This window comes from Arachis hypogaea, chromosome 2 (assembly GCF_003086295.3).
Source record: "Arachis hypogaea cultivar Tifrunner chromosome 2, arahy.Tifrunner.gnm2.J5K5, whole genome shotgun sequence".
Classification (NCBI taxonomy): Eukaryota; Viridiplantae; Streptophyta; class Magnoliopsida; order Fabales; family Fabaceae; genus Arachis; species Arachis hypogaea.
The window spans coordinates 19497203-19569291 of record NC_092037.1 but is presented as its reverse complement, the minus strand read 5'-3'; the positions used below and the strand labels follow the sequence as shown (position 1 = coordinate 19569291).

At 37.2% G+C, this 72089-nt stretch overlaps 4 protein-coding genes across 11 annotated transcripts; all 4 read right to left on the bottom strand.

Moving 5' to 3' along the window:
* Nucleotides 1-38983: 38983 nt before the first annotated feature.
* Nucleotides 38984-41223, bottom strand: LOC112722784 (uncharacterized). The gene is made up of 5 exons (XM_025773944.3): nucleotides 41079-41223; nucleotides 40470-40682; nucleotides 40007-40192; nucleotides 39233-39359; nucleotides 38984-39079 (listed from the first exon to the last, which is right to left on the bottom strand). Exons 2-5 carry the CDS (start codon nucleotides 40656-40658, stop codon nucleotides 38985-38987), a joined length of 597 nt encoding a protein of 198 aa, XP_025629729.2. The 5' UTR covers nucleotides 40659-40682; nucleotides 41079-41223; the 3' UTR covers nucleotide 38984.
* Nucleotides 41224-45084: 3861 nt separating this feature from the next.
* LOC112740922 (uncharacterized) lies at nucleotides 45085-51215 on the bottom strand. 6 transcript variants are annotated; one of them, XM_025789681.2, is made up of 10 exons: nucleotides 50876-51215; nucleotides 48492-48682; nucleotides 48036-48221; nucleotides 47265-47391; nucleotides 47047-47133; nucleotides 46739-46932; nucleotides 46318-46413; nucleotides 46135-46228; nucleotides 45822-45941; nucleotides 45085-45433 (listed from the first exon to the last, which is right to left on the bottom strand). In XM_025789681.2, exons 2-10 carry the CDS (start codon nucleotides 48678-48680, stop codon nucleotides 45330-45332), a joined length of 1197 nt encoding a protein of 398 aa, XP_025645466.1. In that variant the 5' UTR covers nucleotides 48681-48682; nucleotides 50876-51215; the 3' UTR covers nucleotides 45085-45329. The 6 variants fall into 6 exon arrangements, with proteins under 6 accessions (XP_025645466.1, XP_025645448.1, XP_025645434.1 ...); XM_025789663.2 differs by having other exon boundaries at nucleotides 48492-48688; nucleotides 50876-51205; XM_025789649.3 differs by having other exon boundaries at nucleotides 48492-48704; nucleotides 50876-51200.
* Nucleotides 51216-53730: 2515 nt separating this feature from the next.
* LOC112722780 (uncharacterized) lies at nucleotides 53731-56148 on the bottom strand. 3 transcript variants are annotated; one of them, XM_072216082.1, is made up of 5 exons: nucleotides 55884-56148; nucleotides 55144-55206; nucleotides 54991-55056; nucleotides 54606-54799; nucleotides 53731-54522 (listed from the first exon to the last, which is right to left on the bottom strand). In XM_072216082.1, exons 4-5 carry the CDS (start codon nucleotides 54613-54615, stop codon nucleotides 54008-54010), a joined length of 525 nt encoding a protein of 174 aa, XP_072072183.1. In that variant the 5' UTR covers nucleotides 54616-54799; nucleotides 54991-55056; nucleotides 55144-55206; nucleotides 55884-56148; the 3' UTR covers nucleotides 53731-54007. The 3 variants fall into 3 exon arrangements, with proteins under 3 accessions (XP_072072183.1, XP_072072184.1, XP_072072180.1); XM_072216083.1 differs by having other exon boundaries at nucleotides 54606-54659; nucleotides 55884-56102; XM_072216079.1 differs by having other exon boundaries at nucleotides 54606-55056.
* A 3568-nt stretch (nucleotides 56149-59716) lies between these two features.
* Nucleotides 59717-60841, bottom strand: LOC140176719 (uncharacterized). The gene is made up of 2 exons (XM_072208263.1): nucleotides 60243-60841; nucleotides 59717-59936 (listed from the first exon to the last, which is right to left on the bottom strand). Exons 1-2 carry the CDS (start codon nucleotides 60839-60841, stop codon nucleotides 59717-59719), a joined length of 819 nt encoding a protein of 272 aa, XP_072064364.1.
* Nucleotides 60842-72089: the final 11248 nt, after the last annotated feature.

Genomic DNA, 72089 nt, shown 5'->3' with positions numbered 1-72089 from the left:
CATTAAAATCATGTCCATTGGACCTCTGTAGCTCAAGTTATTTAGGTTTGAGTGCAGAGAGGTCAGGGTTGACAACATCATTCGCCTTCATCTCTTCTTCTGCAGAAACTCCATCAAATCTAGCTGAATGCTACCTAAAATAAACAGAATTGCACAAGACTCAAAGTAGCATCCATAGTGGCTAAAAGATAATTAATTCTTGATTAAACTCAATAATTTAAATGCAAATTCACTAGGAAAAGATAGGAAAGATGCTCACGCATCAAAAAGCCGATTGGGAGAGTAGGAGAAAGAAGAGAAAGCACCCTTGTCGAGTTAGTTATGGTGTTTTGCAACACATGCTGTGGTATTAGGGTTCTTGTAGGGTTTTTGAAGAAAACATCTAGTTTTTTAATTATATTTTTTTATTTTAAAACGCAAATATTTAAAAATATTTTTTCTTTTCTTGTTTGTTAAAATATCTTTTTCAGTGATATTTTTAAGGACTAAACAAAAAATCAAGGTTGCGAAAATCGGACCGGTCAATAAACAGGTAAAATCATTGGTTTAATAATTTATTGGTTCGACCAGGGTTCAAGTGATTTAATTAAATATATAAATTTAATAATTTCTAACTTAATAAAATTTAAAATTTCACAATTTTATATAATAAATTATTCATAATTTAATATTAAAAATTCACAACAACTTTAAACATCAAAATTCATAACTAAAAACAACCAGAACACACCTAGTGGGTAAAAAATTAAAAATACATATGGGTATATATAGTAATTAGATTATTATTGTGTGTTTGGCACAGAGAAGTTTTTGCGAAGTTTGATCCAAATCTTGTTGCAAAAATGGAGAAAAAGGAAATCATGGACATAATATCAAACAAGGCACTTTCTTTGGCAGATAGTAGGATAATGTGCATTGTAGACAATGCTAAATGCATAACGAAGGCATGTACACATTTTCATTATTATATTCATGTCTATACAATTTTTTTTTATTAATTTCTTAAGCAATTATACTATTATTTGAAGTTTTGAACCCATAATTGATGTGTTTATGTTAGACATATAAGACTCAAATTATCTTGTGGTAGTAGATGGAGAAAAGATAACTTCATTTCTATAAATAAAATTAAATCACTTAATGTTTACGTTTAACATATCTTTATTTTTTCATACTTACATTAACCTCGCAAAATATTTTATCAAAAAGAAGAGAGTTTCAAATTTCATAACATACAATATTAATAATACCATCTAATTTTTACAAATTAAAAAATTACCATATATAATATGATCCAACATTATAGAATCATGAACAAAATTAATTCAAGCAAACAAAATTAACTCAGCAAACAAATTTGACAGAATCATGAACAAAATTAGCAAAATCCAGTTCACAAAAATCATGAACAAAATTAACCCAGCAAACAAATTTGACAGAATCATGAACAAAATTAACTCTAGCAAACAAAATCAACTCAATAAACAAAATTTAGCTACTCAACAAATCTATTTCAAACAACAGTAAAACACTAAAACCGACAAAAATAATTCCAAGTCACAGTGCTTACTGCTTACCAGCAGGCAGGTGGAAGGGGAGGGGGGAATGACGGCGACGACAGCGGAGACAGCGAACACAAAGAGAGCGAGCTCGAACAGAGGAGACGGCGACGGCTACGGAGCTTCCACACGACGGCGAGGGAGCTTCTTATGACGGCGACACAGCTTCGTAGGACGGCGACGGAGCTTCTTACGATGGCGACACAGCTCCTGAGATGGCGACGGAGCTTCAACCCGCGATTCCTGTACATGCGACGGGGCTGCCGAATTGCGGCGGCTGCGGTGGCTGAGGTGGCTGTGGGCGGCTGGACTAGGTGGCTAGGATTCTTTTTTGAGTTTATTGTTCTTCCAATTTCAAAATTTCAGAGAGGAGAGGGGTGAGAGTGCGACTGCTGCGTTGGGGCATGGGGGTCATGGGTTTTAGGGTTTTTAAAAAAAGTAAAACGTTGCTGTTTTGAAGAGTAATTGATAAACCTATATTTTACGGTTCATCTTGGGCTTAATTGAGTGGATTTTATCCACTAATCTCACACTTATTCATTGAATTCGCATGTTTTACATTTTCATTCCTGATTCTGTGTTATGATTGAAAACATGCTTCTTTGGCCTTAAATTTGCTAATTTTAATCCTCTCTTATTACCATTCGATGCCTTGATATGTGTGTTAAGTGATTTCAGGGTTTAAAGGGCAGGAAAGGCTTAGAGGATGGAAAGGAAGCATGCAAAATTGGAAGGAATACAAGAAATTGAAGGAATTGCTAATGCTGTCAACCCTGACCTCTTTGCACTCAATCGATCATAACTTGAGCTACAGAGATCCAAATGAAACGGTTCTAGTTGCGTTGGAAAGCTAACATCCGGAGCTTCGAAATGATATAAAATTTGCCATATTTTCCTGGAGTTTAAGGATGCGCACGCGTGCATCATACGTACACATGGATCGTGCAAAAGTTCAGCGTATCAGAAATTGGTGGGGGCGATTTCTGGGCTGTTTTTGGCCCAATTTCAAGCCCGAAAAATACAGATTAGAGGCTAGGAGTGGAACAGAATTGGAGATTCAATCATTATTCACAATTTAGATTTTAGATGTAGTTTCTAGAGAGAGAGGCTCCTCTCTCGAGGTTTTAGGGTTTATCTTAGTTTTAGATTTGTTTCTTCTCAAATCCAGGTTCAATGTTCCTTTAATTTAGTTTCTCTTCTACATTCTACTATTCTAGCACTCTAGTTATCTAGTTGTCTTTGTGATTTCCTTATTTTGCTAATTTGGTTTATGAATTCTTCATGTTAGATTCAATTTTCCTTTTAATGCAATTTGAAGTATTTCATGTTTATTGTTTCTCTCTTCATCTATTTGCAATTGGTTGTTTAGATTTAATATTCTCTTATTAATTTTCTATACTTTTATTTTGTACCTACCAAGTGTTTGATAAAATTCTTGGAAGGATGTTAGGGTAGATTTTATGTTCTTGGCTTGGTAAGGTAACTTAGAAATTCTTGAGTTACTAATGTCCAAGTAATTGATGATTGGAGCCATTAACTCTAGTTCTCACTAATTGAATTGGTGGAGAGCTAGGACTTATGGACTTGGATTGATATAGCTCATTTAATTTTCCTTTACTACTAGTTAGAGGATTATTTAATGGGATTGATCCTTGCCCATTCTCATGTTGTGGTTAGTGATAAGGATAGAGATCCTTGACCACCAAACCTTGCCAAGACCGTTTTATCATTTAAATCCCCTTGCAATTTACTTTTCTTGTTTCCCTTCTCAAAAATCCCAAAAATATACTTTTCCATAACTAATAGTAACACACTTCCCTGCAATTCCTTGAGAGACGACCCGAGGTTTAAATACTTCGGTTATTAGTTTTATTAGGGGTTTGTACTTGTGACAATCAAATTTTTGTATGAAAGGATTCTTTGTTGGTTTAGAAACTATACTCGCAACGAGAATTTATTGTGAAATTCTTTACCACACAAAAATCCGTTCATCAAAATGGCGCCGTTTCCGGAGAAATGCAAACGTGTGCCTTATTATTGGTTATTGTAAATAGTTGCTTTTTACTTGTTTGTTAGTTTTTGTTAGTTTTAGGACTTATTTCATTAGTTTTTGTTTTATTTGCTACTATGAATTCTCACAACTTTGGCTATGAGTTTGGTTCTAATTTTGTTGTAGGAAATGGAGATTACATTGCGAACATGCATAAAGGATGGGACAATCAAAGGTGGGAGGAGCCTCAAGCTTACGGACAACCTTCATGGCACCAACCTCCACCAACATACTATGACCAAGCACCCATCGATAAACCCATATTTTATAATATATATTATGCTCAATTCAAGAGATTTATTCAAACCTTCACCCACTTATTCATGTAAATTGCATGGTTTTACTTTCCCTTCCTTATTATGTGATATATGTGAAATACATGTTTCCTATGATTTAAAATTATTTATTTTAATTACCCTTTATTACCATTCGATGCCGTGATTTGTGTGTTAAGTAGTTTCAGATATTCTAAAGGCAGGAATGACTTAAAGGATGGAAAGGAAACATACAAAAATGGAAGGAAAGCACAAAATGGAGTTTTTGAAGAAACTGGCATCGACGCGAATGCATGGACGACGCGGCCGCATACCCAGCGCAAAAAGGCAGCGACGCGAACGCGTGACTGACGCGGACGCGCACCTTAAGCAGAACACAGATGACACGGACGCATGACCGAAGCAAACGTGTGACAAGGAAAACTCCAGATGACGCGACCGCGTGACCCACGTAGACGCGTGACAGACGTCACGCACCAGAAATTACAGAAAACGCTCCCAGCGATTTCTGAAGCCCTTTTTGGCCCAGATCCAAGTCCAGAAAGCACAAATTAGAGGTTATAAAGTGGGGGAATGCATCCATTCAGAAGGAGGTCTTCAATTATTCACTTTTCATAGTTTAAGATGTAGTTTTTAGAGAGAGAAGTTCTCTCCTCTCTCTCAGGTTTTAGGATTAGGATTTCTTATTATTTCAAGTTAGTATTCCAACTCTTTATAAGGTTCAATGTTCCCTTTTTAATTACTTTGTCAATTTAATTTATGAACTCTTCCATGTTACATATGATTCTCTTAATAAATGTTATTTGAGGTATTTTAGTTTATGATTGCTTTGTTTCATTTATATTGCTGTTGCTTCCAATCTGAAGACATTTTTATTCGAGTAAGTTTACTTTTCCCCTTTTGGCCTTGGTTAAGTAATTGGTAATTCATGAGTTGTCAAACTCAACGTGATCGATAATTATTATTTTTGCTAATTGAATTAAACTCCAATAACTCTAGTTCTTTCTTAGGAATTGACTAGGACCTGAGGATCAAACTAATTAGTCACTTGACCTTCCTTTGCTTTAGTAAAGGCTAACTAAGTGGGATTAAAACTCAATTCTCATCACCATTAATAAGGATAACTAGGATAGGACTTCTAATTTCTCATATCTTGCCAAGAGTTTATTTTACAGTTATTTATTCATTTTAATTTTCATTTAAATTACTCTCTCTCCTTACCTTCAAAACCCCGGTTTACAAAACTCATAACCAATAATAAGAACATACCTCCCTGCAGTTTCTTGAGAAGACGACCCGAGGTTTAAATATTTTGGTTATCAATTTATTCAGGGGTTTGTTACTTGTGACAACCAAAACATTTGTAAGAAAGGACTTTTGTTGGTTTAGAAGCTATACTTGCAACAGGAATTTATTCTGAATTCTAGACCACGCAAAAGTCTCTCTCTTCACCCATCCAAGAGACATACCAAGATAATGGCTATGGTGAGCATCAACAACCACCACCATATGCCTATGAACCCCCTCCTCAACATAATTTTGAACCACCATACTCACAAGTCCCTTACCACCACACACCCCCATATGACCCTAATCCTTACCCACCATACCAAGAGCCTTATGAGCCATACTTAGAACCACCCCCATTCCAACATAATTACTCCCAAGAACCACCACCTCAATATACACCATCTCCACACCCTTATCAAGAAGAACCATCTCCATATTATGAGCCTTTTCTCCCAACAAATGAACCCTCCTATACACCCCAAGCTCCCATAGGTGATACCTTTAGTGTTATTCGCCAAGGGCAAAGAGAGCTTCCAACCACACTTATCTCTACTCTCATTGGTCTCACCTCTAAAATCCAAAATCTTATATCCCGCATGGACCAGCCCTCTACCTCCACTATTCAACCCTCAAGCTTTAGTGCACCACCACCCTCCGTGCAAGAATACCCATATCCATCAATCCAAGAGCAACATGATCCCAATGGTACTACTGACCCGGAACAATAGCGAAGAGATCATCTTAGGGACGTAATGGATCAGTTTCACACACACATACTTCAAGAGAAGCAAGAGGAGGCCCAAAATGTGGAGGTAGGAGAGACCCTTGAAGATGAAGTAGTTGACGAATTAGTGAAGGTTGAACAAGAGAGAAGCTCCATCATTGAAGACAACTCTACACTAAGTGACATCAAGGAGGAGTTTGATTTTATATTAGAGCAAGTGGAGAAGGCCGAAATTATCAAAGAAGAGGAAGTGGTTGAAGACTTAGAAGATGCGGAACCTCCATGGGAAAGACAAGTCATAGAGCCTCCTTCCACGACGTTTGAAATTGATGTTGAGGAGGGTGTACAACCTTCAAGGCATATCATGGTTGAAGACTTTGAAGAAGTTGATCAAGAGATGGAGATTAAAGAGAAAGAAGGCACAACCTCCCATGCCCTTGGTAAGCAATGATGAAGAGATTGAATTGGAAGAAAGCTACCAAGAGAAAGAGGTTGAAATTTAAGAAACCTGCAAAAAGGTGGAAGTTGTCAAGAAAGAATACAAGGGAGTGGAGCTTGCAAGATCATTAGAAACACCTCTCCCAAAGCCATCACCATCCAATACAACATTCAAGTGGGTAAAATTCTTATCCTTAACCTTTACTTTCCCACTTGAATATGTTTTACTTGAGACGGATGGTCAACTTCGAGCTCTTTGTGGCTTTAAGAGTAAAGGGGAGATGGTTGGTGGTAGGCATTGTCAGGCAAGGTTCGATATGGTTGCATGCTCCAAATTGAAGTGCAAGGATTGGTGTAGAGCTCAATTGAATGGGTCTAGGAAGTTGTTTGGACGCTTCAATAAGAAATCATCCTGCTTACCACCCAAGTGGAGAAATGATGATCAACAAGAAGACGGGTGTAAAAGCAAGGTTTGGGACCTCGAAATTCATTCCAACAATCAACACTCTTGGGAACTTGTCACTTGCTTTAACTTGCTTGAAGGTTGTATGCACCTAGTTTGGGACCTCGGAGGCTATTGGAATTACAAACATTGGTGGGGATTCAAGGATCAGTAGAAGCACAAGCCACCATGACCAGGAGCTCACCAAATATCCAACTTAAGGACAATAACTAAAAGTGCTATGTGGAAGACAACCCACCATGATATGATCGTTCCTTTTCTTTCTTAGTTTTATTTTGTTTTAATTTTATCAGTGTCATGCATACATTTTGCATCATCACTTGCATTCTGCATAAAAAAAAGAGGCATTCGACGCGCAAGCGCTTAGTACGCGTACGCGTCCTCTATGAATGCGAAATATGGTGGATTGAATAGAGAATGGCGCGGGAGCTGGGCGAGAAACGTGCTATAGGCACAATCAAGCCCACGCGTACGCCTACCGTACGTGTGCGCGTCGTTTCCACTTTTGGCGACCCACGCGTACGCGTCTATGGCGCGTCCGCATGCATGAGAAAATCGGCGTAAATCTGTGTTTGACCAGAGAGTTGTGCTGATCTGGGGCTGGTACTGTGCTAGAGGCACATATTCACTCACGCGTACGCGTACATGACGCGTGCACATCCATTTTAACACTTGCCCATCCACGCGTGCAACTTTGACCCCAGCGCGCAACGAACAGAGAGTTGTGCGTGCGCGAGGCTGGACTCGCGCGACTGGCACAACCTGAGGCACGCGTCCGCGCACTGGAAGCTTACGCGTCCCTTCATCCTATCGTGCCCCACACGTCCGCGTGCTGTACGCATGCGCGTCGCATGCGCCGCATCACTAAACCAGCGCGCCGCCCAGATTTCAAACCCTCCTCCCAAATCCTAATTTTCTCTCAATCCTAATTCTTTCTTCTCACGTTCTTCTCATCCTTATTCTCTTTTATTCCCTTTTACGTACTGCATTTGCATACTTTCCTTCATTGCATTTTAATTTTATTCATATTTTTATCTCCTTTTCTAATTTCTTCTTTTACCATTGGTGTTAAATGTTCTTATTCAACTATTGCATCTTTTCTTGAATTATTTTGGTGCTTCGTGACTTGTTTTAAACTGTTGGGTGTTATTAATTATAAGTCAATTCTAATTTTTATAATACTTGTATCCTATTTGCATTGATATGCACTTCTATTATCTTTCATTACCCACACTCTCTCCCCCATTATTGCAATTTTTGCACTATTCATATGCCATTTGCTTCTACTGTTTTCTCACTTGCATGTTGTAGCTACCATGTAGTTGAGATCCTCATTATTTGGCATCAACCCACCCATTTTCTATTTGTTTTCCTATCTTTGTTTCTAGGTTACTTTTCTTCCTTTTTCTCTTCTTTCAGGATGGCCACCGAGAAGGGTAAGGGAAAGCTTCTTAATGGGGCAACCAACAAGTCCATCTGTACAACCTTGGGTGAAAAGCATCAGTTGTAGCAACCCGTCCACTTGCACATCTCAGCATGCACCGAGGACGGTACAATCTTTAAGTGTGGGGAGGTCGATACCGATCTCCGTGGGTTAGTTACTTTTCTGTCTCAACACCAATGTTTATATTTTCTTTGTTAAATTAGTTGCTACATTTGCATGTTTGTTTGATTTCATGCATATTCTACCACTGCTTGGTTGAAGTGATGAACTCTTTTCCAAGAAATTATTTTATAGCATTTCACTAATTTGAATTAAATTTTTGTTAAACTTGTTTGAGGAAATTTTATTTTGGAACATGGTTTAGAGCTCGAACACACAAAACCAGTGAGATTTTGAGCCTATTCGATTGGTTGCATTTTATCAACCAATATTTTGTTTTGGTGTGTGTTGTTCTCTCTATAATTGTGATCTTTGCCTTGCTTAATTCTATATTTCCATTATTTGGTGTATGCATACACTTACATGATTGAGGCCTTCTTTCACTGAGCTTACATACCCATATGGCCTTTACCTTTTCATTATCCTTTGCAAACCAAAGTTGAGCCTATTTTACCCATTTGTTCTTTACTTTAGCTCATCACTAACTCTAAGCGAAAAACAATAATGTCCCTAATTTGAATCCTTGGTTAGCTTAGAATAGTGAGAGTGCTCACGAATTAAGTGTGGGGAAATTGGGATTGAAAATATTCGGTTTGAGAATTGAGTGTTGTATATTCTTGTGAAAATGTGCAAAATAATAGTTGAGCACATATTATTGCATTCAATAATTTAGTCATATACACTGAGAAAAACAAAAGAAAAAAAAAGGGGAAAAAGAAAAGAAAAAGAGCAAATAATAAAAAGGGGACAAAATGCCCCAAAGTATATGGTGATAGCAATGCATATGTGCTGTACTCAAAATTGGAATGCATGAATATGTAGTAAACACAGTTAATGGGCAGTTGGATTTTGCATTGTAATTACATGGATTGTCTTAGGTTAGGTGGTAAGTTTAGGTTAATCAAGGATTCAGATTTTAGTCTACTTGACCAAATACAATCCTACCTTGACCCTAACCCCATTACAACCCTTAAAAGACCTCTTGATATGTGTATTTGTGCATCAAATTATTTGTTGATTGGTAGAATAAGAGCAAGCCTTAGAGAGCAAGATTAGTAGAGAATTTAGAGAATCGACCCTTAAACACTTGAGTGATTAGAGTGTATACAATTCCGGTGAGGGTTCGATGCTCAATTCTTCGTTCCCGGCTTTCATGAGCTATCTTCTTCTTGCAAGTCTATTTGTACTTCATTTTTATGATTTGAATTAGTGAAATCCAATTCATATTTATTCTTGAAAAGGTTTATCTATTTTTAACCAAGTAGGTGAAAGCATTTCACATTTAGTTGCATTCATATAGATAGGTTGCATTTCATATATTCTACCATTCTTCTTCATTCTCTTATAGGTTCTCTTGAGCTTAGCATGAGGGCATGCTAATGTTTAAGTGTGGGGAGATAGATGAACCTCTATTTTACGGTTTATCTTGTGCTTAATTGAGTGGATTTATCCACTAATCTCACACTTATTCATTGAATTCGCATGTTTTACATTTTCATTCCTGATTCTGTGCTATGATTGAAAACATGCTTCTTTGGCCTTAAATTTGCTAATTTTAATCCTCTCTTATTACCATTCGATGCCTTGATATGTATGTTAAGTGATTTTGGGGTTTATAGGGCAGGAATGGCTTAGAGGATGGAACAGAAGCATGCAAAAGTGGAAGAAATACAAGAAATTGAAGGAATTGCTAATGCTGTCAGCCCTGACCTCTTCGCCCTCAATCGATCATAACTTGAGCTACAGAGGCTCAAATGAGGCGGCTCTAGTTGCGTTGAAAAGCTAACATCTGGGGCTTCGAAATGATATAAAATTTGCCATAGTTGCCTTGCGTTTAAAAATGCACACACGTGCATCACGCGTACGCGTGGATCGTGCGAAAGTTCAGCATATCAGAAAAACACAGATTAGAGGCTGGAAGTGGAGCAGCATTGGGGATTCAATCACTATTAACAATTTAGGTTTTAGATGTAGTTTCTAGAAAGAGAGGCTCCTCTCTCTAGTTTTTAGGGTTTATCTTAGTTTTAGATTTATTTCTTCTCAAATCTAGGTTCATTGTTCCTTTAATTTAGTTTCTCTTCTACATTCTACTATTCTAGCACTCTAGTTATCTAGTTGTCTTTGTGATTTCCTTATTTTGCTAATTTGGTTTATGAACTCTTTATTTTAGATTCAATTTCCCTTTTAATGCAATTTGAAGTATTTCATGTTTATTGCTTCTCTCTTCATCTGTTTGCAATTAGTTGTTTAGATTTAATATTCTCTTATTAATTTTCTATGCTTTTATTTTGTACCTACCAAGTGTTTGATAAAATGCTTGGAAGGATGTTAGAGTAGATTTTATGTTCTTGGATTGGTAAGGTAACTTAGGAACTCTTGAGTTACTAATGTCCAAGTAATTGATGATTGGAGGCATTAACTCTAGTTCTCACTAATTGAATTGGTGGAGAGCTAGGACTTATGGACTTGGATTGATATAGCTCATTTAACTTTCCTTTACTACTAATTAGAGGATGATTTAATGGGATTGATCATTGCCAATTCTCATGTTGTGGTTAGTGATAAGGATAGAGATCCTTGACCACCAAACCTTGCCAAGACCGTTTTATCATTTAAATCCCCTTGCAATTTACTTTTCTTGTTTCCTTTCTCAAAAATCCCAAAAATATACTTTTCCATAACCAATAGTAACACACTTCCGTGCAATTCCTTGAGAAATGACCCGAGGTTTAAATACTTCGGTTATTAGTTTTATTAGGGGTTTGTACTTGTGACAACCAAATTTTTGTATGAAAGGATTCTTTGTTGGTTTAGAAACTATACTCGCAACAAGAATTTATTGTGAAATTCTTTACCACACAAAAATCCATTCATCAGTAATACTTAATCAAAAACCCTCTAAAAAAACCGATTAGTTCCGACAGTTCGCCAGTTAACTGTCTCGACCAGTTTTTTGACCAATAATTTATGAAGTCAATTAGATTGGTCTAGGAAATGGCAACCAATTTTCAATTAATCCAATTGAGCCGATAGATTTAGTTCAACTTTTAGAACTATGCAAAAGATAGATAATTTATAAGGATAAAAAACTTATTTAAACCTATAAATAAAATCATTTATGGTTTAACAGGTAACAATTTAAAAAATATAACAAAAATATATTTATATCTTTTGAAAAACTTTTTGTATTTCACTTTATCACTAACCATGTATAAAAACTAGTTACGGGCATTTTTTTTAAGAAAATAAAAGCCCGTCAACAAGGAGTAAGAGCCCAATTGAAAACAGTAGAAGCTATTTGTTTTTTGCTTTTGAATTATAAAAAAACACAATACACATGTTTGACATCATTTAAAAAAAAGTTTTAATTTTTTAAAAAGTTAATTCACAGTTTTTTGAAAAAGTAGAAATACATGACTTCTCCTTTTCGATAAGTCATCCTATCACTTTCTTAAAAAAATTGACTTCAAAACAAGAAAGATCTGCTTTCATTCTTGACTTTGTGAAAATGTTTCCTGTTTCTTCTGGAAATACTGGCCCTCCACCACCATTTTCAGGCAAGGTTCCATCTGTTAGAAGCACTAGCCTTCTACTATCATTTTTATGTAATGATTCATCTGCTGAAAATATTAACCCTCTACTAATATTTAAAATAAGAGTAAAGGACAAATAGGTCCCTAACCTTTTTTTCGCAGACATTTTCGTCCCCAAGGATTGGAAAATACATTCATGTCCCTGACCCTTCCAAAATGTAGACAAATTGACCCCTCCGTTGAAGTGACTCTGTTGGACTCAACGAAAAACGCTGACGTGGCTCCGTGGCACTGATCTAGCCGTTACGGGAGCACACGTGGCATGTAGCTTTTCAAAACAGGTCATATTAGTCCTCTCACACTAAAATGTGTAGCTTTTCAAAATACGACATATTAGTCCTCCCACCCTAAAATGGTGTCGTTTCACCCAAACCCGCAATCTTTCACATTTATGAGCCCTAATCCTTCCACAGAAACGGTGAAGTGGGTCACTGTCCTCAGCCACTGGTGGACGAAATTGTGATCATCAATGGCGCCATCAACATGGTACGCTCATTGCAATCTCAACTCTGTATCACAACTTCGCACAACTAACCAGCAAGTGTACTGGGTCGTCCAAGTAATAAACCTTACGCGAGTATGGGTCGATCCCACAGAGATTGTTGGTATGAAGCAAGCTATGGTCATCTTGTAAATCTTAGTCAGGCAGACTCGAATGGGTATAGATGATGAATAAAACATAAAGATAAAGATAGAGATATTTATGCAATTCATTGGTGAGAACTTCAGATAAGCGAATGGAGATGCTTTGTCCCTTCCGTCTCTCTGCTTTCCTACTGTCTTCATCCAATCCTTCTTACTCCTTTCCATGGCAAGCTTATGCAAGGGTTTCACTGTTGTCAGTGGCTACCTCCCATCCTCTCAGTGAAAACGTTCCTATGCTCTGTCACAGCACGGCTAATCATCTGTCGGTTCTCAATCAGGCCGGAATAGAATCCAGTAATTCTTTTGCGTCTGTCACTAACGCCCCGCCCTCAGGAGTTTGAAGCACGTCACAGTCATTCAATCATTGAATCCTACTCAGAATACCACAGACAAGGTTAGACCTTCCGGATTCTCTTGAATGCCGCTATCAGTTCTAGCCTATACCACGAAGACGCTGATCTCACGGAATGGCTGGCTCGGTTGTCAGGCGAGCGCTCGGTTGTCAGGCGATCAACCATGCATCGTGTATCAGGAATCCAAGAGATATTCACCCAATCTAAGGTAGAACGGAGGTGGTTGTCAGTCACACGTTCATAGGTGAGAATGATGATGAGTGTCACGGATCATCACATTCATCAAGTTGAAGAACAAGTGATATCTTGGAACAAGAACAAGCTGAATTGAATAGAAGAACAATAGTAATTGCATTAATACTCGAGGTACAGCAGAGCTCCACACCTTAATCTATGGTGTGTAGAAACTCCACCGTTGAAAATACATAAGAACAAGGTCTAGGCATGGCCGTGAGGCCAGCCTCCCAATGATCTAAGAACTAGATGTCCAAAGATGATCTAGAGATCTAAAGTGATCAAAAGATCCCAAAGATCAAAAGATGAAATACAATAGTAAAAGGTCCTATATATAGAGAACTAGTAGCCTAGGGTTTACAGAGATGAGTAAATGACATAAAAATCCACTTCCGGGCCCACTTGGTGTGTGCTTGGGCTGAGCATTGAAGCATTTTCGTGTAGAGACTCTTCTTGGAGTTAAACGCCAGCTTTTATGCCAGTTTGGGCGTTTAACTCCCATCCTTGTGCCAGTTCCGGCGTTTAACGCTGGGAATTCTGAGGGTGACTTTGAACGCCGGTTTGGGCCATCAAATCTTGGGCAAAGTATGGACTATCATATATTGCTGGAAAGCCCAGGATGTCTACTTTCTAACTCCGTTGAGAGCGCGCCAATTGGGCTTCTGTAGCTCCAGAAAATCCACTTCGAGTGAAGGGAGGTCAGAATCCAACAGCATCTGCAGTCCTTCTCAGTCTCTGAATCAGATTTTTGCTCAAGTCCCTCAATTTCAGCCAGAAAATACCTGAAATCACAGAAAAACACACAAACTCATAGTAAAGTCCAGAAAAGTGAATTTTAACTAAAAACTAATAAAAATATACTAAAAACTAACTAGATCATACTAAAAACATACTAAAAACAATGCCAAAAAGCGTATAAATTATCCGCTCATCACAACACCAAACTTAAATTGTTGCTTGTCCTCAAGCAACTAAAAATCAAATAAGATAAAAAGAAGAGAATATACTATAGACTCCAAATTATCAATGAAACTTGGCTCCAATTAGATGAGTGGGACTTTTAGCTTTTTGCCTCTGAATAGTTTTGGCATCTCACTCTATCCTTTGAAATTCAGAATGATTGGCTTCTTTAGGAACTCAGAATCCAGATAGTGTTATTGATTCTCCTAGTTAAGTATGATGATTCTTGAACACAGCTACTTATTGAGTCTATGCCGTGGCCCAAAGCACTCTGTCTTCCAGTATTACCACCGGATACATACATGCCACAGACACATAATTGGGTGAACCTTTTCAGATTGTGACTCAGCTTTGCTAGAGTCCCCAACTAGAGATGTCCAGGGTTCTTAAGCACACTCTTTTTGCCTTGGATAACAACTTTATTTCTCTTTTTCTCTTTTCTTTTTTTCGTTTTCTTTTCTCCCTCTCTCTTTTTTTTTCGTTTTTCTCCTTCTCTCTTCTCCCTTTTTTTTTGTATTCACTGCTTTTTCTTGCTTCAAGAATCATTTTTATGATTTTTCAGATCCTCAGTAACATGTCTCCTTTTTCATCATTCTTTCAAGAGCCAACAATTTTAACATTCATGAACAACAAATTCAAAAGATATATGCACTGTTCAAGCATACATTCAGAAAACAAAAAGTATTGTCACCACATCAAAATAATTAAGCTAGTTTTAAGGATGAATTCGAAATCATGTACTTCTTGTTCTTTTGTAATAAAAACATTTTTCATTTAAGAAAGATGATGGATTCATAGGACATTCATAACTTTAAGGCATAGACACTAAGACACTAATGATCACAAGACACAAACATAGACAAACATAAGCATAAATTTTCAAAAACCAGGGAAATAAAGAACAAGGAAATTAAGGAACGGGTCCACCTTAGTGCTGGCGGCTTGTTCTTTCTCTTGAAGATCCTATGGAGTGCTTGAGCTCCTCAATGTCTCTTCCTTGCCTTTGTTGCTCCTCTCTCATGATTCTTTGATCTTCTCTAATTTCATGGAGGAGAATGGAATGTTCTTGGTGCTCCACCCTTAGTTGTCCCATGTTGGAACTCAATTCTCCTAGGGAGGTGTTTAGTTGCTCCCAATAGTTTTGTGGAGGAAAGTGCATCCCTTAAGATGAATCTCTCCATCTCCCATGACTCGGAGGTGGAAGCTTTTGCCTTCCCTTTCCTCTTTCTAGAGGTTTCTCCGGACTTGGATGCCATAAATGGTTATGGAAAAACAAAAAGCAATGCTTTTACCACACCAAACTTAAAAGGTTTGCTCGTCCTCGAGCAAAAGAAGAAAGAAGAGAGTAGAAGAAGAAGAAATGAAGGAGATGGATATGGCTTTGGGGTTCGGTCATATATGGGTGGGTTTGGGAGGGAAAGTGGTTTGAATTCGAATGGTGAGGTAGGTGGGGTTTTATGAAGGATGGATGTGAGTGGTGAAGAGAAAGATGGGATTTGATAGGTGAAGGGTTTTTGGGGTGTGTGGTGAATGGGTGAAGAAGAAGAGAGAGAGTGGTGGGGTAGGTGGGGATCCTGTGGGGTCCACAGATCCTGAGGTGTCAAGGAAAAGTCATCCCTGCACCAAGTGGCGTGCAAAAATGCATTCTTAGCCAATTCTGGCGTTAAACGCCGGGCTGGTGCCCATTTCTGGCGTTTAACACCAAGTGCTTGCCCTTTTCTGGCGTTTAACGCCAGTCTGGTGCCCCTTTCTGGCGTTAAACACCCAGAATGGTGCCAGACTGGGCGTTAAACGCCCATCTGCTAGCCTTACTGGCGTTTAAACGCCAGCAGGTTCTTCCTCTAGGGTGTGCTATTTTTCTTCCTGTTTTTCATTCTGTTTTTGCTTTTTCAATTGATTTTGTGACTTCTCATGATCATCAACCTACAGAAAACATAAAATAACAAAGGAAATAGATAAAAACATAACATTGGGTTGCCTCCCAACAAGCGCTTCTTTAATGTCAGTAGCTTGACAGAGGGCTCTCATGGAGCCTCAGAGATGCTCAGAGCAATGTTGGAACCTCCCAACACCAAACTTAGAGTTTGAATGTGGGGGCTCCGTTTGGCTCTGTTTTGAGAAAAGCTCTTCATGCTTCCTCTCCATGGTGACAGAGGGATATCCTTGAGCCTTAAACCCAAAGGATTCTTCATTCACTTGAATGATCAATTCTCCTCTATCAACATCAATCACAGCCTTTGCTGTGGCTAGAAAGGGTCTGCCAAGGATGATGGATTCATCCATGCACTTCCCAGTCTCTAGGATTATAAAATCAGCAAGGATGTAATGGTCTTCAACTTTTACCAGAACATCCTCTACAAGTCCATGAGCTTGTTTTCTTGAGTTGTCTGCCATCTCTAGTGAGATCTTTGCAGCTTGCACCTCAAAGATCCCTAGCTTCTCCATTACAGAGAGAGGCATGAGGTTTACACTTGACCCTAGGTCACACAAGGCCTTCTTAAAGGTCATGGTGCCTATGGTACAAGGTATTGAAAACTTCCCAGGATCTTGTCTCTTTTGAGGTAATTTCTGCCTAGACAAGTCATCCAGTTCTTTGGTGAGCAAAAGGGGTTCATCCTCCCAAGTCTCATTTCCAAATAACTTGTCATTTAGCTTCATGATTGCTCCAAGGTATTTAGCAACTTGCTCTTCAGTGACATACTCATCCTCTTCAGAGGAAGAATACTCATCAGAGCTCATGAATGGCAGAAGTAAGTCCAATGGGACCTCTATGGTCTCATTTTGAGCCTCAGATTCCCATGGTTCCTCATTGGGGAACTCTTTGGAGGTCAGTGGACGTCCATTGAGGTCTTCCTCAGTGGCGTTCACTGCCTCTTCATCCTCTCCAAGTTCGGCCATGTTGATGGCCTTACACTCTCCTTTTGGATTTTCTTCTGTATTGCTTGGAAGAGTACTAGGAGGGAGTTCAGTAATTTTCTTGCTCAGCTGTCCCACTTGTCCCTCCAAGTTTCTAATGGAGGACCTTGTTTTAGTCATGAAACTTTGAGTGGTTTTGATTAGATCAGAGACCATGGTTGCTAAGTCAGAGGTATTCTGCTTAGAACTCTCTGTCTGTTGCTGAGAAGATGATGGAAAAGGCTTGCCATTGCTAAACCTGTTTCTTCCACCATTATTATTGTTGTTGAAACCTTGTTGAGGTCTTTGTTGATCCTTCCATGAGAGATTTGGATGATTTCTCCATGAAGGATTATAGGTGTTTCCATAGGGTTCTCCCATGTAATTCACCTCTTCCATTGAAGGGTTCTCAGGATCATAAGCTTCTTCTTCAGATGAAGCTTCCTTAGTACTGCTTGGTGCATTTTGCATTCCAGACAGACTTTGAGAAATCATATTGACTTGTTGAGTCAATATTTTGTTCTGAGCCAATATGGCATTCAGAGTATCAATCTCAAGAACTCCTTTCTTCTGATTCGTCCCATTGTTCACAGGATTCCTTTCAGAAGTGTACATGAATTGGTTATTTGCAACCATTTCAATTAGTTCTTGAGCTTCTGCAGGCGTCTTCTTCAGATGAAGAGATCCTCTAGCAGAGCTATCCAAAGACATCTTGGATAGTTCAGAGAGACCATCATAGAAAATACCTATGATGCTCCATTCAGAAAGCATGTCAGAGGGACACTTTCTGATTAATTGTTTGTATCTTTCCCAAGCTTCATAGAGGGATTCTCCTTCCTTCTGTCTGAAGGTTTGGACTTCCACTCTAAGCTTACTCAATTTTTGAGGTGGAAAGAACTTTGCCAAGAAGGCGTTGACTAGCTTTTCTCAAGAGTTCAGGCTTTCTTTAGGTTGTGAGTCCAACCATGTTCTAGCTCTGTCTCTTACAGCAAAAGGGAATAGCATAAGTCTGTAGACCTCAGGGTTAACCCCATTAGTCTTGACAGTGTCACAGATTTACAAGAATTCAGCTAAAAACTGATGAGGATCTTCCAATGGAAGTCCATGGAACTTGCAATTCTGTTGCATTAGAGAAACTAATTGAGGCTTAAGCTCAAAGTTGTTTGCTCCAATGGCAGGGATAGAGATGCTTCTCCCGTAGAAGTCGGGAGTAGGTGCAGTAAAGTCACCCAGCACCTTCCTTGCATTGTTGGCATTGTTGTTGTTTTCGGCTGCCATGGCGTCTTCTTCTTTGAAGATTTCTGTTAGGTCCTCTACAGAGAATTGTGCCTTAGCTTCTCTTAGCTTTCGCTTCAAGGTCCTTTCAGGTTCAGGGTCAGCCTCAACAAGAATGCTTTTGTCTTTGCTCCTGCTCATATGAAAGAGAAGAGAATAAGAAAATATGGAATCCTCTATGTCACAGTATAGAGATTCCTTGAGATGTCAGAGGAAAAGAAAAATAGAAGGCAGAAGTAGAAGAATTCGAACTTATCAAGAGAGACGGAGTTCGAATTGTTCATTGAGGAATAGTGTTAGTCCATAAATAGAAGGATATGAGAAGAGGGAAAGAAGTTTTCGAAAATTAAGTAAAAGATTTTAAAAACATTTTGAAAAATAGTCTTTAATTTTCGAAAACTAAGTAAAAAAAATGATTTTTGAAAAAGATTTTGAATTTAGAAATTAAAAAGACTTGATTGAAAACTATTTTGAAAAAGATGTGATTGAGAAGATATGATTGGTTTTAAAAAGATGTGATTGAGAAGATATGATTTGAAAAACATTTTTTTTAAAAAGATTTGATTTTAAAAATTAATAACTTGGCTAACAAGAAAAGATATGATTCAAACATTAAACCTTTCTCAACAGAAAAGGCAACATACTTGAAATGTTGAATCAAATCATTAATTGATTGCAAGTATCTTTGAAAATGGAAAGAAATTGATTTTGAAAAAGATTTGATTGAAAAGATGTGATTTGAAAAAGATTTGATTTTGAAAAACTTTGAAAACTTGAAAAAAATTTGATTTGAAAACAAAATCTTCCCTCTTGTGCCATCCTGGCGTTAAACGCCCAGAATGGTGCACATTCTGGCGTTTAACGCCCAAATCACTACCCTTTTGGGCGTTAAACGCCCAGCCAGGCACCCTGGCTGGCGTTTAAACGCCAGTTTGCCTTCCTCACTGGGCGTTTTGAACGCCCAGCTTTTTCTGTGTAATTCCTCTGCTGAATGTTCTGAATCTTCAATTCTCTTTATTATTGACTTGAAAAGACACAAATTAAAAATATTTTTGGATTTTTAATAATGAGGAATAATCAAAATGCAACTAAAATCAAATAACAATGCATGCAAGACACCAAACTTAGCAGTTTGTATACTACTGACACTAACAAAATGAGAATGCATATGAGAAACACAAACACTCAAGTCAAGAGAATTTTAAAGATCAGAGTAATGAAATCATCAAGAACAACTTGAAGATTAATGAAGACACATGCATGAATGCAAGAAGAGCAGAAACATGCAATTGACACCAAACTTAAAATGAGACTCTAGACTCAAACAAGAAATATTTTTGGATTTTTTTGATTTTGTACTTTTTTTGTGTTTTTCGAAAATTAAGTGGAAAAGAAAATAAAGGTATCAAAATTCTTAATGAGAATTCCAGGAATCATGCAATGTTAGTCTAAGACTCCGGTCCAGGAATTAGACATGGCTTCATAGCCAGCCAAGCTTTCAAAGAAAGCTCCGGTCCAAAACACTAGACATGGCTAACGGCCAGCCAAGCCTTAGCAGATCACTGCTCCAACAGCAAGATTGATAGAAATCAACAAGCTCTTGTGATGATAAGTTGAAACCTCGGTCCAATAAAATTAGACATGGCTTCACAGCCAGCCAGACTTCAACAGATCATCATGAAACTCTAGAATTCATTCTTAAGAATTTTGAAAAATACCTAATCTAAGCAACAAGATGAACCGTCAGTTGTCCAAACTCAACAATCCCCGGCAACGGCGCCAAAAACTTGGTGGACGAAATTGTGATCATCAATGGCGCCATCAACATGGTACGCTCATTGCAATCTCAACTCTGTATCACAACTTCGCACAACTAACCAGCAAGTGTACTGGGTCGTCCAAGTAATAAACCTTACGCGAGTAAGGGGTCGATCCCACAGAGATTGTTGGTATGAAGCAAGCTATGGTCACCTTGTAAATCTTAGTCAGGCAGACTCGAATGGGTATAGATGATGAATAAAACATAAAGATAAAGATAGAGATACTTATGCAATTCATTGGTGAGAACTTCAGATAAGCGAATGGAGATGCTTTGTCCCTTCCGTCTCTCTGCTTTCCTACTGTCTTCATCCAATCCTTCTTACCCCTTTCCAAGGCAAGCTTATGCAAGGGTTTCATCGTTATCAGTGGCTACCTCCCATCCTCTCAGTGAAAACGTTCCTATGCTCTGTCACAGCACGGCTAATCATCTATCGGTTCTCAATCAGGCCGGAATAGAATCCAGTGATTCTTTTGCGTCTGTCACTAACGCCCCGCCCTCAGGAGTTTGAAGCACGTCACAGTCATTCAATCATTGAATCCTACTCAGAATACCACAGACAAGGTTAGACCTTCCAGATTCTCTTGAATGCCACCATCAGTTCTAGCCTATACCACGAAGACGCTGATCTCACGGAATGGCTGGCTCGGTTGTCAGGCGAGCGCTCGGTTGTCAGGTGATCAACCATGCATCGTGTATCAGGAATCCAAGAGATATTCACCCAATCTAAGGTAGAACGGAGGTGGTTGTCAGTCACACGTTCATAGGTGAGAATGATGATGAGTGTCACGGATCATCACATTCATCAAGTTGAAGAACAAGTGATATCTTGGAACAAGAACAAGCTGAATTGAATAGAAGAACAATAGTAATTGCATTAATACTGGAGGTACAGCAGAGCTCCACACCTTAATCTATGGTGTGTAGAAACTCCACCGTTGAAAATACATAAGAACAAGGTCTAGGCATGGCCGTGAGGCCAGCCTCCCAATGATCTAAGAACTAGATGTCCAAAGATGATCTAGAGATCTAAAGTGATCAAAAGATCCCAAAGATCAAAAGATGAAAATACAATAGTAAAAGGTCCTATATATAGAGAACTAGTAGCCTAGGGTTTACAGAGATGAGTAAATGACATAAAAAACCACTTCCGGGCCCACTTGGTGTGTGCTTGGGCTGAGCATTGAAGCATTTTCGTGTAGAGACTCTTCTTGGAGTTAAACGCCAGCTTTTATGCCAGTTTGGGCGTTTAACTCCCATCCTTGTGCCAGTTCCGGCGTTTAACGCTGGGAATTCTGAGGGTGACTTTGAATGCCAGTTTGGGCCATCAAATCTTGGGCAAAGTATGGACTATCATATATTACTGGAAAGCCCAGGATGTCTACTTTCCAACGCCGTTGAGAGCGCGCCAATTGGGCTTCTGTAGCTCCAGAAAATCCACTTCGAGTGTAGGGAGTTCAGAATCCAACAGCATCTGCAGTCCTTCTCAGTCTCTGAATCAGATTTTTGCTCAAGTCCCTCAATTTCAGCCAGAAAATACCTGAAATCACAGAAAAATACACAAACTCATAGTAAAGTCCAGAAAAGTGAATTTTAACTAAAAATAATAAAAATATACTAAAAACTAACTAGATCATACTAAAAACATACTAAAAATAATCCCAAAAAGCGTATAAATTATCCGCTCATCAGCCACCTCCAACCCCAACCACCTCTTTCCCCCTGACTCCCTCTTTTACCACCACCTACGCTGTCCCTCCTCTCCTTGCCCCATCTCTTTCCCTCTCCACTCCCTCGCTTACCCTAACACACTCTACTCCCCTCCCCATGTGCACCCTCCACAACCACCGTCGGAACTCAGCACTGCCTCCACATGACCGTTCAGTGCTTCTCGCGTCGTGACAACGTCGCCGTGAAGCACACCCGTGGAATCACTGGGAAACTGTTTATATGCATAGAAACAAGGTATCATCTCTCGTTGTCAACCCTATATTCCACAAGGCATCACCAGGACCTCGAAGGCTTATATTTTCTGGTAGCTTCTTCTTCGAACAACTCACATATTATTTTGTACTTCTCCACTTTATTATTTTCTTTTGCTTTGGTTCCTCCTTCAAATAAAAAGATCCAAACATTTTCACCGTTCACAGTGAGGATCATAGTAAGGGCGGAACCTACAATGTTGATGCATGTTTTTCCTCTACTACAATGCAAGCTCAAAAAAACAGAACTCTTTCAAAGCAAAAAAGGTGTTTTTGCAACTTGGAATTTCAGAGAAATAATGGTGTTTTTGATTCAATTTATTCAGCCAAAAAACCAAAATAAATAAATAAATACTAAAAATAATCAATTTTCTTTCTTATATTTGGTTAAATTAAAAAAAATTCACTTTCAAACTTTTTCAATTATATAGCAATTTTTTAGTTGTAGAATCACTTTTTGCAGAACCTAAAACAACATTGAATTAAACAAAAATTCTTTCTGCAGAACCCAATCACAAACCCTACATTGCAAATAACATTGTTGAACAAATTGAAGGAAAAAAATTAATCATTGGAGCAAAAAGGGTATGCAGACACCGTGCATGAACTAAAATCCCCAAATTCAATTTCCGCCACACTCCAAAATTAAAAATCACTCATTTCCTTACACAAAAGTAAAAGGGTATGTAATTTTCGTTGATTTACAAGAGTGAGGAAGAAGATACTTACAAGGTGCTAATTATAAGTGCTGGGCATAAACTTTGCGAAATGGAGGAACTAAAAATGGTTCCAATAAATGTCTTCAACCCAGAATTTTTTGTGATGGGAAATCTCTACATGCCACGTGTGCTCCCGTAATGGCCAGGTGATGAGCGGATAATTTATACACTTTTTGGCATTGTTTTTAGTATGTTTTCAGTAGGATTTAGTTAGTTTTTAGTATATTTTTATTAGTTTTTAGTTAAAATTCACTTTTCTGGACTTTACTATGAGTTTGTGTGTTTTTCTGTGATTTCAGGTATTTTCCGGCTGAAATTGAGGGACCTGAGCAAAAATCTGATTCAGAGACAGAAAAGGACTGCAGATGCTGTTGGATTCTGACCTCCCTGCATTCGAAGTGGATTTTCTGGAGCTACAGAAACCCAATTGGCGCGCTCTCAACGGCGTTGGAAAGTAGACATCCTGGGCTTTCCAGCAATATATGATAGTCCATACTTTTCCCAAGATTTGATGGCCCAAACCGGCGTTCAAAGTCACCTACAGAATTTCCAGCGTTAAACGCCGGAACTGGCACCAAAATGGGAGTTAAACGCCCAAACTGGCATAAAAGCTGGCGTTTAACTCCAGGAAGAGTCTCTACATGAAAATGCTTCATTGCTCAGCCCAAGCACACACCAAGTGGGCCCGGAAGTGGATTTTTATGTCATTTACTCATCTCTGTAAACCTTAGGCTACTAGTTCTCTATAAATAGGACCTTTTACTATTGTATTTTCATCTTGGTTCTTCTGGTTCCCTCTCTGGGGCCGAAACCAATGATCACTTTTGTTCTTATGTATTTTCAATGGTGGAGCTTCTACACACCATAGATTAAGGTGTGGAGCTCTGCTGTACCTCGAGTATTAATGCAATTACTATTGTTCTTCCATTCAATTCCGCTTGTTCTTGTTCTAAGATATCACTTGTTCTTCAACTTGATGAATGTGATGATCCGTGACACTCATCATCATTTTCACTTATGAACAGTGTGACTGACAACCACTTCTGTTCTACAAGCAAACAAGGCTCTAGTGTTTATCTCTTGGATTCTTTAATCGGAATCTTCGTGGTATAGGCAAGAACTGATGGCGGCATTCAAGAGAATCCGGAAGGTCTAACCTTGTCTGTGGTATTCTGAGTAGGATTCAATGATTGAATGACTGTGACGTGCTTCAAACTCCTGAGGGCGGGGCGTTAGTGACAGACGCAAAAGAATCACTGGATTCTATTCCGGCCTGATTGAGAACCGACAGATGAATTCCGCTATGCTGTGACAGAGCATATGCAATCGCTTTCACTGAGAGGATGGGAGGTAGCCATTGACAACGGTGAAACCCTACACAAGCTTGCCATGGAAGGGAGTAAGGAGGATTGGATGAAGACAGTAGGAAAGCAGAGAGACGGAAGGGAAGACATCTTCATGCGCTTATCTGAAGTTCCTACCAATGAATTACATAAGTATCTCTATCTTTACCTTTGTGTTATTTTCGTTCATCACCATTACCATTTGAGTTTGCCTGACTAAGATTTACAAGATGACCATAGCTTGCTTCAATACTAACAATCTCCGTGGGATCGACCCTTACTCGCGTAAGGTTTATTACTTGGACGACCCAGTGCACTTGCTGGTTAGTTGTGCGAAGTTGTGTAATGCCATGGTATTGAACACCAAGTTTTTGGGGTTCATGACCGGGGATTATGAGAGTTGTGAAAAAGTATTGTTCACAATTTCGCGCACCAAGTTTTTGGCGCCGTTGCCGGGGATTGTTCTAGTTTTGAGCAAGCTTTTGGTAACATCAGTGCCAAGATCCGGCAACAACACCAAGTTTTTGGCACCGTTGCCGGGGATTGTTCAGGTTTTGAGCAAGCTTTTGGTAACATCAGTGCCAAGATCCGGCAACAACACCAAGTTTTTGGCGCCGTTGCCGGGGATTGTTCAAGTTTGGACAACTGACGGTTCATCTTGTTGCTTAGATTAGGTATTTATTTTTTTTCGAAATTCTTGAAGATGAATTCTAGAGTTTCATGATGATTTGTTGAAATCTGGCTGGCTGAGAAGCCATGTCTAATCTCATTGGACCGAGGTTTCAACTTATCACCACAAGAGCTTGTTGATTTTTTATCAATCTTGCTTTTGGAGCAGTGATCTGCTAAGGCTTGGCTGGCCTCTGGCCATGTCTAGTGTTTTGGACCGAAGCTTTCTTTGAAAGCTTGGCTGGCTGTGAAGCCATGTCTAATTCCTGGACCGGAGTCTTAGACTAACATTGCACTGATTCCTGGAATTCTCATTAAGAATTTTGATATCTTTTTCCACTTAATTTTCGAAAAACACAAAAAAATTATAAAATCATAAAATCCAAAAATATTTCTTGTTTGAGTTTAGTGTCTCATGTTAAGTTTGGTGTCAATTGCATGTTTATGTTCTAATTGCATGCATTCATATGTCTAAATGATCTTCAAGATGTTCTTGATGATTTACTTGCTCTGATCTTTGAATTCTATTGACTTGAGTGTTTTGTGTGTCTCATATGCATTTCCATTTTGTTAGTGTCAGTAGTATACAAACTGCTAAGTTTGGTGTCTTGCATGCATTGTTATTTGATTCATGTTGCATTGTGGTTTGTCCTTATTATTAAAAATCCAAAAATATTTTTAATTTGTGTCTTTTCAAGTCAATAATACAGAGAATTGAAGATTCAGAACATACAGCAGAGGAATTGCACAGAAAAAGCTGGGCGTTCAAAACGCCCAGTGAAGAAGGACAGACTAGCGTTTAAACGCCAGCCAGGGTACCTGGTTGGGCGTTTAACGCCCAAAAGGGTAGCATTCTGGGCGTTAAACGCCAGAATGGATACCATTCTGGGCGTTTAACGCCAGGATGGCTAGAAGGGAAGATTTTGTTTTCAAATCAATTTTTTTTCAAGTTTTCAAAATCTTTTCAAAATCAATTCTTTTTCAAATCAATTTTTCAATCAAATCCTTTTCAAAATCAATTTCTTTCCATTTTTTAGATACTTACTATCAATTAATGATTTGATTCAACATTTCAAGTATGTTACCTTTTCTGTTGAGAAAGGTTTAATGTTTGAATCATATCTTTTCTTGTTAGTCAAGTTTTTAATTTTCAAATCAAATTTTTTTTAAAATGTTTTCAAATCATATCTTCTCAATCACATTTTTTTTTAAAATCAATCATATCTTCTTAAACACATCTTTTTCAAAATAGTTTTCAATCAAATCTTTGTGATTTCTAATTTCAAAATCTTTTCCAAAAATCACTTGATTTCTTTTCCATCTTCATTTTCGAAAATTAAGTAATGTTTTTCAAAATATTTTTCAAAATTTCTCACTTAATTTTCGAAAATCACTTCCCTCCTTCTCACATCCTTCTATTTATGGACTAACACTATCCCTTAATGCAAAATTCGAACTTCATCTCCTTTGTTAAGTTCGAATTTTCTACTTCTGTCTTCTACTCTTCTTTTCTTCTGACACCTAGAGGAATCTCTATACTGTGACATAGAGGATTCCACACTTTCTTGTTCTCTTCTCTTTCTTATGAGCAGGAGCAAAGACAAAGGCATTCTTGTTGAGGCTGACCCTGAACCTGAAAGGACCTTGAAGAGAAAGCTAAGAGAAGCCAAAGCACAACTCTCTTTAGAGCACCTGACCGAATTCTTCAAGGAAGAAGAACACATGGCAGCCGAAAACAACAACAATGCCAACAATGCAAGGAAGGTGCTGGGTGACTTTACTGCACCTACTCCCGACTTCTATGGGAGAAGCATCTCTATCCCTGCCATTGGAGCAAACAACTTTGAGCTTAAGCCTCAATTAGTTTCTCTAATGCAACAGAATTGCAAGTTCCATGGACTTCCATTGGAAGATCCTCATCAGTTTTTAGCTGAGTTCTTGCAAATCTGTGACACTGTCAAGACTAATGGGGTTGACCCTGAGGTCTATAGACTGATGCTATTCCCTTTTGCTGTAAGAGACAGAGCTAGAACATGGTTGGATTCTCAACCTAAAGAAAGCCTGGACTCTTGGGAAAAGCTAGTCAATGCCTTCTTGGCAAAGTTCTTTCCACCTCAAAAATTGAGTAAGCTTAGAGTGGAAGTCCAAACCTTCAGACAGAAGGAAGGAGAATCCCTCTATGAAGCTTGGGAAAGATACAAACAATTAATCAGAAAGTGTCCCTCTGACATGCTTTCTGAATGGAGCATCATAGGTATTTTCTATGATGGTCTCTCTGAACTGTCCAAGATGTCTTTGGATAGCTCTTCTGGAGGATCTCTTCATCTGAAGAAGACGCCTACTGAGGCTCAAGAACTGATTGAAATGGTTGCAAATAACCAATTCATGTACACTTCTGAAAGAAATCCTGTGAACAATGGGACTAGTCAGAAGAAAGGAGTTCTTGAGATTGATACTCTGAATGCCATATTGGCTCAGAACAAAATATTGACTCAACAAGTCAATATGATTTCTCAAAGTCTGTCTGGAATGCAAAATGCACCAAGCAGTACTAAGGAAGCTTCATCTGAGGAAGAAGCTTATGATCCTGAGAACCCTTCAATAGAGGAGGTGAATTACATGGGAGAACCCTATGGAAACACCTATAATCCTTCATGGAGGAATCATCCAAATCTTTCATGGAAAGATCAACAGAGACCTCAACAAGGTTTCAACAATAATAATGGTGGAAGAAACAGGTTTAGCAATAGCAAGCCTTTTCCATCATCTTCTCAGCAACAGACAGAGAGTTCTAAGCAGAATACCTCTGACTTAGCAACCATGGTCTCTGATCTAATTAAAACCACTCAAAGTTGCATGACTGAAACAAGGTCCTCCATCAGAAATTTGGAAGGGCAAGTGGGTCAGCTGAGCAAGAAAATTACTGAACTCCCTCCTAGTACTCTCCCAAGCAATACAGAAGAAAATCCAAAAGGAGAGTGCAAAGCCATCAACTTGGCCGAATTTTGGGAGGAAGAAGAGGCAGTGAACGCCACTGAGGAAGACCTCACTGGACGTCCACTGACCTCCAATGAGTTCCCCAATGAGGAACCATGGGAATCTGAGGCTCAAAATGAGACCATAGAGATTCCATTGGACTTACTTCTGCCATTCATGAGCTCTGATGAGTATTCTTCCTCTGAAGAGGATGAATATGTCACTGAAGAGCAAGTTGCTAAATACCTTGGAGCAATCATGAAGCTGAATGACAAGTTATTTGAAAATGAGACTTGGGAGGATGAATCCCCTTTGCTCACCAAAGAACTGAATGACTTGTCTAGGCAGAGACTGCCTCAAAAGAGGCAAGATCCTGGGAAGTTTTCTATACCTTGTACCATAGGCACCATGACCTTCAAGAAGGCCTTGTGTGACTTAGGGTCAAGTGTAAACCTCATGCCTCTCTCTGTAATGGAGAAGTTAGGGATCTCTGAGGTGCAAGCTGCAAAAATCTCACTAGAGATGGCAGACAACTCAAGAAAACAAGCCCATGGACTTGTAGAGGATGTTCTGGTTAAAGTTGAAGACCATTACATCCCTACTGATTTCATAGTCCTAGAGACTAGGAAGTGTATGGATGAATCCATCATCCTTGGCAGACCCTTCCTAGCCACAGCAAGGGCTGTGATTGATGTTGATAGAGGAGAGTTGATCATTCAAGTGAATGAAGAATCCTTGGTGTTTAAGGCCCAAGGATATCCCTCTGTCATCATGGAGAGGAAGCATGAAGAGCTTCCCTCAAAACAGAGCCAAACAGAGCCCCCACAGTCAAACTCTAAGTTTGGTGTTGGGAGGCCACAACCAAACTCTAAGTTTGGTGTTGAACCCCCACATTCAAACTCTAAGTTTGGTGTTGGGAGGTTCCAACATTGCTCTGAGCACCAGTGAGGCTCCATGGGAGTCCTCTGTCAAGCTATTGACATTAAAGAAGCGCTTGTTGGGAGGCAACCCAATGTTTTGTAATTAACTATTTTCTTTTGTTATTTTATGTCTTTTGTAGGTTGATGATCATAAGAAGTCACAAAATTAATGAAAAAAGCAAAAACAGAATGAAAAACAGCAAGAAAAACAGCACACCCTGGAGGACGCACCTACTGGCGTTTAAACGCCAGTAAGGTTAGCTGTTGGGCGTTTAACGCCCAGTCTGGCACCATTCTAGGCGTTTAACGCCAGAAAGGGGCACCAGACTGGCGTTAAACGCCAGAAAGGGGCAAGAAGCTGGCGTTAAACGCCAGAAATGGGCACCAGCCCGGCGTTTAACGCCAGAATTGGCTCAAAACGTGTTTTTGAATGCCATTTGGTGCAAGGATGACTTTTCCTTGACACCTAAGGATCTGTGGACCCCACAGGATCCCCACCAACCCCACCACCCTCTCTCTTCTTCACCCATTCACCAATCACCTCAACACCTCTCTCCCAAAAACCCCCCACCTATCAAATCCCACTATCATCTTCACTCCTTCATTTTCACACACCCTAAACACTACTTTTTCCCCTTTTGGCCGAACCACAAAGCCATCTCCCTCTCCTCCATTTCTTCTTCTTCTACTCTCTTCTTTCTTCTTTTGCTCGAGGACGAGCAAACCTTTTAAGTTTGGTGTGGTAAAAGCGTTGCTTTTCGTTTTTCCATAACCATTTATGGCATCTAAGGCCGGAGAAACCTCTAGAAAGAGGAAAGGGAAGGCAAAAGCTTTCACCTCCGAGTCATGGGAGATGGAAAGATTCATCTCAAGGGATGCACTTTCCTCCACAAAACTATTGGGAGCAACTAAATACCTCCCTAGGAGAATTGAGTTCCAACATGGGATAACTAAGGGTGGAGCACCAAGAACATTCCATCCTCCTCCATGAAATTAGAGAAGATCAAAGAATCATGAGAGAGGAGCAACAAAGGCATGGAAGAGACATTGAGGAGCTCAAGCACTCCATAAGACCTTCAAGAGGAAGAACAAGCCGCCATCACTAAGGTGGACCCGTTCTTTAATCTCCTTGTTCTTTATTTTCTTGTTTTTCGAAATTTTCATGCTTATGTTTATCCATGTTTGTGTCTTATGATCATTAGTGTCTTAGTGTCTATGCCTTAAAGTTATGAATGTCCTATGAATCCATCACCTCTCTTAAATGAAAACTATTTTTATCACAAAAGAACAAGAAGTACAGGATTTCGAATTCATCTTTAAAACTAGCTTAATTAGTTTGATGTGGTGACAATACTTTTTGTTTTCTGAATGTATGCTTGAACAGTGCATATGTCTTTTGAATTTGTTGTTCATGAATGTTAAAATTGTTGGCTCTTGAAAGAATGATGAAAAAGGAGACATGTTACTGAGGATCTGAAAAATCATAAAAATGATTCTTGAAGCAAGAAAAAGCAGTGAATACAAAAAAAAAAGAAAAAAAAAGAGGAGAAAGAGAAAAAGAAAGAAAAAGAAAGAAATAAAGTTGTGATCCAAGGCAAAAAGAGTGTGCTTAAGAACCCTGGACACCTCTAATTGGGGACTTTAGCAAAGCTGAGTCACAATCTGAAAAGGTTCACCCAATCATGTGTCTGTGGCATGTATGTATCCGGTGGTAATACTGGAAGACAGAGTGCTTTGGGCCACAGCCAAGACTCACTAAGTAGCTATGTTCAAGAATCATCATACTTAACTAGGAGAATCAATGACACTATCTAGATTCTGAGTTCCTAAAGAAGCCAATCATTCTGAATTTCAAAGGATAAAGTGAGATGCCAAAACTGTTCGGAGGCAAAAAGCTACTAGTCCCGCTCATCTAATTTGGAGCTTAGTTTCATTGATAATTTGGAGTCTATAGTATATTCTCTTCTTTTTATCTTATTTGATTTTCAGTTGCTTGGGGACAAGCAATAATTTAAGTTTGGTGTTGTGATGAGCGGATAATTTATACACTTTTTGGCATTGTTTTTAGTATGTTTTCAGTAGGATTTAGTTAGTTTTTAGTATATTTTTATTAGTTTTTAGTTAAAATTCACTTTTCTGGACTTTACTATGAGTTTGTGTGTTTTTCTGTGATTTCAGGTATTTTCTGGCTGAAATTGAGGGACCTGAGCAAAAATCTGATTCAGAGACAGAAAATGACTGCAGATGCTGTTGGATTCTGACCTCCCTGCATTCGAAGTGGTTTTTCTGGAGCTACAGAAACCCAATTGGCGCGCTCTCAACGGCTTTGGAAAGTAGACATCCTGGGCTTTCCAGCAATATATGATAGTCCATACTTTGCCCAAGATTTGATGGCCCAAACCGGCGTTCAAAGTCACCTACAGAATTTCCAGCGTTAAACGCCGGAACTGGCACCAAAATGGGAGTTAAACGCCCAAACTGGCATAAAAGCTGGCGTTTAACTCCAGGAAGAGTCTCTACACGAAAATGCTTCATTGCTCAGCCCAAGCACACACCAAGTGGGCCCGGAAGTGGATTTTTATGTCATTTACTCATCTCTGTAAACCTTAGGCTACTAGTTCTCTATAAATAGGACCTTTTACTATTGTATTTTCATCTTGGTTCTTCTGGTTCCCTCTCTGGGGCCGAAACCAATGATCACTTTTGTTCTTATGTATTTTCAACGGTGGAGCTTCTACACACCATAGATTAAGGTGTGGAGCTCTGCTGTACCTCGAGTATTAATGCAATTACTATTGTTCTTCCATTCAATTCCGCTTGTTCTTGTTCTAAGATATCACTTGTTCTTCAACTTGATGAATGTGATGATCCGTGACACTCATCATCATTCTCACTTATGAACAGTGTGACTGACAACCACTTCTGTTCTACAAGCAAACAAGGCTCTAGTGTTTATCTCTTGGATTCTTTAATCGGAATCTTCGTGGTATAGGCAAGAACTGATGGCGGCATTCAAGAGAATCCGGAAGGTCTAACCTTGTCTGTGGTATTCTGAGTAGGATTCAATGATTGAATGACTGTGACGTGCTTCAAACTCCTGAGGGCGGGGCGTTAGTGACAGACGCAAAAGAATCACTGGATTCTATTTCGGCCTGATTGAGAACCGACAGATGAATTCTGCTATGCTGTGACAGAGCATATGCAATCGCTTTCACTGAGAGGATGGGAGGTAGCCATTGACAACGGTGAAACCCTACACAAGCTTGCCATGGAAGGGAGTAAGGAGGATTGGATGAAGACAGTAGGAAAGCAGAGAGACGGAAGGGAAGACATCTTCATGCGCTTATCTGAAGTTCCTACCAATGAATTACATAAGTATCTCTATCTTTACCTTTGTGTTATTTTCGTTCATCACCATTACCATTTGAGTTTGCCTGACTAAGATTTACAAGATGACCATAGCTTGCTTCAATACTAACAATCTCCGTGGGATCGACCCTTACTCGCGTAAGGTTTATTACTTGGACGACCCAGTGCACTTGCTGGTTAGTTGTGCGAAGTTGTGTAATGCCATGGTATTGAACACCAAGTTTTTGGGGTTCATGACCGGGGATTATGAGAGTTGTGAAAAAGTATTGTTCACAATTTCGCGCACCACCAGGTCAGCGCCACGGGAGCCACGTCAGCATTTTCCGTTGAGTCCAACGGAGTCACTTCAATGGAGGGGTCAATTTGTCCGCGTTTTAGAAGGGTCAGGGACATGAATGTATTTTCCAATCCTTGGGGACGAAAATGTCTGCGGAAAAAAGGTCAAGGACCTATTTGTCCTTTACTCTTAAAATAATGTTCTATCTGAACTAACATATATTCCTTCCAATTATTTTTTTATCATTTTATCACTCTATTCTTATTATTAAATTTGTATTTAACATCGTGTGTGGTATGAAATTTCAGTTTTAATTTTATTTTTTTCACATGTGATTTTATTTTTATATATCTTACTATTATTTTTATAGTTAGTTATAACAAGTTCTTGACTCCAATAAAGGAGGAGACTAATAGGAGTAAAAATAAAAAATAAAAAACAGCAACAAAATATACATTGACACACATTTTATATTTGTTTTTTATTTTTACCTACCATATCATACACAATAAAACAGCAAACACTAACTACATAGTAATTTCTTTGGTATTGCCATCAAGAAGATTATTGTGAATTAAAATTTTATTATTATTCACCACATACAAGAACACCGTTATGGGTGAAAGTGAAGTAGAAGAACCAATTTCTAATGATATTACGTGACAAGAATCAATTGTCTAAAAATAGAACTAATAAGAGAGCAAATAAAGAATCAATTGCCTAAACGATTGTAATCTTAATTATTAGATATTGTAAAATCAACATTCAATATTGAAGTATTTATTATCATCGTTATTTTAATTTCCATTTTCTTATGTAAAAAAATTGTATTTTTTGAGTTATTTCTCCAAACGCTACATCTTTAAAATAAGTATTTCTATAAATAAAAATCCAAACACAAAATAACTTATTTATAAGCTGCTATTAATAAAAGTCTTTATACTTTAAGCTCTTTTTTTAAAAGAACTTATTTAAATTATTTATTTGAACTGGACCTAAGTCTTTCAAAGGAAAAAAATGATTATCAAAGTTCTTGAAGGAGAGAGTTACTTAGAGCATTTTTAATGCAATGTTTTAATTTATTTTATTTTGAGTTTTATAAAATGCCATATAAAATATTTATGTTATTATATATCATGAACTTTAATTTAAAATTTAATGTAAAATTTGTCAAATTTAATGTTTAGTCTCATTTCAATTTACATTTAAATTATTTTTAATTATTTCAAATAATTTTAATTAAATTGTAAAAACTTAACTAAAATAAAAAATATAGAATAACAAAATTAATAATTTTGTAGATGTGAAGGTTGAGAATTTTATGTATTTAGATTGAAAAAAATAAAAATTTTGTAAATAATTGAGAAAAGAATTTATGTTAAATTGATTTGAATCTATTTTTCTATCAAATTGATAAGAATATAATAAAAAATAGAATAATAAAATGTTTATTTTTTATTTTTTAAAGTAAAGAGTGAGACTCAAATCCAAGACCTCTAGATGAGGATGAAGAAACGATACCATTTGAGTTATAGCTCGTTGACACATTATAATATTCGTTTAATGGTATACAAGTGATAGCATTTCACTAATCTTTCATTAAAATAATACAATATCTGATACTAGTATCATTTTAAATATGATATCCAATATAAATTTTAATTTTAAATTATTTCGGTTTATTGTTGACTCACAATAGAATAGAAAAGAAGAGTAATAAAACAAAATGATGAGGAACATGATGTTATTTTGTTTGGATGTTTAATAGCTTTTATGATTAAAAAGAATGATAATGTATGAGTTTTTTTTCTCTCTCTCTCCTTAATCCTCCAAAATTGGAGGGTAAAAATAAAGGAGGTAAACTACTAAAATGGTACGCGAAAAATTATTAAACGTGAAAGATAAAATAGTGAAAGCACCAAAATAACTCCCGGAAGATTTTAAATTTTAACAAAAATACCCAAACGTAAAAGCATGGCGTGATAGTGAACAAACAACATTGATTTGTCCATTGTTATTAAAACCGGACCGGACCTGTCAGTTCGACCGAAAAATTGGTGAACCGAATTCTCGATCGGTCCGATTCGATGATCAGACCGCACCAGATAACGAACCGGTACGAACTGGTCAAACTCAGAGTGAACTAGTCAAAATCGGTAAGCCCGGTTCGACCGAACCGCTTGAGTTTCAAAATTTCACCAGAATGTGAAAGATGGGGTTTGAACCCCCTCATCAAGGAGAAAAATAATAGTCATAACCACCAGGCTGTTAAGCTTGGTATTAATACATATGCAAATTAAAATACATATAAATATCTTTCAGCAAATAATTTACTTATATTTAATTTATTTTAATTTTAGTTATAAACTCATTCATTCTTAAATTAATTATATTTTTATTTAACAATAATTATAAACTCACTTATTTTTTATAATTATATAATATCTATTAATATTATTTTTCAATAAATACTTGTAGTATATAATAGTATAATTATAAACTAACTAATAAATTATTAAAATTCAAAAATAATAGTTATTTTAATATAAAAACAAAATAAAAATATTTATGATAGAGTAAAATTAACAAAATACTTATTATTCCTGTTTCATATTGTTTTAGAATAACTAGATATTTTTAAAATGTTAGTGAAAATATATATTTTAAATTTTAATTTTAATTTTTTTACTATACTTTGTTTTTTATTTACATAGGACCGAGTCAATCGGTTCAACCAGAAATCTACCGGTTGAACTAATGATCCAGTAATCCAGTAACTTGACCGGTTCGATCACCGGTTCGATTCTGACAACTATGGATTTGTCAATGAAAAAGCTTCGGTGATATAACAAAGAGCTCCAATAACATTTTCTCATTTTCTTCCAATCCAAAACACTTCTCATAACCATTCATTCATCATCAACCATGAGAGTTTCAATACCTTCCCTCCTTTTCTTCCAATCCAAAACCCTTTTCATACCTTTGCAAGATGATCTTGCTCAATGAAATCCATGATTGCTTGCTCCTCCAAGAAAAGGTCTTCCATGAGATTGGTGAATCCTTATTGTTGTGGTTGGTGGAAGTGGAAGTGGTGCCATTGTTGTTGTTGTTATTCTTGTAGATGTAGTTTTTTGCGGATTTTGTAGTTGAAGAAGATGAATCAATGGTGTTTGGGTGAGACTTGAAGGTACAATTCAAGAAAAGAGTTCTTGAAGAGAAGGGCATACCATCTTTTGTATATAGAACAAGCTCGGAAAAAAGCAGAAAAAGGAAAGAAGGCGAGGATGCGATCGATGAGCCTCTGAGGAAGCTTGCTGCATATTCTGTTGCTCATCCATGGTGCGATGTTGACGGTGCTTGTTGTTGCTACGGCGGTGGTGGTGGTGCTGGTGATGGTGAAGGTGTAAAAGAAAGGATGGGGATGGTGATGGTGACGATAAAAACCTTCCATGATTGTTTGATACGGAAGGTAATAAGGTAAAAAAAAAAAGTAAAGGACGGGATTTCGAAAAATTCGGATTTAGGCTTCTCTCACTGAACACTTTTGGTAGTCAAGTCAGTATTTCTATTCAATGTGATATCATGCTTTTATGTTGGGTGTTTTTGTCAAATTCTAAAATCTTTTTGGGGTTATTTTATCTTTTTACAACTTTCATGTTCCTTTTTGTCAAGCTAAAATTTTTTGGGTATTATTTTAGTAGTTTATTCATAAAAAAATACTAATTTTGGATGACAGGTAATATTTAACAGAACATTGTTCCACCAATCCACCTTGAACATGTCATTTCTCCTTCTAAAAGTTCTTCCGAACATGATTCACCTAGTCATTCCATTCTATGCTACTTCTTTTTTTAATACTCCCAAACATAGGCTAAAGTTATTACTACATTCTGGTAAAAACTATGTTTTAAGATACTGTTTTAAGAAAATACTTGAAGTGGGCCTAAACGTGAGGTCCAGACTCCTTTGAGTTAAAATCTTTGATTTGTCCACTAGAGACGAGGAATCTCTCAAATTTCTTGTATGAATAATGGTAGGGAGTACATGCAAGGGACTCTGATATTTAAATTAGTAAGACTTCATGCAAGTTTAAGTGAATTCAGATCAAAAAATACCTGAGTTGAACAAGATATTTATGAAGTGTGATGACTTAGTCACCACTTTATTTATGGATAGTGGACGATTTTTCTTTTCTTGTATCTTGGGAGGTCATTCCAAGTTGTGAAGACTGAAGGGTAATGATATGCAAATAGTGTCTGAAGTAGTGGGATGACCAAACTTTGCTTACTGCGCAAATCGGGTTGAGCATGGGTTATAAACCACGTTTCTCAACATAAGTCGGGTCGGTGGATTCGTAGTCTTGTTGTATTGGACCTGCAAGCTTTTTGGGATTCCTTAGAATGACAAGATCCTTGTAAAGTCCTTGGTCATGATTTATTTGGGTCAAAGTATGAACAGGTACCTATGTTATTTGCCCTTTTTTGTACATTTTTTTAAGCCATTTTAAATCTACTCAAGTTTAAGAATGACAATCTAACCAGTACTTGCGGGTATCAGCTCCGTCCCTACTCAATTCAGGCAGGTTTTGAGGTTTTGTTCGGAACAACGGCCAGGTTCTAAACGTACCCAATACATATAAAGTTCATAAAAAAATTTAATTTAAAAATTAATAGAGAAAGAACAAGTAGTCGGTTAGAGTACAAAATTTTATTACTCGTAGTTAGTAATAAAACAGGTTTTTTGTAAGAACCGAGGCTTTCACAAAAAACCGCTTAAGTAGAATAGAATAATTTTATGGCCTGGAATAAGTTCGAAATAAAATTGTTTTTCTAAAATATAAATGTGAGATTCGGATTCTGTGGATTTTTCTGAGTGGAAAAATGTTTTCTTTTGAAAATTTTCGGGTAAAAACGTGTACCGGTAGATTAGCCGGTAGTACTGGCTTAAGTCTGTCCAGCACTGCGTGAGAGAGAATAAAACAGTAGCAAATCTTAGAAAAGTATTTGAAATAGCAAACCAGACACTTATCCTAAAGGTTTGGCCCAAAGTTGGGCCAAACGAACCAAAAATGCTACGCGGTTGGACTGGGCCCAAGTTGGGCCTAAGCCCAACACATATACACCCTTTAATGAGACTTTTTTCAGCTCATAAGACACACACAGGGGACGCTGGTTTTTGAGGGAAGAGAGGAAGAAGAAGAAGAACACTATTCACTCTCTCCTTTTTTGAGCCATATCTTGAGCTACGGTGCTCTGATTGACGAGCCGTTTGCGACCACGCAAAACTCTTGTCGAGCCCATCGTTTCTAGCAAAACAAAGTGGTAAGAAACTCACTCTTTCCTTCCTAGTTTCTCTACCCTATGTCATTTTCAAAAATGGCTCTTTGAGTTGTTGAGTTTCTTTGTGTTCTTGTTGTTTAGGTGTAATCTAGCTTGGCTAAGTAGTGGATTTTACCCCAAAACTTGTTGGGAAAGGTAAGATATCACTCTACCCTTGTGTTTAGTGGAATGTCATAAACCCTAGCTTTGATTCTTGTTTTTTTTTCATGTTATAGAGTGTTCTTGGTGTTGTTTGGTGTTGAGTGAAGGCTTGAAAGCTTGTGGTGAAGTGGTTTTGTGCGTGGAGGGTAATCAACCAAGGTATAGTTTTGATTTTCTTTATGTAATATGCAATGTTTCGTGAAACTTAGGCTAGTTGACCTTAAGATAGGATTGAATGTTTGGGTGTATGTTTAATTGTGTGTGAATTTGATGTTTGAATATAAGTTGTGGGGTGATGATGATATAGAGTTTTGGGATGTAGGATATATGATATTATTGATACTAATTGTTGATTTTTAATGATTATAGAGGTTTGATGAAGGTTGTGATTTATTGTTGTTGATGAGGGTTTGTTGATATTGTTGATGATTAATGATTTTGATGGTGTGGAATTGGTGAAATTGGGACATTATTGATGGTTGAGTTGATGAATGATTAGTATGGACTTTTGTGTTGTTTTGGGTATTGTTTGGGTTGTGAGTAACTTTGCTTGAATTGAGAGTTTTGGTAAAGTTGAGTTTTTAGTATTTTTGGTAAAAATGGATTTTAGGCCAACTTTGGTGGATCATATCTTGAGCTACAATTATTGAATTTGATTGAATTTTATATCAAATTAAAGATAATTCAAAAGGCCTTAAAACGGTATAGATTTTGTGGAAATTGAAATTTTGTAGAAAAAGATATGATCGTTGGAAGTTGGTGTCAAAAATCTGAAATTCTATGATGTTGCAGAATTTGTGATTTTTGGTGTGTGTGCCCACGCACACTGCTGTGCGTGTGCTCTGAACAAATGTCATATCTTTACTTGTGCGTACACACACCCTTGTGCGCACGCGCACCCTGTAAATCTTTGAAAACGTGCATACGCACACAGGTACGCACGCACATAGAGGGAGATGCTTACAGTTGAGAGCGTTCGCACACTCTGGTGCACACACATACCCTTCAAATTTACAAGTTGTGCGCACGCACAATATCATGTGCAACATTTGAATATCAAGCAAGAGCCAGACTCATTTACCGGTCATACGTGGCTGTCCTTTATGGCAAGCAACATGTAGTTTGAAGACAATGGTATTCTTTTCATTCCTATCATCCCAAGCATTATCTATTCACAACCAAAAAAAGGAGACAAATTCAAGTCTGCCATATTACGAGATCTACACAAACGGCAAAACAACCTATATAAAATTTTATCTATCACACAAGAAAGATATTTACGTAATCAGAAACAAATTAGGTGACAACATAAAAATCAGACCTGGATATTCAAATAGCCTGGGATCAGCACTGATTGGTATGAGGCCTAATCTACGGGATAGAACTTCATCTTGTATAAGTGATGTGTTATTTGCAATGTAAACTCTTTCAATAGCCATTGTTGGTACCTAAATTTATAACCATCACGTCAGAATTTGATAATCTCCATCAAACTATTAATGGCAAAACATAAAATTGGAGAGAAAGAAACTATGAAAGGCCAACACATCAAGGTGAAAATAACACTGCCAGAAGATGTTATACCCTCCCAAGGGTAATTCTGGTCCACTGTTTATCAAAGAAATTTTTGTTTGGCTAAAGCATCAAAGCAAAGTAACATATCCCTGTTTTTGACATCATCAACCAAAAAAAAAAGACAAACAATAGCCGGTTGGAATTCATCCTTCAACTCTTTGAACGTAATATTTGGCTATGAGATTGTGAAAAAAATTAGATAAATACTTTTTGTATTAGAAAAAGAAATTTCATTGAGGAGATAGCGTAAAGATGAGGATACGAAATCCACAAATAAATATGAGAGAGTTAGCTAAGACCTACATGGGTACACTATGTAACAATGGATGCAAATCCCTCTTAATATCGGCTCGAGAGGAACATCAAAGGCATTAAAAAAAAGAATCATTAAGGACCCTTTTATTCCAACCAAATGTACCAAAGCACTTCAAAATAGACTATAAATGATGCAATATTTAAGATAAACAAGTCTGACATACTGATTATAAATATTGAGGAAAGTATTAAATAAACATTTCACCTCTGCTATAAGGATTCTTTGAAATGCATTGGTAAGTGAAGGATCAATACCAATCATATCAAACTCTATGTCATCATCCGTGAGCCGCTTCACTTCAACTTTGAAGTTTTGACTGAAATTATCTAACCGCAAGCTATTATCAACACCTAATGCTGCATAAGCACCAGAATACTGTATGGTATCTGTCTACAAACATCAACATAGGAAAACATAAATAGCAAGCAACCGATAAAAAAGAAAAAGAAAAAAAATTTAGAACCAGCATATACTTATTACTTAATCACTCAAAAAGTGAAATAAGCTGAAAAAAAAACTACAAGTTTTCATTGAAACTCATTAACACCTATCATACAAACATAGAACACAAATTCCAAAATAACAAAATTACAAACTGGATTTGAGAGAACCATAAGGAAAAAACAGACTAAAATAAAAAATGAACATAGAGATAGCAAGATTTTACATGTTGAGGAGCATCGTTGTTGCAGAGGACCCGGGTCATGAGAAGCTCAAGATGTGGAGGGAGATTTGTTGGCACACTTTCCAAGCTCATTATGTAATCAAGCACTCCATTTTCATGCTTCATTTCTTTATTCTGATTCTCTTGTTCTTCCATCTCGGACATTGACTCGTCTTCGGATGATGACGACATTGCTGAAACTAAATAAATTTATAACTGCATCACATAAAAGTTCATCCACAATAAACACCAGTATCATAACAAGTATCAACGATTCAACATGCAAGATGGCACGTTATCAAGAGCTATTTGGACAAACACACGTAACATCATTCTGTATCTATATATGACATATACAAATGTTCAAAAACAAGAAATCGTACACTGTCAGAACCATTCATCATCATAATCGCCTCCATAGTCTAAGTAAAAGTAAAACAGAACATGCAATTAACATCGTCAAATCCTAATTAAACTTAATCACTAGTGAACAGCCAACACAAATAGGAAGAAGAAGAAGAAACCCAAATAAAGAGAAACACTAAACAGAAGACGAGATTCTGAAAGGGAAAAGAAAGCAGAGTCAGAAAGCGGAAATGAAGAGAGAAGAACCTATAAGTGCTGTTAAGTCACCGATGGACTATGCCCCGCCGTCGGAATTCACTCTACCGGTCAGAAAGCCGATTGAGAGAGTAGGAGAAAGAAGAGAAAGCACCCTTGTCGAGTCAGTTATGGTGTTTTGCAACTCAAGCTGTGGTATTAGGGTTCTTGTAGGGATTTTGAAGAAAACAACTTGTTTTTTTAATTATATTTTTTTATTTTAAAACACAAATATTTAAAAATATTTTTTCTTTTCTTGTTTGTTAAAATATCTTTTTCAGTGATACTTTTTAAGGACTAAACAAAAAATCAAGGTTGTAAAAACCGGACCGGTCAATAAACCGGTAAAATCATTGGTTTAATAATTTATTGGTTCGACCAGGGTTCAACTGGTTTAATTAAATATTAAATAAAATTATTAAAAAATTTATATATAATTTTAAATATATAAATTTAATAATTTAATAAAATTTAAAATTTCACAATTTGATATAATAAATTATTCATAATTTAATATTAAAAATTCACAACAACTTTAAACATCAAAATTCATAACTAAAAACAACCAAAACACACATAGTGGGTAAAAAATTAAAAATACATATGGGTATATATAGTAATTAGATTATTATTGTGTGTTTGGCACAGAGAAGGTTTGGCGCGAATCTCCCTTACCCTCAAACACCTCCGCAACGCTACCCTCCACTTGACCCCTCTTTCGCTTAGGTGTTATACTCGGACCATATTGAACAACAGCAGCTGCAGCATCCTTCTCTACGTTACTAGAGGCTTCCTTTTCATTTTTCCTGCGCTGGCTAAAAAACGACTTCAACCCAGCAGTGGTGATGGTGGGAGCTTTCTCGGCTACAAAGAGAAAAACATGAAGCATAATCAAAACAGATAACAAAAAGAAATCGCAAAACACCAAAACTCAAAATTACCTATATGATCCAACACAGCCTGCCTATCAGTGTCCCACTTCAACAGTTCAGCAATTGACAACAACCCTTTCGGACCTAGAGACTTAAATAGAAACTCCATGACAATATCATCATCAGGGAACCTATCGTCTGCATCTAACACTTGGTAGGGTTCCGGACACCACGACAAGGGGAACTTCTCCATAAGATGTTCATTTAGATAAAAGGAAAATTCCTCAGGAATACTCCTAACTTTGACAAACATAGACTTAAAATCTTCGAACTAGGATTTATAAAGCCAAATATCGCTCGACGGAGATAGCTACTCAAATTCACCCACAAGCCTAGACCCACCCCTTTAGCTTGAAACAGTGAAAAGAACAACCTGAGAGAGAGAGGATGACCTAAAACCTCCATTAATATTTCAAAGGCCCGAACAAATCCCCAAGAATTTGGGTGAAGTTGGGTTGGAGCGCAATTTAACCAATACAATACCCCACACTCAAACTCGGTAAAATGAAGCCTGACACCCAATTCTGTAAAAAGACAGCTATACATGTAGAAAAAGGACCAGTCACTCAGTTGGTCACAGACACGGTCATCTTTTTGACAAAGTAATAATTCTATTCTAATATTACTCCCCTCCCTAACCCATAAATCCGACCCCAACAGTTTCACAGACTCATCATCATCGAATTGAGAAGAGTAACCTTTAACCCTGGCATCAACCCGACCACATGGGTCACTTTCATTCCCTTTCCCCATCAAGAGACAGAATAAACAGCAAGAAGGAAATAACAAGTAAGAAAAGAAAAATCAACACTGACCTTTCTTACTCATTCTCAAAAAAAGAGGAAACAAGTTCTCTTCAGGGAAAATCAACAATAAAGCAAAATAAGCTCAAAAGGTACAAGAAAACATAACACCTACATAACCAAATGGTTACAAAACCACCAGAATTTAATCAGTATCGTCGAAAAAAGGAGCATTAACTCTCATCCAAATGCAACGGACAAGGGTACCTAGGAAAGCGGGACATGTTTCACATCCATCAAGTCAGAATGGCGCGAAGGACAAAACACACATTAAATGCAGGAACATTTCAAATTTCGTACAGAACCAAGCCGAGCTTGGGGGCTACAGACACAACACAAACACCAAATCTAACTGGCCGGGGTATGCACAAAATCTATATAAAGCTCACCTTGATTCTGTTTAAAACCAAAGCAAGCTTGGGGGCTATGATACGTAACGCATACCTCGGCCACCTAGAAGCTCGGAACAAAACAATAAACTCGACGTAATCGGACCCGAATATTTGAATAACACAAAGGTGGTCAGCGAAATCCGCTCCCCTCAAACGAACACTCAATAAACAACCAAATATCTCGGACATACTTATGCAACGGGTAAGAGGACTCATCTATAAAGCCGAATATGCAATCTCGGTAGAATCAGGTTCTTCTCTAAGTTCCATATTATTTTAATTATATTCAAATAGCCTTCTATTGACTTGAGCGTCGGAGTATCTTGTGCAGGTATTCCCACCGCGGTATTTCGCCCAAGACCGACGTATAGCTCTTCACAGGAGAAAACGAAGTGCTCGGGAACGCTATACCTCAGCAAATCCTACTCAGACGAATCAGAAATATAATCATTATTTTTTGTAAGCAAATTTTTTGTTACCTTCGTAATGTGGTAGATCATATAGTATAATGTTTTGCTATAATTGATTTTTGCTGTTTACTTTGTAGTTTTATCCCATATTTAAAAATAGTTCTAATGACACTAAGGCTGTATTTGATAGTGGGGATTGGGACTGAGATTGGAGAATTAGGATTTAGTATTATATTTGGTGACAAGAGATTGATACTAAAATTTTAGTTTTTGTCTCTAAAATTTTAGTCTCTTCAGTCTCTCCAAAAAATAGAGACACATAAAACTGAAATTTTTGGAGATGAAGACTAAAATTTACGTAAGTTTCTGCATAAAGTACCCCACTATATTTATAATAATTCATTACCCTTGTTTAATGAAATCTTTAGGGTAAAACATTGTCTTCTTTCTCAATTTCCATTGTGGTTCAATTTCTCAAACAGTAAGTCAAAGAAAGAGACAAAGAAGGATTCAACGGCAAACACCCACTAACATCACGGCAGTGACCAACAACGTGGTACCAGAAGCGCCGCCGAAATCAATGTCTCTTCGCAGTGGTGTGCTCTAACGTCATGGGAAGAGGAGGCGCCGATATCACAATTCTGTGACATGATTCATGGCGCCGTGATTGAGAAGCAATGCACACAAGAAAATACGTGCAGGATTTGCTCCACTGGGTTTGTCTTTTGCTGTCAGCGACGGGGATGAAGTGCTTTGACGAAGGGGTTGAATGCTACTTTTAATTACAAGGGCTAGGCTTTTTTTTTTTAACTGAAATATAATAGGGTTATTAAGGTAACTTGAATCATTTCAGTTTCTATCTTAAATCAAAGAGGATATTAAGACATAACTCAGTCATGTATACTCTACACCAAATACAATATTTAAATTAAGTTCAATCTCAATCTCTATTCCAAACACAGCCTAACAACACTAATATTTGTGGTTCTCTGCATCATTCATGTTAGTTTTTGAGTGAGATGAAGTCAAAGATAATGTGACGGGATCTCATTTTTAAACTCCAATCCCTTTTAAGTAATTTTCTTAAACCTATACAATCATGTGTCGATACTAAAATAATTTATCTAAATCTACAATTGTACGGGGAGACAATACCGCATGGAAATGATTTATCTAAATCTACAATTGTACAGGGGGTACAATACCGCATGGGATATAAAGACTAGCATGGTTTCATGTTACTATAGTGCTACTTGACTTTTTACCTTTCAAGTTCCCTAAACCTTTCGGTTGTGGGTAACTAACTGACTTAAAATGCGTTGCTCAATTGCTGTACAGTAATCATTTATTATATGTTAAGCTTATTTTGGTTTGGGTTCATAGGAGATAAATTAATTTCAAGGGGAAAAGTTCTTTTCCCATTTTGTAATCATCTTTTTGTTTGGCTTCAGAGATATAAATTAAATCAAGTATTCCACCTTGGGAACAATTTCAGCCTTTAATTAGATGGTTCAAACGAGGAATGTTTTTTTTTATAAAATCTCCAATCAGATTTCTTATTTGCTAAAAGGGTTGAATTCACTACAAGAAAAGAGAGCTTTTATATCAAAAGAAAAAAAAAATATTCTTAGAGGATTAGATAAAGATAATAACAATACAAACCATGTGTAATCATGCACTACTACATTTTCACCATTACTTTCGTTGCAAGATACCACACAGAAAATCAAGAGAACTCAGTAATTACTCGTTCACACTTGTCTTCCAGAATCTTCACAGCTTCAGTGAATAGCACTTCAGGGGGCAATGCTCCAGTTGATTCAATAGTAACTACAAGGGTGAAGAAGAAAAAAAGAAGTAAAAGATATACAAGTAATTTTGAGAACCTATCAAATCAATAATCCCTATCAGAAAAATTACACAAGATTACTTTGAAACATAGATTTTCAAATAAACATAAGTAAAATAAGGCCAGAGAGAGAGAGAGGTCAAATATGGTGGCAGAATGCTTGTTATGCAATTTTGCACTACACATTATGTTTTTGGTTTACACAGTACTATATTCTCTTTGGTTTACTCATTGTTATTTGGAATTGTCTCTCACTGCCCTACATGTGCTTTAGTATTTTTTATACAAAAAAGAAAAGAAAAAAATTAGACAACTTTAGACAATTTGAAGGCCTAATTTAACAAATTCAGCAAGAACCATAGTACTTACAAATGAAGTGATCTTTAACACGACGTAACGATATACGATCTTCCCATTCTTTTCCCTCTCTAATGCATTCCTTACACAGAGTGCAATCTCGTGGTCTGGCTACCGTGGCCCTTTTTTTGCCTGTCCAACATTAACTCAGTATCTAGTTATTACCGAACAGGGAAACTTTACATCATTTGCGTAATTTACAGAACGTTGTATACAATACGGAAAAGGCATTGATGCAAAAGCAATGGCAATTTCCAGAGAATATGTGGTCAACAATTGAAAGATATATCTGATGCAAGAAGCATGGATCTAAAAACAAAAATACCTTCCCCAATATCTTCAATGTCAAATAATCCAACTGGACATTTTTCTTGTAGTTTGACGGCCAGATCATCCTCAATGTTCTCCAAGAGGACAACCTATATAAGTCAAACATACAGAGGCCAAGTTTCTGTAAGTTCTGGTAGTGAGTAAATTTGAGCAACACTGATATCTTATATTCCCTTACCTCCGGAAGCATCCGATACCAAGCAGTGGAAACTGGTGACCATTTTGCATGTGTTCTACCAACACCTTTAACTGCATGAGCTTCAAGTTCAATTTCCTATTAAAACACATATACAGTGAACCAAATATTAGGTTAGAATTACTGCTAGTGAGTCTTTCTCGGAAAGAAAGGGGGAGGGAGACCTGATAGTTTCCAATTCAAATTTGCTTATTCAAGCACTATGCTCGATAAGTTTCCAATTGAAAAGCACGTAGGACTACTACATCAGTACACACAAATGGCACGCAGTATATATAACACGTAAAACTCACCCAATCTCTATAAAGAGCTACAGATAAATTCCTTTTTCCAGTTTATTTATTACCAAGCACTCAATTGAAATGTATGTTACCCTAAATAGTGAGGTAGATAGAATTTTTACCTGACCAGGTCCAAGTTTAGCTAATATAATATCCAAATATTTGGGACCAATTGGATTGCTCGAAATTTCGGGAATCGATTCTTGACTGCAAGTAAAAGATGTAAATGTCTTCGGTTTTGAACTTGCACTTAGTTTGGCATCTTCAGCTATAAGCTCACTCCCATTAGGTAACCACTTTAGTTGATCTGATCTCACTGCATTTTGCAACATCATCAAACAAGAAAGATTGCTAATATGATTAAAGTTAAAATAGCCAAATAAAATTAAATGAAACATTTGAATATCAAGCAAGAGCCAGACTCATTTACCGGTCATACGTGGCTGTCCTTTATGGCAAGCAACATGTAGTTTGAAGACAATGGTATTCTTTTCATTCCTATTATCCCCAGCATTATCTATTCACAACAAAAAAAAGGAGACAAATTCAAGTCTGCCATATTACGAGATCTACACAAATTCAAGTCTGCCATACAAGAAAGATATTTACCTAATCAGAAACAAATTAGGTGACACATAGAAATCAGACCTGGATATTCAAATAGCCTGGGATCAGCACTGATTGGTATGAGGCCTAATCTATGGGATAGAACTTCATCTTGTATAAGTGATGTATTGTTTGCAATGTAAACTCTTTCAATAGCCATTGTTGGTACCTAAATTTATAACAATCACGTCAGAATTTGATAATCTCCATCAAACTATTAATCGCAAAACATAAAATTGGAGAGAAAGAAACTATCAAAGGCCAACATATCAAGGTGAAAATAACACTGCCAGAAGATGTCATACACTCCCAGGGGTAATTCTGGTCCACAGTTTATCAAAGAAATTTTTGTTTGGCTAAAGCATCAAAGCAAAGTAACATCCTTGTTTTTGACATCATCAACCGAAAAAAAAAGACAAACAATAGCCAGTTGGAATTCATCCTTTAACTCTTTGAACGTAATATTTGGCTATGAGATTGTGAAAAAAATTAAATAAATACTTTTTGTATTAGAAAAAGAAATTTCATTGAGGAGAAAGCATAAAGATGAGGATACGAAATCCACAAATAAATATGAGAAAGTTAGCTAAGACCTACATGGGTACACTATGTAACAATGGATGCAAATCCCTCTTAATATCGGCTAGAGAGGAACATCAAAGGCATTAAAAAAAGAATCATTAAGGAACCTTTTATTCCAACCAAATGTACCAAAGCACTTCAAAATGGAATATAAATGATGCAATATTTAAGATAAACAAGTCTGACATACTGATTATAAATATTGAGGAAAGTATTAAATAAACATTTCACCTCTGATATAAGGATTCTTCGAAATGCATTGGCAAGTGAAGGATCAATACCAATCATATCAAACTCTATGTCATCATCTGTGAGCCGCTTCACTTCAACTTTGAAGTTTTGATTGAAATTATCTAACCGCAAGCTATTATCAACACCTAATGCTGCATAAGCACCAGAATACTGTATGGTATCTGTCTACAAACATCAACATAGGAAAACATAAATAGCAAGCAACCGATAAAAAAGAAAAAGAAAAGAAAATTTAGAACCAGCATATACTTATTACTTAATCACTCAAAAAGTGAAATAAGCTGAAAAAAAAACTACAAGTTTTCATTGAAACTCATTAACTCCTATCATACAAACACAGAACACAAATACCAAAATAACAAACTGGATTTGAGAGAACCATCAGGAAAAAACAGACTAAAATAAAAAATGAACATAGAGATAGCAAGGTTTTACATGCTGAGGAGCATCGTTGTTGCAGAGGACCCGGGTCATGAGAAGCTCAAGATGTGGAGGGAGATTTGTTGGCACACTTTCCAAGCTCATTATGTAATCAAGCACTCCATTTTCATGCTTCATTTCTTTATTCTGATTCTCTTGTTCTTCCATCTCGGACATTGACTCATCTTCGGATGATGACGACATTGCTGAAACTAAATAAATTTATAACTGCAACACATCAAAGTTCATCCACAATAAACACCAGTATCATAACAAGTATCAACGATTCAACATGCAAGATGGCACGTTATCAAGAGCTATTTGGACAAACACACGTAACATCATTCTGTATCAATATATGACATATACAAATGTTCGAAAACAAGAAATCGTACACTGTCAGAACCATTCATCATCATAATCGCCTCCATAGTCTAAGTAAAAGTAAAACAGAACATGCAGTTAACATCGTCAAATCCTAATTAAACTTAATCACCAGTGAACAGCCAACACAAACAGGAAGAAGAAGAAGAAACCCAAATAAGGAAAAACAGTAAACAGAGGACGAGATTCTAAAAGGGAAAAGAAAGCAGAGTCAGAGAGCGGAAATGAAGAGAGAAGAACCTATAAGTGCTGTTAAGTCACCGATGGACTATGCTCCGCCGCCGGAATTCATGCTACCGGTGAGAAAGCCGATTGAGAGAGTAGGAGAAAGAAGAGAAAGCACCCTTGTCGTGTCAGTTATGGTGTTTTGCAACTCATGCTGTGGTATTAGGGTTCTTGTAGGGTTTTTGAAGAAAACATCTAGCTTTTTTTAATTATATTTTTTTATTTTAAAACACAAATATTTGAAAATATTTTTTCTTTTCTTGTTTGTTAAAATATCTTTTTCAGTGATATTTTTTAAGGACTAAACAAATAATCAAGGTTGCGAAAACCGGACTGGTCAATAAACAGGTAAAATCATTGGTTTAATAATTTATTGGTCCGACCAGGTTTCAACTGGTTTAATTAAATATTAAATAAAATTATTAAAAAATTTATATATAATTTTAAATATATAAATTTAATAATTCCTAACTTAATAAAATTTAAAATTTTACAATTTTATGTAATAAATTATTCATAATTTAATATTAAACTTTAAACATCAAAATTCATAATTAAAAACAACCAAAACACACAGTGGGCAAAAAATTAAAAAAATATTTCAAAAGTAACTTAGAGAGTACTATAAAAAATCGGAGGAAAAAATTCAGTATATATTTTCCCATTTTTTAAAAAAATCTTTAGACAAAATAATTTTCTAAAATCACTACGCAAAGAAATCACAAAACACTATATAAATAAAATCAATAAATCATGAAAACAGTCACCAATGTAAGCATAACTAAGTTCACAAAAACAGTAAAACACAAACACAAACACAAAACAGCAGCAATCGAGTCTCCAGCAGCACATCATTATGCAAAAAAAACACAAAATCCTACATAACTGAAATCAATAAATCTTGAAGACAGTCACCATCTAGGCATAATTAAGTCACAAAACAGCAGCAATTCAATCTCCAGCAGCACATCACTATGCAAAGAAATCACAAAATCCTACATAACTGAAATAAATAATCATGAAGACAGTCACCATCTAAGCATAATTAAATCACAAAACAGTAAAACAATCACAAACACACACAAAACAGCAGCAATTCAATTTCCAACAGCACATCACTACTCAAAGAAATCACAAAACACAAAACATCAGCACAGCAGAACATATGCTGAATTAACTAACTTAACAATCTAGGCACAATTAAGCCCAAAGCATAGGTTTAATTAACTTAATTAAACACAAAAAAGCTCTGCGTGAACAGCAGAGAGCCAAAAAACACAGCACAGCAGCGAAGAAGACACAAACCAGAGTACAACACAGCATAGCAGTAGTGAGCAGTGCCATTCAATAATTAATATAATTTGATAATTCCTGAACTAAAAAACAAACACGAACAGCAGGCACTAGTAGTGAGCTATGTGATACAACAAGAGTATTAAGCACCAACTTAAATTTATCATCAAGAAACTTTACCAAAATTTAACAACAAAAAATAAATAAAAGAATGAACAAACCAGTAACAATTTATTGGTATCAATTTATCATCAATCAGTAATCCAGTAACAGTTAATCAACCCAGAACAAACAAGAACAAGCCAGTTAATCAACCCAGAACAAACAAGAACAAGCCAGTAAATCAATTCAGAACAAAGAAGAACAAGCCAACAGTTAATCAACCCAGAACAAACAAGAACAAGCCAGTAACAGATTTAAAATTTATTATCAAGCAGTGAGCAAAGCCAATCAACCAAGAAAAAGCACCGAGCACTGACGGAGCATCCGAGCACTACCTTCGGCGAGGGCAGTGACCAGAGATTTGAGGGAGAGCCACAGACGACGGGAAGCTGGCGACGAACACTGGCGAGCTGGCGACGGACGACGGGGAGCTGGCGACGAACACGACCGAGGGACGACGGCGGAGCAGGACCTAGAGACGCTGGCGTCGGGGGAATGGAGGATTGGCGAACGACCGCGTCGAACCAGGCGGCGACGGTGAGCAATGGCGGCGCGATGGAGGCTAGGGTTGTGCTTTGGGGAGAAATAATGAGAGTATAGATGAGACTGAGGAATGGAGCTCGAAAAGGGGGGAGGGGGGAGGGGGGCAAGGGCTTAAGTAGACTGAGGACGAGAACGGGCACTTCTATTTTAAACAAAACGCAAAAACGACGCCGTTTTCATAAAAACCGGCCGAGTCCCATTTCGATTCGACCGGCCAGTTTCTGACCGGTTCAACAACTTTAAAATGATTTTTAAAATAGTTTTTTTTATAGTTGTCAGAGCCGAACCAGTAATCAAACCGATCAAGTTACTAGATTATTGGATCATTGGTTTAACCGGTGGATTACTGATTGAACCGTTAACCCGATCCTATGTAAATAAAAATAAAAAATAGTCAAAAATTTAAAATTAAAATTTAAAATACATATTTTTACTAACATTTTAAGAATATCTAGTTATTCTAAAATTATATGAAACATGAATAATAAGTATTTTGTTAATTTTACTCTATCATAAATATTTTATATAATTATTTTCAAATTTTAATAATTTATTAATTAATTTATATCTATTATACTATTATATACTACAAGCATTTATTAAAAAATAATATTAATAGATATTATATGATTATGAAAAGAAAAAATAAGTAAATTTATAGTTATTGTTAAATAAAAATATAATTAATTTAAAAATGAGTGAGTTTATAACTAAAATTAAAATAAATTAAATAGAAATAAATTATTTGATAAAAGATATCTATATATATAAAATAATTTGTAAAGATATTAATTAGAAGTGTGACAGCCTGGTGGTTGTGAGTTGCTGTTTTTTCTTTGAGGATAGGGGTTCGAAACCCACCCCACTTATTTTAAAAAATTTTAACTTTCAGCGGTTCGGTCGAACCAGTGTTATCGAGTTTGACCAGTTTTCACCGATTCACTCTGGATTTGATCAGTTCGTACCGGTTCTCAACCTTGTTCGGTTCAATCAGCAGACCGGGCCGATTTAGGACGGTTTTAACAATTGATTTTTTTTCTGGACTGAACTGCAAAACCTTCTAGTTCTTGGCTGGATTGATTCGATCGACCGGTTTAATCCGACTTTCAGAACCAGTTATCCAAGTTCTTGAAGGAGAGAGTTACATAGAGCATTTTTAATGCATTATTTTAATTTTATTTTATTTTGGATTTTATAAAATACCATCTAACATATTTATTTGACCATAAAACTTAATTTAAAATTTAATGTGAAATTTGTCACTTTAATATTTAGTCTCATTTTAATTTATATTTAAATTATTTCAAATAATTTTAATTAAATTCTAAAAATTTAATTAAAATAAAAAATATAGAATTACAAAATTAATAATTTTATGGACGTGAAAATTGAAAATTTTATGTATTTAGATTGAGAGAAAAATTAAAATTTTGTAAATAATTGAAAAAAAAAACCTATTTTAAATTGATTTGAATCTATTTTTCTATCAAATTGATAATAAAATAACAAAAAATAGAATAATAAAATGCAAGAGCATAACTGAGTACATTTAATTTATTTGAGTATATTTTAATTAGATTTTTGTTACATCGTTATAATAATAATATTATAATAATAACGTTACAATGTTTATTTAATAGGACACAGGTGGTAACATTTCACTAATTTTTTATTAAAATAACATGATATATAATACTAATATCATTTCAAATATGATATCCAATATAAGTTTTAATTTTAAATTATTTCAGTTACTGTTAACTCACAATGAAATAGAAAAGAAGGGTAAAAAAACAAATGATGAGAAATATGATATTCTTTTGTTTGGATGTTTAATAGTTTTTATGATTAAAAAAAATGACAACTAATGAGTTTTTTTTCTCTCTCCTTAATTCTCCTAAATTGGAGAGAGAAAAAAAAGAATAAACTACTAAAATCGTATTCGAAAGATTGTTAAACATGAAAAATAAAATAGTGAAAGCACCGAAATAACTCTCGAAAGATTTTAAAATTTGACAAAAATATCTAAACATAAAAGCATGACATCATGATGAATGAAAAACATTAATATATCAATTGAAAAAGTTTCGGTGATGGGACAGAGAGCTCCAATAGCGTTTCCTCCAAATCCAAAACTTTTCTCATAACCGTTCATTCATCATCAACTATGAAAACTTCAACGACTTTTGCTTGCTCCTTCAAGAAAAAGTCTTCCATGAGATCGGTGTTATTTTTTTAATAATTGCACATAGTATATAATAATATAATAGATATAGAATAATCAATTTGTTATTAAAAATTTAAAAAATAATAATTATTTTAATATAAAAAAATATTAAAAATATTTATTATACAAAATATTCAAATTTTATATAATTATTTAATAATAATCAAATTAACCAATTCAATAAGTGATCTACTAATTAAACCAATAAATTAATGAACCAATAATATAACCAACTCAATTACCAATTCGATTTTCACAACAGAATTCACGTGACAAAAACTCACTCTGCTTACTCTTAACAGACTTCACTATCAGATTCAGAAGATCTAATGCATCTCACAAAGCAAAGATTAAGGCCGCATTGTCACTTGTTCTTTTGTTAGGGGAGGCTTAGTCTATCGCAGAAATAAAACAGGCAGATTGGATATTTACTTCCTATTTTTCATTCACCTTCACAATTCACCATTGCTTGAAAGAACTCTGCAAAATTAGTGACTTAAAAACAATATCAAACCCAAGGCTAAAGAGTTGAGCATCTCTCCTTTGGATTCTAATTATACTGTTAGCTGTCCTAATGTCAAGGATGCCGATAGCAACTGTATCTAATACCACATTAATTAAGAAACATAACGCTAAAAATCAGTGGCGAAATTCAATATAATAGGACACTGGATCCTTCCAAACGGGTTGAATTCCTTCATTGAGGTGGCGGCATCTGGCTATAGGAAGGTGGTGGAGGCATTGAGGGTTGAGGATATGCCATAGGTCGTCCACTCTGTTGCTGCGGTGGTGGTGGTTGTGGTCGCCAAACAGGTGGTTGGCCTACCATTCCTGCTGGGGGCGGAAGAGGCCTTGGAGGAGCCGAAACAGCTTGTGGAGGTGGCGGCATTGGCATACCAGATGGAGGTGGCCGGAACTGCTGGACCTGAGGTGGGGGCATTCCGGGCGGGAGTCCAGGCTGCTGTTGATGCCATGGTGGTTGCCCAGCTCCTGCCATTGGCTGAAATGCTGCTGCTTGAGGTGGGGGTGGTGGTGGTCGGAGGGCAGGAATGGGAAGTGGAGCAACTCCATTAGCAAACGGGTGAGGAGGTACCGGAACAGCAATGGTACCATTAGCCTGAGCAACATTGGCGAGTGTTGGAGGTGCACTGGCGAATCTCGTATGAGGCCTACTCTTCTGCGCAGTGGGATTGCTTGCAGCCAAAACTCTTTCTGCATCAAACATAAAACATAAGCATATGGTATTGTGACAAAAGGCAACCTAATCACAGTGACAAAAACAAAAAGGGGCTGACCTGCTGGCATGCCCTGCCGTTCCCCTTTAGTGTCTTTTTTGTAAGCATATGACACTGTAATTTGGCGATTGCAAAGATATTGCCCAACCCGTTTAACGGAAAACTAATTAGAAAACTTTTCTCTTGGAGGATACATTGGAACAGCATCAAATTCATTTAGTAAGACCACAACCATTTTAGGAGTATACAGCTAACTGCTAAGTGCTCAAAAATGAATGGACCAGTGATCAGAGGATAAAACAATAATATCTGGTTGCTCTACTGAGAAATGCAGATAAGGGGAAAATGAAAAGTACTTGGCAACCGCTACTTGCAAGAAGCCGTTAATTAAGCTATACAATCATGATGCTTCTAGAAGTAATGAAAGATATTAGAAGAAAATAACCTTTGGATTAGTAACAATAACTCCAAATGCACTGAAAGTGTCATACAAGAGCTTCTCATCTACATCCTGTAGTAACATCAGGAACAATTATGTTAGATTTCAATGTTCAACATATGTGAACTTGTTGAGCACTTGCATAACTTGGTAACTTACAGGATCAAGGTTGCCAATGAAAAGGTTTGCCCCCACATCCAAGCTCTTTTTATCTTGGGTTGCCTTAAAAATTTAAATAATAAAATAAAATAATCAATACTCTAATCATATGGTGAGGACATTGACATGAGATAGTAGAAACACAGCAGGGCATATACGGAAAACACGAGTGTTCATACAAACTAATGTAAATATGAAAGACTTGTTCCATGCGCAGGAAAAAGTGACATACTAACATCTTGCAACGAGAGATGACTTGGGAAAATGATTTAGGTTAATATTTTGCATAGAACTGGTACGTAACAATAAGGAGTGAACTGTGAAGTGAGCAGCTGTGAGGGAAGTGTGTATCATGTCAAGTTAGCATGTGCAAAGTGAAGTGAGAAGTGTGCGATAAAAAAAATGAACTTTAAGTGTATAGTGCTTGTGAATGTCAGAGAGTTTTTAAGGTGCGAGGGTGCTACTGTATGCACTAGCAAGTATTCATTGTGTCTCAATGAAGTGTAGGCGTGAGTTTCAGATCAATAATTTTTTTCCTTTATTGCCTCCATACTCTACTATTTAACGTTCGAATCACTTAATTCCAAAAGTAAACATTTAATGTTTTGTAAGAATCACGGCAATCCACTAACCAAACACATTCGCTACTCATCTCTGCCAGACAAATGTGATGGTTTCATGGACCAATACATGGAATGGCACCTCTAAAGTCTAAAAAGGAAAACAATCAGATCTCATACCACTAGCACAATTCATGGTCCAGATTGCCGACATAGGCGGTTGCGTCCTGATTCCTCTCCGCAGAGTGTTGGCCAAGCAAGTTGGCGCCAACACCGGGTGCTATTCGAGTTGTCATAGATGGCAACAGAGGAGGAAGAGAGCGCCGCCGCGACCAACAGTGGGGGAGGGAGAAGGGCCTGCGAGCCGAGTATCTTCTTTTGTCACTGTTTTCTCGTCTCTTCTAGGGAGGTCTTGGACTGGCACACAAGATGTCACTTTTCAGCCATGGTGTAAGTAAAGTTTTTCTATTTTTATTTTTTAAAAATAGTTCTTTAAAAAAAATATGGAAAAGCCTAGGGGGCCAGCAATTTTTGTGATTGTTAGCCATCAACTAGCCATCAATGATGATTTGATGGTGTGAGATTGGTGTGAGATTTCATCCAATGGCTCACCTTTCTCTGCTGGTTACATGCTGGCCAAAATTCAATAAAACTGCTGGCCCCCTAGCATTGCTCAAAAAATATTTTGGCTCAAGTTGATATATCATATTTCTATTAGTTGTAAATTATTATGTATTTGCTATTTAGTCTAATTTTTAGTTAAAATATTTCAAAAGTAACTTAGAGAGTACTATAAAAAGAATCGGAGAAAAAAATTAAGTATATATTTTTTATTTTTTAAAAAAAAAATCTTTAGGCAAAATAATTTTCTAAAATTACTATGCAAGAAATCACAAAACACTATATAACTAAAATCAATAAATCATAAAAACAGTCACTAATATAAGCATAACTAAATCACAAAAACAGTAAAATACAAACACAAAACAGCAGCAATCGAGTCTCTAGCAGCACATCATTATGCAAAAAAACATAAAATCCTACATAACTGAAATCAATAAATCTTGAAGACAGTCACCATCTAGGCATAATTAAGTCACAAAACAGCAACAATTTAATCTCCAACAACACATCACTATGCAAAGAAATCACAAAATCCTACGTAACTGAAATAAATAATCATGAAGACAGTCACTATCTAAGCATAATTAAATCACAAAATAGTAAAACAAACACAAACACACACAAAACAGCAGCAATTCAATTTCCAGCAGCACATCACTACTCAAAGAAATCACAAAACACAAAACATCAACACAACAACAGCATAGCAGAACATATGCTGAATTAACTAACTTAACAATCTAGGCACAATTAAGCCCAAAGCATAGGTTTAATTAACTTAATTAAACACAAAAAAGCTCTGCAGTGAACAGCAAAGAGCCAAAAAATACAGCACAACAGCGAAGAAGACACAAACCAGAGTACAACACATCATAGTAGTAGTGAGCAGTGCCATTCAATAATTAATATAATTTGATAATTTCTGAACTAAAAAACAAACACGAACAGCAGGCACTAGTAGTGAGCTATTTGATACAACAAGAGTATTAAGCACCAACTCAAATTTATCATCAAGAAACTTTAATAAAATTTAACAACAAAAAATAAATAAAAGAATGAACAAACCAGTAACAATTTATCGGTATCAATTTATCATTAATCAGTAATCCAGTATTAGTTAGTCAACCCAGAACAAATAAGAACAAGCCAGTAAATCAATTCAGAACAAACAAGAACAAGCCAGTAACAGTTAATCAACCCAGAACAAACAAGAACAAGCCAGTAACAGATTTAAAATTTAGGGAAAAGGACAAATTAGTCCCTGAGCTTTTAAATCGTGGACAAATTCGTTCCTCACGATCTAAAAATACAAAAACTCCCCTCACTATTCAAAATGTGTAACGGATCGATCATTCCGTGCAAAATGCTCTCCCAAACGTAACAGAGAGGGGTGATGTGTCGCTGAATTGGCGTGTGTTGGGCCTAGACCACCGTAACGGTGCACATGTAATAAGGTGGATTGAAGTTAGGGACAAATGGGTCCCTGGATGGAAAGACGACGTCATTTTTCTGTTTGCCATATCTGTTCAAATGGAACTCCCTTGCCATTACCGTTGTTAATTTCTGTGAGTGGTTGAGGGTGGTAGTATTGTGCAGTCTTAAATGGCCAGCGACGGAGCTTCATCCAGCACACGACGCGTTCCACTGCCGCCAACCGTGAAATGCATGGAAGCTGTAGAGGAGAAGGACGAGATTGCTCCGACGTGTAAATGCGGGGTCTACGCCATATTGTACAAATCGAGGACGATGATGAACCCCAATAGATTGTTCTTTGGATGTCCATTCTTTAAGGTATGTTGGTGATTTTATTTGGTCAGTTTGATTATGCGGGAGTTGGTTATGTTTTGTTTGTTTTGGAATGATAAACATGCAGCTAAAAAATCCCAGTCACTGCAAGTTCTTCTTATGGCTGGATGACCATGTTTCAACAATAAGAGTCCTTGAGAAGTTTGTTACGGAGAACGAGGTTGATGATCTGAAATTGTATCTGGGGAAGAAGGTAGTGCAACAGAAACTGGTTGATTTAGAGAAGAAGGTGTTGCATCTAGAGAGGAAGAAGAATGTTAATCTGTATTTGGTTATTCTTGCAGTGGTTTTTATAATTTTTGCTTCTGTTATTGCCAAACTTGGCTGAAAAGTAGGTAAAAAAAATGATGTAATGTAGTATGCGATGAGTTTCCATTTTGTTATATGCTGTTTGAACAAAAATGTTGTAAGCTAAATTATGATATATTCAGCAAAGTGATTGCCCTAAGCAAGTTAATGGCATAATTATTTAGAGATATGATTATAAGCATAAATTAATCTCATGAAGGAGTTGTTAATGTATTACAAAAGAAGTCAATAACATGTCTACTGCCAAAGTAAGGCATAAGTTAAGCCTGCAAGCTATACATAATCACATTGTTTCCAAAAAGAGTTGCTTTGTAAAACAACAGTGTTTCCCAAAAAGATGTTGATGTCATGACTTAAGTCTAAACATGTAGCATTAACTACTTGGCTTGTTTAGTCATGGAGTAGGGATGAACTTAAACAGTCGTTGGGTTGCTTTGCCTGCTGCTGCCAAAGTCTGTGGAGATGCTCCTGATGTAGTTGGTTGTTGTGGAGAAGGGAGATGTTGTTCACTCTAGGGAGGTGGCACAGGCTTCCTCCTAACTGTTTGTTTAGGCCTAAATGGCCTTGGTGCAGGGCGAGATGAAGACTGGGCTAGGGTCCTGAATGGTGCTTTCAGAGGCATTGATTATGTTGCAACTGCTGCTACTGAGGGTCCAGATTCTTGCTCAGGCATCAGTGCAGTGTTTGCATTCGAATTACCTTGCATGAAGGTCGAAAGAAGTGTAAATGCAATGAAACCAGCAATCAACAACAATGAAATGCCACCAAAATCCATACCTCATTAGCAATTGAATGATTAGCAGAATTTTGTTCAACATGAGGAGGGTTCGTAGCAGCAGGGGGACTCTGTTCCACACTCTAAGATGAGGCATTTTATCAAATGTATCCACTTAGTGTAAACACACCCAATGAAGCACATTATATAATAAGACATTTAAAACCATGAAGCAATAAAATATAGACATATAACACCTTAAATAAAACTATAATAGACACTTAAATCCCTGAGTTTATTATCGGGGGGACAATTACATCCCTGAGTAAGTAAGGAATACCTCTTCCTCGGGGGCTAACTGGGACAAAGGCAGAACCACTAGTGATTGAGAGTCCTTGTGCTTTGTCCTTGGTTTTTTCGTCTTTGGCTTCCAGTTTGGGTTGGATGGGACCCCTTTGCATGTCTTATAGTTGTGTCCCCTCTCACCACACTTGCTACATGTGACATAGAAACTCCTCTTCAACTTGTCACCATCAATAACAACCTCAGCTGGATCTATCTATCTGTTATGCACCTTGGGATGTCTAATTGGCCTTTTTAACACAGGTGGAGCAGGCTTGGTAAACTCAGAACTTGTCCAGTATTCCTCACTAGTTACTGGCTGGATGAAGTACTCGTATGTCTTTCTAATGGACTCCATACATAGCCATGGATGGACATAATCATCGGAATTATCATGCCCTTTTCTATTGCTGCTATAGCATGAATGCATGGCATCCCTTCACGGCAGGACAGCAGTTTCACAAAAACAGAATGGCATAAACATGATTAAAATATGAAGAATTAATAGAAATTCACAGCATGGCTAATATCTCGAAATTCACAGTATGGTTAATATCAGCAGATTCACAGCATGTTAATCAGATTCACACAAAGCATGTCCAAATTGACAACATGGTTAATCTCAAAAAATTCACATAATGATTATAATAGAAATTCACAGCATGGTTAACATCAGCTATGATTAAAATTGCAATTCACAGCAACTATGATTCACAGCATGCTTAAATTAAGAAAATGCACACCATGTTAAAATTGAAATCCATGAACCTGACTGACCAGTGAGTTGCCATTTGTTACACGAGCAGCTGTGTTTGATCAGATCCACATCAACTTTGGATCCCTTGTAAGTGACTTCAAACCGTTTGCACTCGTTATCACCAATCCACTCCGCTGTCCATTTGTTGCTTGGTTTGATAAGCCTCTGTAGCCTTTTCTCTTGCACTGGCGCCATTTTCCCTTCATGAGTCCCCAGAAGTTTCTTGTGTTGAACTATTCGCCGCATCACATAGCACCGTAATTCCTCGCACATTGTAAGTATGAGCTTGCATCTGTACTTCACCACCTTTGTGTTAAATGACTTGCACATGTTGTTTGTTAGGTTGTCGACCTTGGGACCATGGCTAAAGTATGCTCTAACCCAGGTAGCAGGTTCAAATTTCATAAGGTAGGCCCAAGCATCCTTGTTCACTTCTTTCAGTCTTTCCATGGTTGTCTTGAATTCAGAGATGGTGGTGCATCTTGCACAGTCCCACACTATTTCTCTTATGTACAGATCCTTGAATCGGTTTATGAAATTCTTCCACATATGCATCACACAGTTTCTGATATGTGCACTAGGCATTACCTCTTTCAGTGCAGGTAGCAGTCCCTAACAACAATGAAGGCAGCAAGCCATGTTTAGAAAAATATATAATCCAGTAAATGACTCAGAAAAGAAATCGGGAATGACAAAAAGGGAACTAACCTTCTGTTGATCTGACATAAAATTTCAACTGTGGTTGCCAACATCACCAATATCCTCCTGTAATAATGTTAGGAACCACTTCCATGATTCTTTATTTTCGGATCTTGCAACTGCGTATGCAACCACATAAAACTGGTTGTTAGCATCCTGTGCAATAGCAGAAAGTAGTTGTCCCCCATGGTATGTTTTAAGAAATGCTCCATCTAGGTGGATCAATGGTCTGCAACCACTCTTGAATCCCCGTTTGCAGGCCTCAAAACAAACATACAACTTGTCAAACATAGGGGGTGCTTGAGGCTGAGGAATCAGGTCTAGCAATGCAGAAGACCCATGGTTACTTCTATGCATCTCTAATAAGTAATCTCTCAATTTTTCGTACTGTTGCCTTTCGTTACCCATCATCCTTTCCCTTGCCTCCTTCACAGCTCTATACACCATCTTTGGGTGTGCAATAAGGTCAAACTCCTCTCTTAGAAAATCAATAGCTTCATGAGTTGTCATATGTGGGTGCGTTGCCATCCTCTTCTCCACCTTTTTATTGATCCAGTGTTGATAAGCGGCGTTGCTTCCAAGGTCCCTTGCACAAGTGTGCTTGTTTCTATAAGTCTTGACTTGGAAGCATTGATAAATCACTATTTTATGGTTTATCTTGTGCTCAATTGAGTGGTTTTTATCAATTCTTTACCCACTTATTCATACTAATTGCATGTTTTATATTTTCCTTCCTGATTTTGTGCTATGATTGAAAACATGCTTTTTTGATCTTATATTTGCTTATTATTAATCCTCTCTTATTACCATTAGATGCCTTGATATGTGTGTTAAGTGATTTCAGAGATTACAGGGTAAGAATGGCTCAGAGGATGGAAAGGAAGCATGCAAAAGTGGAAGGAATACAAGAAGTTGGAGAAACTGCTAAGCTGTCCAGCCTGACCTCTTCGCACTCAAATGACTATATAACTTTAGCTACAGAGGTCCAAACGATGCGGTTCCAGTTGCGTTGGAAAGCTAACGTCCGGGGCTTCGATTTGAAATATAATTTACCATAGCTGCCTCGACGCCAGGTGATGCGAATGCATGGATCACGCGGACACGTGACCTGGAAGAAACACAATCCGCGCGGCCGCGTGGACGACGCCTCCGCGTCACTTGCCCGCGACCTGAACGTAACAGAAATCGCTGGGGCTATTTTTGACTCAGTTTTCAGCTCAGAACACACAGATTAGAGGCTATAAAGTGGGGGAATACATCCATTTATAACCATGCTCTCATATTCACAATTTTAGGATTAGATGTAGTTTTTAAAGAGAGAGGTTCTCTCCTCTCTCTTAGGATTTAGGATTTTAGGATTTCTATTAGTTTAGTTCAATTCATCTTCATTCCAGGTTCTATATTCCTTCAATATTTATTTTCTACTTTTATTTACTCCAATACTTTTATTTGTATTTGATTTATGTTGCCCAATTGGCTTATGAACCTTTCCATGTTATGACTTGAATTTATATTTAGACGTAGTTTGATTGCTTTATTTACATGAATGCTTTTAATTTAATTTAGATATTTTTCCTTTTGGCCTTGGTTAAATAATTGGTGACTCTTGAGTTATCAAACTCATTGTTGATTGAAAATTGGAATTCTTCAAGAATTAATTCGAGTTCCAATAACTCTAGCCTTTCCTAAGGAAAGACTAGGACTCGAGGAATCGAAATTAATTCATCCACTTAACTTACCTTCATAGTTAGAGATTAACAAAGTGGGAAAAAAATCCAATTCTCATCACAATTGATAAGGATAACCAGGATAAGACTTCCAGTTCTTCATACCTTGCCAAGAGATTTTATTATTGTTAATTTATTTTACTTGTCATTTAAATATACCTGTGCCCATTGCCCAAACTCCAAAACCCCAATTTACAAACTCATAACCAATAATAAGAACATACTTCCCTACAATTCCTTGAGAAGACGACTTGAGGTTTAAATACTTCGGTTATCAATTTATTTAGGGGTTTGTTACTTGTGACAACCAAAACGTTTGTATGAAAGGACTTTTGTTGGTTTAGAAGCTATACTTGCAACGGGAATTTATTCTGAATTCTAGACCACACAAAAGTTCTCTCATCAAGCATTGTAATTGCCGATTGTATGACAAGTGCGCAATCCAACCACACTCTTCGTCCTTGCACCCAACCCTAACTCTTTCCCTGTCATTCTTGATCCAAACCAACTCCCGACCTTCAGCAATGAAGGTATCCTTTACAACCTCTTTGAACCTCTCAATTGTTGCAAACCTTGTTCCAAGCTCAAATCTTCCCTCTCCGAAACTATATTGGTCATTGAACTCAGGCCACTGATGTTTGTTTCCCTCATCCTCAGAAGATTTTAGCATGTTTCAGTTAGTTTTTAGTAAAATAATATTAGTTTTTAGGCAAAAATCATATTTCTGGACTTTACTATGAGTTTGTGTGTTTTTCTGTGATTTCAGGTATTTTCTGATTGAAATTGAAGGAGCTGAGCAAAAATCTGACTTAGGCTGAAAAAGGACTGCTGATGTTGTTGGATCCTGACCTCCCTGCACTCGAAATGGATTTTCTGGAGCTACAGGGGTCCAATTGGCGCGCTCTCAACGGCGTTGGAAAGTAGACATCCAGGGCTTTCCAGCAATATATAATAGTCCATACTTTGAGCGAGGATAGACGACGTAACTTGGCGTTAAACGCCAAGTTCATGCTGCTGTCTGGAGTTAAACGCCAGAAAAACGTCATTATCCGGAGTTGAACGCCCAAAACACGTCATAAACTGAAGTTTGACGCCAAGAAAGGCCTTTGCACGTGGAAAGCTTTAGTCTCAGCCCCAGCACACACCAAGTGGGCCCCAGAAGTGGATTTCTGCACCAACTATCCTAGTTTATTCATTTTCTGTAACCCTAGGTTACTAGTTTACTATTTAAACAACTTTTACAGACATTTCTTGTACCTCATGACATTTTCAGATCTGAAGTACATACTTTGTGACGGCATGAGTCTCTAAACTCCATTGTTGGGGGTGAGGAGCTCTGCAGCGTCTCGATGATTTAATACAATTCCTTTGTCTTCCATTCAAACACGCTTGTTCTTATCTAAGATGTTTATTCGCGCTTAACTGTGGAGAAGGTGATGATCCGTGACACTCATCACCTTCCTCAACCCATGAACGTGTGCCTGACAACCACCTCCGTTCTACATCAGATTGAATGAATATCTCTTAGATTCCCCAACAGAATCTTCGTGGTATAAGCCGGATTGATGGCAGCATTCATGAGAATCCGGAAAGTCTAAACCTTGTCTGTGGTATTCCGAGTAGGATTCCGGGATTGAATGACTGTGACATGCTTCAAACTTTAACCTGCTGGGCGTTGGTGACAGACGCAAAAGAGTGATTCTATTCCAGTAGGAGCGGGAACCAACCGGTGATTAGCCGTACTGTGACAGAGTGCGTGAGCATAGTTTTCACTGCGAGGATGGGAAGTAGCCACTGACAACGGTGACACCCTACATAGAGCTTGCCATGGAAGGAACCTGCGTGTGAGAAGAGGATTTCAAGGAAGAGTTGAAGTCAGAGGACAAAGCATCTCCAAAACTCCAACATATTCCCCAGTACTGAAAATCAAGTAACTCTATTATTTTAACTTACAATTTTATGAAATTTGTAGTTTGGCTTTTTACAAATAAATCCAAATAACTTCTTTAGCCTCCTGACTAAGATTAATAAAATAAGCATTGATTGCTTCAAACCAATAATCTCTGTGGATTCGACCCTTACTCACGTAAGGTATTACTTGGACGACCCAGTACACTTGCTGGTTAGTTGAACGGAATTGTGTCCACTCATGCCAATTTCTTAAATTCCATAATTTTACAATGATACCAAAAGGCACAAAATAGTGATCACAATTTCGTCCACCAAGTTTTTGGCGCCGTTGCCGGGGATTATTGAGTTTGGACAATTGAAGGTTTATTTTATTTCTTAGATTAGGAATAATTTGTTTTTATAGAGTCATTAAATTTTGATAGGATAGTTTCTTTTCAAAAAAATTTTCTTTTCAAAAATTATTTTTTTTTTATTATTGTTAATTTTCGTGAGTTTAGTGTCTTGTTCTAAGTTTGGTGTCAATTGCATCTTTTATATTTTTCTTGGAAATTTTCGTGTGAGTGTTCTGTGTTCTTCCTTGATCTTTAAGTTGTTCTTGATAATTGGTTATACCCTTTGGAACCTTTTTCAAAAATAATTTTTCTTGGATTGAATCTTGTGCCAAACTTTAAGTTTGGTGTTTTCTTGTTAATCTTTTTTTTATAATTTTCGAAAATTTTCTTAAAAGTTTTCTAAAAATTTTAAGTTTGGTGTTCTTTCTTTTGTTCTTGGTGTTCTTGTGAATCTTCAAGGTGTTCTTGAGTTTTTCTTATATCTTGATCTTAAAATTTTTAAGTTTGGTGTTCCTTGGTGTTTTCCCTCCAAAAATTTTCGAAAAATAAGGAGCACTAGATCTAAAAATTTTAAATCTTGTGTCTTTTGTGTGTTTTTCTCTTTCATCAAAAAAAATTTTCAAAATTCAAAAAAAAAAATTTTGTTTTCTAACCAATTTTTTTAAAAAAAAAAAACTACTTTTTCGAAATTTTTAATATAAAATCCAAATTTCAATTTCAAATTTTTTCGAAAATTTTCACAAAGTACTTTCAAAATATTTTTACAAATTCCATTTTTATTTATTCCATTATTATAACACAGATAATAGCAACATACATATCATCTCTTTTATTCCATTATGGAATTAAATGGGAGTGATCAGTCCAAGAGGACTCTGGGGTCATATGCTAACCCCACTACTGCTTTATATGGGAGTAGTATCTGTATACCTTCCATTGGAGTTAGTAGCTTTGAGCTGAATCCTCAGCTCATTATCATGGTGCAGCAAAACTGCCAGTATTCTAGTCTTCCACATGAAGAACCTACAGAGTTTCTGGCACAATTTCTGCAAATTGCTGATACAGTACATGATAAGGAAGTGGATCAGGATGTCTACAGATTACTACTGTTTCCATTTGCTGTAAAAGATCAAGCTAAGAGGTGGTTAAACAACCAACCTAAGAACAGCATAAAAACATGGAAACAGCTGTCAGAAAAATTCCTGAATCACTATTTCCCTCCCAAACGGATGACACAGCTAAGGCTAAGCATCCAAGGCTTCAAACAAGGAGATAATGAATCCCTTTATGATGCATGGGAGAGATACAGAGAGTTGCTAAGAAAATGCCCCTCTGAAATGTTTTCGGAATGGGTGCAATTAGACATCTTCTACTATGGGCTTACAGAAAAAGCTCAGATTTCTCTAGACCACTCAGCTGGTGGATCTATACATATGAGAAAAACAATTGAAGAGGCTCAAGAGCTTATTGATACAGTTGCCAGAAATCAACATCTGTACTTAAGCAATGAATCTTTCAGGAAAGAAGAAGCTAAAACAGTAACTGCAGAACTCAGTCCAGTGGATCAGGCTAATGAGTTTAATCAGCAATTAGACTTTCTAACTCAGCAGCTAGCCGAATTCAAGGAAATGTTACAGGAAACAAGAATGGCTAACAGGAACATGGAAGTACAATTAAAGCAGACAGAAAAACAACTGTCAAGACAAATAACAGAAGAATGTCAAGCAGTTCAATTAAGAAGTGGGAAAACATTAAATACCTCACTTCAAAGCAGCAGGAAACCAAGAAATAAACAAGTGGATACTCAAAATCCTCCTGAAGACAGTCCGAGCCCAGAAAGGGACAAAGCTGGTGCTGAACGCCCAAACCATGCTCATTCCTGGCGTTCAACGCCAGAAACAAGCATGGATCTGGCGTTGAACGCCCAAAAGAAACATGGTTCTGGCGTTCAAACGCCAGAAACAAGCAGGGAGGTGGCGTTTAACGCCACCCCAGCTTCCACCCCTGGTATTCAAACGCCAGTGGGGAATCAGTCACATACAAGTGCTGATAACAACCCTTCTAAAAAGGCTTCCCAACCCACTTCTGTAGGTAATAAACCTGCAGCAACTAAGGTTGAGGAATACAAAGCCAAAATGCCTTATCCTCAAAAACTCCGCCAAGCGGAACAGGATAAGCAATTTGCCCGCTTTGCAGACTATCTCAGAACTCTTGAAATAAAGATTCCGTTTGCAGAAGCACTTGAGCAAATACCTTCTTATGCTAAGTTCATGAAAGAGATATTAAGTCATAAGAAGGATTGGAGGGAAACTGAAACAGTTTACCTCACTGAAGAATGCAGTGCAGTCATTCTAAAAAGCTTACCTGAGAAGCTTAAAGATCCTGGGAGCTTTATGATACCATGCACATTAGAAGGTGTTTGTACCAAGCAAGCTTTATGCGATCTTGGGGCAAGTATCAACCTAATACCTGCATCTACTATCAGAAAGCTTGGTTTAACTGAAGAAATCAAACCAACCAGGATATGTCTTCAACTTGCTGATGGCTCCATTAAATACCCATCAGGCGTGATTGAGGACATGATAGTCAAGGTTGGGCCATTTGCCTTTCCTACTGACTTTGTGGTGCTGGAAATGGAGGAGCACAAGAGTGCAACCCTCATTCTAGGAAGACCTTTCCTAGCAACTGGCCGAACCCTCATTGATGTCCAAAAAGGGGAAGTAACCTTGAGAGTCAATGAGGAAGAGTTCAGGCTGAATGTTGTTAAAGCCATGCAACATCCAGACACCCCAAATGACTGCATGAGTGTTGATATTATTGACTCTCTGGTAAGAGAGGTCAATATGGCTGAGAGTCTCGAATCAGAGCTAGAGGAATTTAGACTCAATGCTTTCGAAAATGCAAAGATTTACAAAGAGAAAGCGAAAAGATGGCATGATAAGAAATTGTCATCCAGAGTCTTTGATCTGGGGCAGAAAGTTCTGCTATTCAATTCTAGGCTCAGATTATTCCCTGGGAAATTAAAATCCCGGTGGAGAAGTCCATATGTCATTACAAACGTATCACCATATGGATACATAGAGCTTCAGGATAATGACTCTAACAAAAAGTTCATTGTTAATGGACAAAGAGTCAAACATTATCTTGAAGGCAATTTTGAGCAAGAATGCTCAAAACTGAGACTTGATTAAAACTCAGTCCAGCTAATGACATTAAAGAAGCGCTTGCTGGGAGGCAACCCAGCCATTCACAAAATTTTATTTTATTTTATTTTATTTTTGATCAAGTTTTACAGGTAGATGCTAGAGTCTCTTCAAAGGTGAAATAGCAATTGGTTGAAGTCACAGAGTTACAGAGAAATTTGGAAGCTCACTGGCGTGAAAAAGCCAGTAAGAAATACTTTGGGCGTTAAACGCCCAAAAGAAGCACCCACTGGGCGTTTAACGCCAGTAAGGGTAGCCTTCTGGGCGTTAAACGCCAAGAAGAAGCATCTTCTGGGCGTTAAACGCCAGAAAGATGCACCTTCTGGGCGTTTAACGCCAATCTGCTAGCATTCTGGGCGTTTAGAAAAACGCCCAGTAAAGAAGGACTTCCTGGCGTTCAACGCCAGAAAGAAGCATCACATGGGCGTTGAACGCCCAGGAGAAGCAACATGTGGGCGTTAAACGCCCAAACCATGCACCATGTGGGCGTTTAACGCCAGGATGATGGGAGGAGGTACAATTCGTTTTTCTTCATAATTTTTCAAAATTTTTAAGTTTCAATTCATGATTTCTTGCATAAACATGTTTCAAAATGTCATCCTTCAAAATCAAATTGGTTTTCTAAAGAACCCTAATTTCTAAAATCCCTTTTTCAAAAATATCAAATGTATCTTAATTCATAAACATAAATCTTTTTCCAATCCAATTCTTTTTCAAATATTTTTAATTTCTTCTCATATCTTTTTCAACTCATCTTATCTTTATTTGAAAAATGCCTTTCCTTCTACTCCTCTCCTTTCCTTTCTTTTGCTTGAGGACAAGCAAACCTCTAAGTTTGGTGTGATTTGCCATGATCACTGAGCTAAAACTCATTAAAATCATGGCACCTAAGAGAACAGGAAGAGCAAGGATGTGAACTTAAGGGAGCTGAAGCGTCAGAAATTAATTCTTGAAGGCACCCTACAGACTAGAGGAACATCCACTTCCCAAAATACAGGTTGTTAAGTTCTAATTCTAGCTTTAACTCTGTGATAGTATTATTATAGGATTTTACCTTAGAAGTTATATAGTAGTAGTAGTAATTAGTATGTCTATTTTGATTTTATTTCCAATTAAGCTATAATTTATTTTTCTCATCATCATTAGGCATGAATAAAGTAGTAGATTTTTTTTTAGAATAGAGAAGTAATCCATATTTTTCGAGTTCTTAATAATAAAATTTATAATTAATTATATGTGGTGGCAATACTTTTTGTTCTCTGAATGAATGCTTGAACAGTGCATAATATGTACTTTGAATTTGATGAATATTGGCTCCTAAAAGAATGATGAACAAAGAGAAATGTTATTGATGATCTGAAAAAAATCATAAAATTGATTCTTGAAGCAAGAAAAAGCAGTGAAAAAAAAAAAGAGGCGAAAAAAAAAAAGAAAAGAAAGAAAAAGAAAAAGCAAGTAGAAAAAGCCAATAGCCCTTAAAACCAAAAGGCAAGGGTAGCAAGGATCCAAGGCTTTGAGCATCAATGGATAGGAGGGCCCAAGGAAGTTAAATCCAGGCCTAAGCGGCTAAATCAAGCTGTCCCTAACCATGTGCTTGTGTCATGAAAGTCCAAGTGAAAAGCTTGAGACTGAGTGGTTAAAGTCGTGATCCAAAAGAGTGTGCTTAAGAGCTCTGGACACCACTAACTGGGGACTTTAGCAAAGCTGAGTCACAATCTGAAAAGGTTCACCCAGTTATGTGTCTGTGGCATTTGTGTATCTGGTGGTAATACTGGAAGACAAAGTGCTTAGGGCCACGGCCAAGACTCATAAGTAGCTGTGTTCAAGAATCAACATGCTTAACTAGGAGAGTCAATAACACTATCCGAAATTCTGAGTTCCTAAGGATGCCAATCATTCTGAAAATTTAAAGATACAGGGAGATGCCAAAACTGTTCAGAGACAAAAAGCTACAAGCCCCGTTCATCTAATAAGAATCTGAGCTTCATTTAAAGTTCGAGAATATTATTACTTCTTTATTTCTGTTAAAACCTATTTTATTCATCTAGTTGCTTGAGGACAAGCAACAGTTTAAGTTTGGTGTTGTGATGAGCGGATATTTTATACGCTTTTTGGGGGTAATTTCATGTAGATTTTAGCATGTTTCAGTTAGTTTTTAGTAAAATAATATTAGTTTTTAGGCAAAAATCATATTTCTGGACTTTACTATGAGTTTGTGTGTTTTTCTGTGATTTCAGGTATTTTCTGATTGAAATTGAAGGAGCTGAGCAAAAATCTGACTTAGGCTGAAAAAGGACTGCTGATGTTGTTGGATCCTGACCTCCCTGCACTCGAAATGGATTTTCTGGAGCTACAGGGGTCCAATTGGCGCGCTCTCAACGGCGTTGGAAAGTAGACATCCAGGGCTTTCCAGCAATATATAATAGTCCATACTTTGAGCGAGGATAGACGACGTAACTTGGCGTTAAACGCCAAGTTCATGCTGCTGTCTGGAGTTAAACGCCAGAAAAACGTCATTATCCGGAGTTGAACGCCCAAAACACGTCATAAACTGAAGTTTGACGCCAAGAAAGGCCTTTGCACGTGGAAAGCTTTAGTCTCAGCCCCAGCACACACCAAGTGGGCCCCAGAAGTGGATTTCTGCACCAACTATCCTAGTTTATTCATTTTCTGTAACCCTAGGTTACTAGTTTACTATTTAAACAACTTTTACAGACATTTCTTGTACCTCATGACATTTTCAGATCTGAAGTACATACTTTGTGACGGCATGAGTCTCTAAACTCCATTGTTGGGGGTGAGGAGCTCTGCAGCGTCTCGATGATTTAATACAATTCCTTTGTCTTCCATTCAAACACGCTTGTTCTTATCTAAGATGTTTATTCGCGCTTAACTGTGGAGAAGGTGATGATCCGTGACACTCATCACCTTCCTCAACCCATGAACGTGTGCCTGACAACCACCTCCGTTCTACATCAGATTGAATGAATATCTCTTAGATTCCCCAACAGAATCTTCGTGGTATAAGCCGGATTGATGGCAGCATTCATGAGAATCCGGAAAGTCTAAACCTTGTCTGTGGTATTCCGAGTAGGATTCCGGGATTGAATGACTGTGACATGCTTCAAACTTTAACCTGCTGGGCGTTGGTGACAGACGCAAAAGAGTGATTCTATTCCAGTAGGAGCGGGAACCAACCGGTGATTAGCCGTACTGTGACAGAGTGCGTGAGCATAGTTTTCACTGCGAGGATGGGAAGTAGCCACTGACAACGGTGACACCCTACATAGAGCTTGCCATGGAAGGAACCTGCGTGTGAGAAGAGGATTTCAAGGAAGAGTTGAAGTCAGAGGACAAAGCATCTCCAAAACTCCAACATATTCCCCAGTACTGAAAATCAAGTAACTCTATTATTTTAACTTACAATTTTATGAAATTTGTAGTTTGGCTTTTTACAAATAAATCCAAATAACTTCTTTAGCCTCCTGACTAAGATTAATAAAATAAGCATTGATTGCTTCAAACCAATAATCTCTGTGGATTCGACCCTTACTCACGTAAGGTATTACTTGGACGACCCAGTACACTTGCTGGTTAGTTGAACGGAATTGTGTCCACTCATGCCAATTTCTTAAATTCCATAATTTTACAATGATACCAAAAGGCACAAAATAGTGATCACAATTTCGTCCACCACAGACACAGACCCACTGACAACATCTTTCCCACTCTCACTGTTACTTTCATTATCGGGAGGTGGAGGTGCATACGCCTCATACTCTGCGCTCTCGTAACTATCGTGCTCCGTCGATGACTGATCCAATTCATCCACCTCGACACGAACACCATCTTCTTCTACCTCGTCGTTTTCCTTACCAGCACAATCTACAGGCTCTGGGTCATCAATAGGATGATCAAAAAATATGTAGAACTCATCAGTATCTTTGTTTCTCATCTTTGC

Bases quoted from the DNA above. Each gene is read 5' to 3' on its own strand.
- LOC112740922 (XM_025789681.2), bottom strand. From the start codon at position 48,680: ATGTCGTCATCATCCGAAGATGAGTCAATGTCCGAGATGGAAGAACAA. The intron at 45,942-46,134 runs GTATTTTTGTTT...AATGTTGGACAG, and splicing joins CATTGAAGATATTGGGGAAG to GCAAAAAAAGGGCCACGGTA. The intron at 45,434-45,821 runs GTAAGTACTATG...TCACCCTTGTAG, and splicing joins TGTTAAAGATCACTTCATTT to TTACTATTGAATCAACTGGA.
- LOC140176719 (XM_072208263.1), bottom strand. From the start codon at position 60,841: ATGCCTAGTGCACATATCAGAAACTGTGTGATGCATATGTGGAAGAAT. The intron at 59,937-60,242 runs GTGTGCATTTTC...CCTGCCGTGAAG, and splicing joins TGGATTTCAATTTTAACATG to GGATGCCATGCATTCATGCT.
- LOC112722784 (XM_025773944.3), bottom strand. From the start codon at position 40,658: ATGTCGTCATCATCCGAAGACGAGTCAATGTCCGAGATGGAAGAACAA. The intron at 40,193-40,469 runs GTAAAATCTTGC...TGATGTTTGTAG, and splicing joins ACAACGATGCTCCTCAACAT to ACAGATACCATACAGTATTC. The intron at 39,080-39,232 runs GTCTGATTTTTA...GGTTGTGAATAG, and splicing joins CAGGCTATTTGAATATCCAG to ATAATGCTTGGGATGATAGG.